A 72,089-nucleotide genomic window follows, 5' to 3' on the forward strand; every position below is an offset into this window, starting at 1 on the left:
CTTCTAAGCAGAGTATGGTTCAGTTTTGAATAAATAATAATAATAATAATAATAATAATAATTACAACAATAATAATAATAATATTTTTTTTAAAGTATACAATCTCTAAAGAAAACACAGATTAATGAATGAATTTACAACTAACAGATAAACTTCAACGGAATAAGACACTTATTGCAAAGTGCAACAGCAGCAGACTAAACATCCAAAGCAGACACTAAATGAATCATTGCAGGGAAAGTATGAAGGTAATAGCTTGTTCACACATTTTGTCATTGTTTATTAGTGGTCATAGAGCAGTGGCAAATTGCCAGTGGCATAATCTGATGATACCCATGGCAAAAAAGTACATTATAAAAGAAAGTTACATTTAAAATATCTGGAACATAAAAGAGTATTAATAAAATAAACAGGAACTGTAGAGCGTTACATAGCACACAGTTAAGACAGTTTATTCATTAAGTAGTTTTGGCAAGAGATTAAATGAAAATTAAAGAAATCTAACAACTGAAATCGGTGCCACTTTACAATAAGGCTACCAATAGCAAGAGTTTATGAATGGTTTATAATCTGGTTATTATGTTGTAACACTTTGTAAATTATTAATAGACTATTTTAAACAAGTTATAATACTGTTGTCTTTTTCTTAATGAGTTACTACCATTTACAAATGGCAAAAGGGATCCTTATTGTAAAGTAGTACCTTGAAATCCAACTTGCACATACCGTAATCATCCTATGTTAGTATTTATTTGCCTCACTTGTATGTCACTTTCACCAAGAGCTTGAAAAGCAAAACAAATGCTAATGTCTTTAAAATAATTAAAAAAACATTAACCATTTTCTTTCAACTTGAGGCAATGTTTCATACCCATATATCAATTCTACAGCATTTATATCACCAATATAATGCATACTCATTGTGATACAAATTAATCAATAAGGCAATCGGCATGAAAGAATAAATTACCATACAAATTATACAACATTCTGGTAGCAGGACTGAATAGAGGTAAAGACAATATGTTAGTTGCACCATATTTCTACATTTTTAAGAGCTATGGCTACTGAAGCTTTCATTGAGTCAATCACTTTGAGTTCGTTAAAGTCTTCTGTTCCATGACCTTTCAACCAAACGAGTTTAGAGTCCATATGGCTTAATAAACATTTTATTATCAAAGCAATAAAGTACCTCCTGACAAGGCTGTCAGGAACTTTTCTGAGTAGTGGGAGTCTAGTGGTCTCCTTGAAGCAGGTGGAACAAATGAGGAACTCAAGGTTGAGTGGCCATAGACAAGGGTCTTCAGTCAAGCAGGAAGCAACATATTTTACTGACTGACAGCTTTGCTGAAGTTGCTTTGCCTATGGTGTATAATGTGCTTGTGTGATTTAGTATTTAAAGTCCAATTAAAAATCTTCAAAAAATCCCAAATATATTCCTAGACAATTTATAGCCAGCTGTAAATGGAAATATTCTAAGGAAAACAGATTTCTAAATACCAGCTATAGAGGTTTTATCTTTTTTTCTAGTTTTTGTATCTCAGTCTCAAAAATTCATAGATTTTTTACATACCATTTATAGTCAAAGATAGATTTACACATATAATTAAAGATATGCCACAAAAATCCTCCATTACTTACAGGAACAATAGTCCAAATTATTATATTTTCTAAATTAAGTGATAAAGAACAACATAGTAAAATATGGCTGAAGAGATCAAATCAGTGCAATGCTCTAAGTTTTTAATTATAACCACAAAATCAGATTATTAGTAATTAATGCACATTGAAGTACTAAGAGTAGACAAATGCCAGACAAGTGCACTTAGTATGGTTATGTTTACTTTCCCGAAAGACATATTCTGAATCTATATGAACAACTGAAATGACAGTAATTAGAATAAATGAACTAAAACATCTCAAGAGCCTACTGTAGGTATAATTGCAGAGAAATAGACATAATAAAAATATGTTCAAAGTATGATCAAGAGATTATTTTATTCTTTAATCACGATATAATGTTGAGAACAATGGTTTAAATGGTAACAAAGCAACATTTTAAACTGGTATGGTTATTTAAACACATTTCAAGACCTGAACAGAACCAGTGGTGAGATTATTATTCCTCTCTGCTGAGGTCGCTTTAACTATGATCCTTTGTTAGCTGCACTCATAAAATATGCATACTAAGATGTACCTTTCGAGGTACACCCCAGAATAGCTGGGTGAATTTGAAGCCACATCCTTTAGTACCTTCATCTCCCAAGAAGGAGTGAAATTTCAAGCACTGCTTGTGCTCACCTATAGTGCAAAAGATCAATATAAAGATGGTGGTCTCTGAGGTGAGCTCTTACAATATATCTCTTCATTGCAGTGAAGGAGAAAACATTAAATATCCAGTATAAGGCCCATGGGTATTCTTTGCATTCTTAGGTGATAAACACATTAATCTCCTAACTCTTTATTAGATATATTCATTTACTTGATTTATTAAGATAGGATGACAATAATATTCTACAAGAATATACGGTTTAAATTCAGGAGTCTACCTTCATAATACTCTAAATCTTCAGTGCAGAGGAGTCATACGATTGCGTATTTACCTAAAAAAAATAAATTATAAAAAACCCATTTGTAATTGCACCAAAATTCATTCTGTTAGATCAGGAATACATTTTGAACCAAGTAATAGCAGTATTAGGACACTGTACACTATCCAATTTCCATGGGACATTCAACAAGGAATTTAATGGAACATATTATAAAAAATCTAAAGAAAAAAAAATGACTTCAATAAGTAGTAAGACATAAAATCTTATAGATATATAAAACGTATATTCAAAGTATTTTTGAGTTCAAATATGACCATAAGTTTTGAGAATGACACAGATATAAATTTTCATAAAGTCTGTTGCCTCAGTTTTTATTATGGCAATTTGCATAAACTCCAGAATGTTATGAAGAATAATCAGATAAAATGCAATTAAATGCAAAGACCCTCTTTGCCAGAAAAATGAACTTAATCCCAAATAACCCATTTCCACTGCATTTAAGCCTTGCCACAAAAGGACCTGCTAACATCATTTCAGTGATTCTCTCATTAACACAGGAGAGAGTGTTGACAAGGACAAGGCTGGATATCACTCTGTCATGCTGACTGAGTTAGAATAAAAGACTGGATGCTTTAAAAGGAGGGTGGTGCTTGAAATCATTGTTCTTCCTCTGTTACCTGCAAGGAAACACATGCAGTCATCATTGCTTTGCGTAAAAAGGGCTTCACAGGCAAGGATATTGCTGCTAGTAAGATAGTACCTAAATCAAGCATTTATAGCAGGGGTAGGGAACCTGATCCATGGAGAGCCGGTGTGGGTGCGGGTTTTTGGAATGGCCTCTCAATCAGCCAATAATAAAGCAGGGATTCTCAACTCCAGTCCTTGGAATCCACTGTTATTGGCTGATTGAGAGGCCATCCCAAAAACCCGCACCCACACCGGCTCTCCATGGATCAGGTTCCCTACCCCTGATTTATACGATCATCAAGAACTTCAAGTACCGAGGTTAAACTGTTGTGAAGAAGGCTTCAGGGCACCCAAGAAAGTGCAGCAAGCGCCAGGAACATCTCCTAAAGTTGATTCAGCTGTGGGTTCAGAGCACCACCAGTACAGAGCTTGCTCAGAAATGGCAGCAGGCAGGTGTGAGTGCATCTGCACGCACAGTGAGGGGAAGACTTTTGGAGGTTAGCCTGGCATCAAAGGCAGCAGAGAAGCCAGATCTCTCCAAGAAAAACTCAGATACAGACTGATATTCTGCAAAATGTACAGGGATTGGACTGCTGAGGACTGGGGTCAAGTCATTTTCATGTGATTAATCCCCTTTCCGATTGACTGGAGCATATGAAAAAAAAATTGTTCGGAGAAGAAATGGTGAACGCTACCATCAGTCCTGTGTGATGCCAACAGTAAAGGATCCTGAGACCATTCATGTGTGGGGCTACTTCTCAGCCAAGGGAATGGGCTCACTCACAATTTTGCCTAAGAACACAGTCATGAATAAAGAATAGTAAGAAGACATCCCCCGAGAGCAACTTCTCCCAATCATCCAAGAAGAGTATGGTGACAAACGATGCCTTTCCAGCATGATGGAGCACCATGGCATAAGGGAAAAGTGATAACTAAGTGGCTCGGGAAACAAAATATCAACATTTTGGATCCATGGCCAGGCTACTTCGCAGGCCTAAATCCCACTGAGAACTTGTGGTCAATCCTCAAGAGGCGGGTGACAAACAAAAACCCACAAATTCTGACAAACTCCAAGCATTGATTATGCAAGAATGGGCTGCCATTAGTCAGGATTTGGCCCAAAAGTTTATTTGACAGCATGCCAGGGCGAATTGCAAAGGTCTTGAAAAAGAAGGGCCAACACCGTATATAGTGACTCTTTGCATAAACTTAATGTAATTGTCAATAAAAGCCTTTGACACTTATGAAATGCTTGTAAGTATACTTCAGTTTACCATAGAAGCATGTGACAAAAAGATCTACAAACACTGAAGCAGCAAACTTTGAGAAAACCAATACTTGTGTTATTCTCAAAACTTTTGGCCGTGACTAATAGAACGTAAAAAATGACATGGAAATCCCAATGTGGGAAGTGTTTAGTGATGTAGTGCAAAAGAGTAGCTATTTCGGTTCAACTGGAAATTCACAAATTATATATACAAATGAGATTAGCAGCAGGTGTGACTATTTAGAAGACACTCAGGGCATTAGTGAGAATTATGTTAGCTCACAAATTGTGTTATTAGGAGAAAACTATGATGATTATTTTCAATGCCAGAACTAGCTGATGACACTAAAATATGTATGTTGTTTTTAGTATGATTCAAACATAAATACACAACTGTAAAAGACTGAGATATTCCATCAATGAGGTTCAATAAATATTAAGTCTTTAGATAACATATTGGATTCAGTCTGTGTTATATTATTTTAGATTTTTATTCTAAAAAATAATAATTCACATCAGCCTAGCACATGTTGCTCCTCTGACAGTGTGGCTGTGATGGAGCATAGAGAGAGCACACACATTTAACTGGTGTTAGCGTCACAATAGGAGGATTTTTTAAAATCAAATAGCTAATAAAATAGCTGCAACTAATGGCCTTCAGTTTAATTCCATCCACAAAACATGGCCAAAACATCCCTTAAATTAGAACACTCATCCCTTTCTTCACACTCAAAAATAAACAATTCAGGTGAGCTCATTTGACCCATTAACACAATCTTATATTGCAGTATCCCAGTAACACATTCACAGAATAACAATCTATGAACAAAACAAGTGCTTGGTTCTTTAACAATGTATTTCACTGTACCTATTCATCTTTTTATGAAAGAGGTATGTGTTCTTTCACCCCAAACAATATCCCTTAAATTACAAACCTTAAATAATCAGTGATCCCTTAATTGCACGTTTCTCTCTGGTAGCTGAAACATAACTGCCATGTATTTGCAATACAATACTAACATGGCATCTCCGGTTGTTTGGCCATAAACTACAAGTCCATTTAGTGACAAAATTAGGCAGCAAATATCATAATGCATTAAACTGTTTCAGAAGTGCAAAAGTATCTTGGGGGTTCATTTGTTAACTCCAGTTAGCTTTCCCCTCATACTATTCCCCTCTCTGTGAGGTGCTAGCAGTAGTTTAAGTTAGCAGTTAGCATACATACGCCCAGGGGCGCCGCTAGCCATTTTGGGCCCTATGACAAAATATGAGGTTGGGCCCCCCTACCACACCCATTCAGATCTCTGGGGGCCCCTAAAGGGCGTGGGCCCTTAGAATTGTCCCAACTTTCCCCCCCTTAGCGGCGCCCCTGCATACGCCAATAGCTATTAATGAAAAAAAAAATCTCTTACAAACCCGCTTCTTTTACCTACATGTATAAGCGACATTTTCCGCTTTTAAACTCTGTAATGTGTTCTCAATTTATGGCATATTACTCGTACTTACCTATGAGAGAATAGAGAGGGCACACACGCTGAGCTGGTGTTAGCGTCAGAGCAGAAGGATTTTATTTTCCTCTGCGTGTTGCAGTCTATTCTATACCACTCACGTGAACAGCGTCCATCTAACAGCCTGGATGTGGAATAGCGCTTTTCTCATTTAGCTGCAACAGGAGTGAATGATTGATTAAATCATTAAAATAAACAGACAAGATTAATGGGGGTGACTATTTTTCCCTTGGTCTCGGTCTTAACCCTTTTAATCCCTTATTCTTTTCATTATTTATTTCGGAGTTGACCTTTTTTCCACTCTCTACACTCTTCCCTACTCAAATGAATGTCTTCTGGCACTGCTATCTTTCTGTATGGACTTTTTACATGAGTGTAACAAATATGGCAGTGTGCCTGGATATGGAATAGGTAGGGGAAAGGCAGAAAGCTTTTAGTTGCTGATAAGGGTTGCGTGAGTAACCTCTCACCACATGATGTACCACCTTCTCTAAGTAGACAAGCAGCTCCCCTGGCCATCCTCTCTCAGAGATTTTTAACTAGCACCCTGTCACCTGGTTGGAGTGTGACCCCTATCACAAATCTAACATACTGCTTCTTCCCTTTAGCTGAGGACTTCTGTCTGTTGTCGGCAGCAATTTGGTAAGCCACTCGCATCCTCTCCACCTATTTCTGTGCAATGGTCTGATGGTTGTGTGCCTCTTCCTCTCTCCTAGAACTGAAGAGCAAGTCGATCAGTAGTTATTGAGTCCTGCTATACAAGAGGAAAAATGAAGAATGAGGTGCCTTGTGCAATTATGCGCATGCACAATTTGAGGCTGATAGTCTTTCCATTCACTTTTCTTCTCCTCTTGCGGAGTGCAAAGCATTTGGAGTTCTACCAGATTTCACTCTGGATGATAAGGAGTGGTCTGTGAGTGAGCGATTTCTGAAAGTTGCTGTAGCCCTCAGAAAAGGCTATTCTCAAACTCATGTCTTGATCATGGTACAACTTCTGTGGGTACTCAAAAAGAGGAATAAAGTCTTGGAGTATCTTCTCAGCAGCATCTTCCTCGATTTGTTTCTCATTGGGTATGCCCGAACAAACCATAATCATGTCCTCCATTGCATGGCTCCAGGCATAAATAAATCGATCGAGACCAATTCAAATGTTGCACTGGTTGTAACAGATCCCACTGGAGCTCTCTGTGGAACATTGGGGTGTTTTTGGGATGCAAGGACATTTCTTCATTATGTAGTCCTCAATGTCTTGCTGCATATACGGCTAATAAAACCATGCAGGGGTTAGATGTACCACCTTATCAGCACCTACATGTCCCATGTTGTCATGCAAAGGCTTTAGCACCATTGATTTTAGCTGTTCAGGGAGGAGCAATTGTCTGTGCTGCTCCGTGTTCTGGTTGAGTACTTCACTGTCTCTCTCCTACTTATTCTACTCATGGAGTAGTCTTCTCATCCTTTTACTCACCACTCTTTTCTCTTTTTCACTGGGATTCCATGCTTTGCGTTAAGGACACCACTTCTTTTATTGCTGAATCTTTTTGTTATGCAACTCTGATGTTTTCAGGTGTTATGCCTGAAACTCTCTCTGTTGGCAAAGTACTTTCATCCTCACATTTAATTTGCAATGCAGCCACCCAGTGTACATCATCATTTTAAGCTGCTTTGTTCCGTTGCCATACAGTAGACATGACTTCTAGTGACACTGACTCTGTACATTCATCCATTTGTTCTTGAAGGTCTATCGGTTACATAGACAATATTCACATCCACCTTCCTCTTCCCCACTTGAGGTTGAATTTAAAATCTGCTAACTCCCCAACCCTCCTGTGGCTCACTGCGTTTAACCACGCAGAACTCAGAACATAGGTCATGGGGTTATTTTATGTATAGATGGTGAAGGTTTGAGCGTAATATATATAATCTCAGAATTTGTCACAGATGGCCCATTTCAGTGCTAGGAACTAAAGTTTACCAGAGTGTAGGTGATAATTCCTCTTAGCAGGTGTTAATGTCCTGGACCCATAACAAATAATTCACAATTTGTTGTCTTGCCATTGATATAATACAGCTCCTAGGCCTTTTTTCAATGCATTGTGTATGTATATATGAAGAGCTTTTTTCCAAAATGCAATAAACGCCAAATTAAAAATAAATGAGCTTGCCATGCAATTCTGCGGTGTATTGAACCTATTCACTGCTCCATAAATGTTTCATGCCAAATCGCTATATTTCCATGTTCAACATGCAGCACGAGATCTACTTTTTGGCTAAACGCGGCATCTCCTCTCAGTGTTCCAAAAGCACTGGATGCTTTAAAAATGGATGCTTTAAATACTTTTGATGGTTCTGAAGAACAAGGGAGAGCTAAACCATTCACGACATTGTTTAAACAAAGAGAACCATAAACAAGAGCAAACTAAGGAAATTCGCTATTGTGGTGGCGGATTGATCCCCACAGTTGGATGTCAACACACTGCTGTCACGAACTTTTGCCATGCCGATAAATTGACACCCGGGCATGAATTTATAAAAGTTTTATGACAAACCTCACAAGGTTGAACAGGGCTCAAATTCATCTGATGAGGATAACACCAGTGAAACAGCAGCGTCCGAAGGAGCAGTCTCTTTTTAGTGAGCCGAACTACAAGAACAGGCTCTCTTAAAAAAACTGGAATTCCCATCACTACAATTCCAAGCATTTTTAAATTTCCTGTGAACTATGCTACAGTAAAATCCCATTATAGTGATTATATATTCGCACAATGGAATATCATCTATAACGGACAAACAATTTGGTCCCCAGGGCCGCTTTTAGCTGTAGCTTTGTTCTGCTATAATGGATACGCAGGCTCCGCCTACAAGGCGCATGGCGTGCCGGTGATATCCAGCGCAGATATGTAGTCGGGATTATTAATAGTCACGCATCTGGTCAGGTAAAGTTGGATTACTACATGAACAATATAATAATCTATACCACAAGTGTGTCTGCTGGGGTGTGACATAAGTAAATGGTGTCTTGTAGTTGTGTTCTGGGCATACAGCAACTCTGGGTATAACGGACTGTTTTGCCAGGTCCCTTTTACTGTAGTAAGTTCATTATGTGAAATGTTGTGCATTTCATACTGGTTTAAAATTTCAAGTTAGTAAATCTAAGCAAGGTAGATGACTGACAACCTAAATAATTTGCTTTCACAGGCATCAGCAAAGACCCTGTCTCCCAGGTTGCGCAATATTATGCCGAGACTGCGGAGGCACGTCCAGAGAGAAGAGGTGGTGCACGGAACATTCAGGAAAATGACAGAAGAAAACTCATTGTCGAACACATACAGTCCTTTACTTGCAGGGCCAGCCATTATGGGTGGAGAGGAGCACCAGGCCGCAAGTATCTCCCCAATGAACTTCTCAACCATGCTCACACCAGCTACTCCCTCTATTATTCTGTGTTTGCAAAGGATTTCAATCTTGGCTTTGGCCATCCAGCAAGGGATTCATGCTCTGATTGTGCCAAGTACAAGATCAGGATTAAAGATCCAAACTTGACTGAGAGAGAAAAGCAGATGGAATCTGCATCATTCATTTTGCATCCTCGCAGAACTTGTGTGTTCTATGACCTCTTAGGCAGGGTTGCTAATGATTATGAAACTGTTTTGATATGATGCAAAATCTGATCCTTCAAAAAACATCAACAGGACAGTTGACACCATGGAGAGAACAGTCACCAAACAAAAGATGATGTCCATCTCTACGTGTGGCAGGAAAATTAAAGTAGCAAGGATAGCAATTTGATTGCCTCTGCACTAAATGATTGCTTCAAGGTTCGACTTCAGGGTGAAAAACGTCAATCCAAGGAGTTTCGGCTTTTCAGCGACTCATGTTTTGGTTAAAACAAGAACATGACTATGGTGTAAATGCTCATGGAACTTCAACAGTTTTCCCCCAATCTTGCCAATGAGCACACCATTCCTGTAAGAGGGCACAGTTATCTCCCAGCTGACCGAGTCTTTGGCAGGACTGAACAGATGATCAGGAAAATCAACACAATTCTGCTACCACAAGAATACTATGCCCTCCTGCAGCAATTTGACAATGTTTGCATTTATGGCAAAGACTGGGAGGGGTTTTATTATAAGTCAGCCACAAAAGAGTGTGTGAAAACTCAGAGAAGCTTTAAAATCAGTGAAGCACGCATGCTAGACTTGAGTACCAACAAGGTTGGTTTCAAGATGGAGTACAATATGGAGTACCGTTTCCATAGTGCGTTAAAATGGGGCAAGCAGTGGGCTAACCTGAAATCTGCCATACTTCCAAAGCAGACCACCGTGACGTGTGCGAAGAAGCCTGATGTGCTGGCACGTCTGGAGGTCATAGGTGTCTGATGTAGTCAGGACTTTTTATAATGATGCATTGTCTGAGGTGAACGAAAATGCATGCCAGAGTGACGAAGATCCAGAGTAAATTCCCATGTTTAATGGAGGTGTGGTGAATGAACACAACATCTAATATTATTTTACTTAACTGGTTATTTTTTGTTATGCAGTAAATACCCTAAATAGGCATGACAAAAACTATGAATACTGATAATACATGAAAATTCATACAAAACTTTCAAGTGATTCACTATTCAATTCAATTAATTCAGTAAAGTGTCAAACATGTAAAAATAGGACAATTGTCCACTACATTAAACAACTTTCTATAATAATATACATAGAATTGGCCTATTGTTCAATTTTCAAAGAACAACCTTTAAAATTTAAAGTTGAACAATAGGCCACATCAAAAAAAGGAGATGGTGAGGTTGGCTGAGCCATTTGTTGTACTTTATACAAAATGATTCAAAATGATATACTGTGTATACAATAGAGAAAAAAGGCATTTGTAATTGTGTATTTATTTACAGAAAAATTTGAGGGTTCTATACAAGAAATATCTTCAACAGAAAATTACATACAGAAAACTGAATATTAGAGAAATACAGCAGGATATGGAACTTGAACTGAGGACAACCAAAATTAAGTTGCAGATACAAATATTTGAAAAACAATTGATAACAAAATTCTCTTCTCTCTCTTACCCATATGTATATGTATGAGCGTGAGTGTATACTTAATTATTTTCTCCTCCTTACAGGCAGAAGGGCAGTAATGTACAATAAATAACTTGTGTGAAACCACTGTTGTCTTTTTCATTGGAAATATTGGGCCACAATTCTGCCTCTGGCAGCTCTGCCACTGGGTTGCTCAAGATGCGCTGGCTCAATGTCATTATCAAGCTGCACCAAAACCTCAGGGACTCTCTCTTTTCTGATGGTTGCTATGTTGTGTAAGACAGAACATGCAACAATTATGTCAGGTGCAACCCTCAGCCTTTTTAGACATTTAAATATCTCCTTCAGGTGGCCAAAGGTCATTCCAATTCGTGCCCTTGTCCTAGACATAGCTGCATTATATCGAGTTTGTGGGCCTACAGGCATATCCCCTGTCCCCAAGGAGGATTCCATTATGATGACTCGTAGAATATGTAACAATTGTGAATACAATACACACATCGCCTAGATTTATAATTAGTATTACCTTGCTCAAATGTCCAATAAACGTATGACTCCCTAAAAATTCTTGAGTAATGAATGGACCCTGGTCATTTAGCCTCCACATCTGATACAAGGTAGGATGCATCACAGATCATCTGAGAATTTACAGCATGCAGGTCAAACAAATTTACTGTATGTCAACATGACTATTTTCAACTCTTACAAAAAAGTTAGATTACCTGCACGTTAATACTGTGGAAGCCTTTTCCGTTTATGTAATCTGATTCATTTGGAACTGATGCCCCAATCACATTTGGAAATCCTGGGTAATGAGAATCTTAGGCTGATTGTGAGATTCTTTATGGAACTGTGGGTGTTTTTAACTGTGCATTACCTGCCTTCAATGGCATAAAATACCCCTTTATTTGTCTGCACACGTAGGTGTCCAGGAAAAACTATGAAAACCCAAAGGAAACATTTCAGGGCCAAACACTTTATGAATTGCCTGGCAAACTGCACTTTTAGATAGATTTTCCACATCACCTACAGTATACAAAAAAGTTCAGTTTGCAAATAACCTCAAAGCAATGCATATGGTCTGTGTGGTTGTGAGAGCCCAACTTCACCTAGTTTGACTTTGAATATAATTTGCTAATAAATCTTTGAGGTACAATATTCTCCCTCGGCTAAAGTGGTATCTTTCTAAAAGAACTTCCTCCGGGAGCAATAAGGGATCTTGCCGATCACGCAAAACCCTCTCTGTAAGAAATTCTCTTATAATTTGCGTACAACAATAACATCAGGTTAAACGAGTAATCCACGTACAAAAAACACCCCTCTGGTGTGTTACCTATTGTGTTTATTTTCAACTACAAACTAGGAATACATCCAATATTTCTTTCCTCATGGGCAAACATGTCAGACAATTCATAGAGCATCTGCCAGACCACTTCCTGGTCATGCTCTCACAGGTGGTCTAAATCAACATTTGGGTTAAATCTGTCACGTAAGAGGGTAGCCCTGTTGGTTTCCTTACACCTGTTGATGCATCCATCAGTTGAGCATCATTAATTTGGTCTACTGGTTTCACAGGAGATTTTACAAGTCTTACAATTTTACGCCCTGTAATTCCTCCAATGGATCCCAGAACTGTCTTCAGGTCAGGTCAGGTCAGGTCATGTCGGGGAACATGCGCTGATGCAGCATGTTGCCACACCCAACACACAGCGAAACTCCTCAGGATCCCAGTCAGCAACCCCCAGGTAGATATACAGTCCAGCCCTTCCCTCCAGAAATGGCTATCCATCTGCCACAGCCAGGTGTTAAGTGGGCGTTCCCTTGGCCTAGTCCAGCCACTTGGATCCTCAGCAATGAGGATCTTGTGAGCTGGATCACCCTCAGGGAAAAACGCCATACTACCGTAGTGTTGTGACTGATGCTCCCTCACAATGCAGGTAATGTGCCTCATTCAGGACTCCTCTCCTACCACTCATTCAACACAAAATCAAACCAGCGGTACCCAAGGATTCTCCGAAGAGAGACAGTACCAAAGGAGTCCAGTCTTCATCTCAGCTCACTGGATAGCATTCATGTCTCACAGCCATACAGAAAGGGAGAGAGCAACAAGACTCTAAAGACTTGGACATTCATTCTCTTGCAAAGATATCGGGAATGCTACACACCCCTTTCCAGCGACTTCATGACCCTCCATGCTTCATAGGAAGTCACCAGAGACATGAATGTCACTGCTGAGGTAGGTAAATCTCTGGACAAGGTCAACATTCTCCCTGCACAGACACACTACTGATGGCTGTGCCTAAGAAGTCATTAAATGCCTGGATCTTAGTCCTTATCCAGGACACCCGCAATCCCAGACATTCAGACTCCTCGCTCACTCTCTCGAGAGCCCCAATCAGAGCCTCCATTGACTCCTCTAAGATCATGGCAGAATTTGGCGAAGTTAAGATCAGTAAATCTTTCTTCATCAACAGACACCCCGCAGCCACTGGACCCCACAACCCTGCCCAACATCCACTCCATACAAGCATTGAACAGAGTAGGAGCAAGAACATACCCCTAGTGAACCCCAGAATCAACTGGGAAGAATGTAGAGGTTCTCCCTCCACTCTGCACAGCACTCACAGTACCAGTGAACAGGCTGGCCATGACATCCAGTAGCTTCGAGAGGATTCCACAAAGTCTCAGAATGTCCTACAGGGCAAGTTGATCAACTGAATAGAACACTTTACGAAAACTGACAAAGGCTGCAAAGAACCTCTGCCGATATTCACGCTTGCGCTTGAAGAGAACTCTCAGTGCAAGGATACGGTCGATGGTAGACTTCTTAGTTGTAAAACCAGACTGCTCTGGTCACTGACAGACAAGCAAGTGATCATGGATTCTGTTGTATGACCCTAGCAAAGACCTTACCAGGCAATGAGAGCAGTTGGCACCTGTTGTTGCCCCAAACCAGGCGATCACCCTTCCCTTCCCAGATAGGGACCACGAGTCCCATTTTCCAGTCAGTTGGGATGACGCCTGACTCCCAAATGGAAGCACAGATTGCATACAATGCCAGGAAGACAGCCTTACCACCAGCCTGGAGAAGTTTACCCCCGATACCACAGATCCCTGCCCCCAGCTGATTCACCACTCATGCAATCTCAGTGAGATTGTATGGTTGACCGCTGATCGGAGAATCAGCTTTGAGAACCGTAGACCCAGAGATGTCCAACATCCTAGCTGGATAGTCAGCTTTACACAACTGCTCAAAGTAGCTGGTCCAGCAGGTCACAAATGCAGTCTCATCTGTAAGGACGGCCCCATCACCCCCCCTGACTGCAAGTTCCCGAAAAGATTCAGATGTGTGTAATGCTTCAATTCCTCTATAAGCTGGACATGGGTCACTAGACCACAGATGGTGTGTCACCTGCTCACAAGTTCACCTAACAAATGCCTCATCTGCCCTCAAAGCCCTCATAACCATCCTTCTCAGCTCCCGGTACAGACTAGAGTTGCCACCAAGTCGTGCAATACAACTCCTCTCGATAATATCCAGGGTGCGAGATGAAACACATCCTTCTGGGAACACTCGCAACACCAACACACCCCTCGGCAACCTTCAGGATCTTATCACAGAAGGTATCCCACATCACAGTAGAGTCAGCATGCACACCCAGGTCTGCAAGTTCCTCACACAAACTGTGTGCAAACTCATCAGAAACAGCTTGATCTTGGAGTCTGGCCAAGTCCAGCCTCATTCTCCTAGTAGGTGGTAACCTACTGGATCTAAGCTGAATCTTCACAAAGTCAAGGAACCCCTTTCACCCCGGTCTCCAGACCCATGGGGACTGCCGCAATCTTCATAGCCAGCCCTGTCAGTGCCAGTGCCAGTGCCAGGTATACCCACCTATAGAGATCTGACCACTCCTCGGTCTGCATACCTCAGAGTGTGCTACCACTGAAACGCAGAGTTTACAAAGCTCCCCTGACTGCAGCAGAGCTACTCCCATGAAGAGCAGAAGAGTATCTAGCTTGTTTTAATCAAGCAGTTGTGGGTTGTTTTACAGTGGCTGGAGTGCCAATCCTGCCACTAACCCCCAAAAAATTCCCTGCAAGTTGAAGAACTGCTTGCAGGGCCGGATGCAATATAACGTGAAACCCACGACCTGTCTTCAGAAGAAAGAAAATGTCATGCTTTGCCAAGTTCAGGATTGGGATGTTTACTATTATGAAAGCACCAGCAGGCATGTCAATGAGTGCTGAGAACAACTCTACCCAATCTGGTAATTTTGTTGCACTACTTATTGCAACAAAATCACATCGCTAGGACAGCATGTTCTATGCACGCTATTAGTATATTCAACAAAATATTTTTTTACTTTCTTGTCATGCCATCCAGTTATTTTTGTTGTATATGTTCTTATGACCGAATCACATTTAACTATCATTTTCTGAGTTTGCAACCATTTTCAAATCAGCGTTTGTATTGTGTACCAGCAGGAGGCTGTTTGCATAAGCAATCAACAAAGAAAGCATTTCAAGTCCAATCCCAAAGCACCGAAATACCAAAGTACCCCAGCAGGTTTGGCACTTTTGAAACTGAACTTGACCGAAAGTCAATGGAAAAGTGAAAGTACCGTATACAGTATTGCAATATCCCAGTATTACATTCACTTACAGAATAAGCATCTATGAACAAAACAAGTGCTTCGTTCTTTAACAGTATATTTCACTGTACTAATGAGAGAACTAAAATTAAAAAATAACCATCTTGAATATTTTTTACTAACAACATGAAATGTCTTTTTATTATACAGACAATATAGCCCCTATTGTTCTGGTTCCCTTTTTTATGAAACAGGTATGTCTTCTATCACCCCAAACAATATCCCTTATCCTTAAGCTACAAACCTTAAATAAAGTCATCCATTAATAGCGCGTTTCACTGTGGTAGCCGAAACTTTTTCCATTAATTCCACTAATACAATACTAACATGGGATCACTCGTTGTTTGGCCATAACACACAAGTAAGTCCATTTAGTGACAAATCTAACCAGCAAATATCTTATTGTATGAAAACGTTTTACAAGTGCATAAGTATCTCCGTTATTCATTTTATTACTCCGTTATTCGCCGCTTCGCGACTCGCTAGCATTAGTAGGTAGCATACTGTACATATACCAATAGCTATTAATTTAAAAAAAAAAGTCTTATAAATCCGCTTCATTTACCAATATGTATAAGCTACATTTTCCACTTTTAAAACCAGTAATGTGCACTCAATTAATGGGATATTACTACCTGCGATACAAAATACAGAGAGCACACACGTTGAACTGGTGTTAGCGTCACAACAGGTGGATTTTATTTTCCTCTGCGAAGCACTCTATTCTCTACCACTTACGCGAACAGCGCCTATCTAACGGCCTGGATGTGGAATAGCGCTATTCTCGCTTAGGTGCAACAGGATAGAATGAATGATTAAATCATAAAAATAAAAAGACAAAAATAAAGGGATGCCTATTTTTCTTTCGGTCTCATCTTAACTATTTTAATCCTTTATTCTTTTCACAATTTATTTCAGAGTTTTTTTCCACACTCTCTAGACATCCAAGTGACAGGCAACAACTAAATGTTTAGCAACAGGGACTTGATCTCATACCTGCGAATGGCATTTTTATGTATTACCTTCTGCTTTAATTTCATGTTCAACTAGCAGTGACAATAGGGGCATTAACTGATGCCAAATGCTAAAATTCAAATGCAAAAAATGCACTTCATTTGGCTGAAAGTTGTGTAATAACTTTTCTTATTGGCTTCCATTTAAGCCATGAATCCAGCTTTTGCACATGACATAGAAGGACTTGATTATAATCCAGTCAGTTGTAGTACAACAACCACAAAAGCAAACATTATATAATTTTTTAAGATGTATTAAAGAGTAGGACAAAGTGATGGAATGTGAGGGTAATCAAATTGTATCAGGATGCTTGTTACAATATGCATTTTCTTTAGTCTGGTGAAGGTTGAGGGGCGGCATGGTGGTGCAGTGGTTAGCACTGTTGCCTCACACGTCTGGGACCAGGGTTCAAGTCTCTGCCTGGGTTACATGTGCGTGTTCTCCCCATGTCATCGTAGGGTTTCCTCCGGGTACTCTGGCTTCCCCCCAACAGTCCAAAAACATGCTGAGGTTAACTGGAGTTGCTAAATTGCCCGTAGGAGTGTGTGTGAGAGTGAATGCTGTGTGAGTGTTCCCTGCGATGGGCTGGCCCCCCATCCTGGGTTGTTCCCTGCCTCGTGCCCATTCCTTCTGGGATAGGCTCTGGACCCCCCACGACCCAGTAGGATAAGCAGTTTGGAAAATGGATGGATGGATGGATGGATGTTGAAGCATTTGTCTTACATTTAAGTTGATACACAGAAAACCAGGAACAAAAACACAGCTTTCAGTGTATATGCCTCAGCTTCAATGAAATCATCCTAACAAATCATTTAATGTAAACAGTCTATGTGACCTACCAGTTTGTTATGACTAATAAATTTCACATTATATGAACTGAACACCTTCATTAGGAACCTTTACACATGTGCAGACCTACAGGTGTACATTCTCCTAGAATTATGTATTAATATTTCTTTTAGTTCTGTATTTTGAAAGCCAAATATGATAAAACTTCAAACTTTTTTTCCTCTAAACAACATAATGCTTACACTTTTACACGTTGCTCATTCTTTACAAAAAGCATGACCATAAGGACAATATGACTATTACCAACCAAAGCAATGCTAAATATTTCCCACAAGACTTTTTGGTTTCCAATACAAAACCTCAACATAAGATCTTTTTGGAATGTTGTATTTTCTTCTTTTTCTGGAAAGTGTTTCCACTACTACAGTAAGAGTCTTGGGCAATTCCTAATCAACAGAGGGGGCATTCATTAAAACCAAAAGTTGAGTGGGCTTCTAAAAAATATTATATATCTATAGTAAATAAGCGCTGTCAACCGAGCTCTCGCAGGGAAGCACGGACCCAGAGGTGCGGAACCAATTGATCTTTATTTGATCAATCAGGCAACGGGCTTTCAAGGGGCGAGACGGATAGAATGGTCGTGGACAGAAGAGGAGGTCAGAAGCCAGGGTGGTCAGTCCTACGGGCAGGCACGGGACACGGAGACACAGGGAAGGGGAGACGAGAGATCCTGGGACTGGTAGGGAAGGCAGGGCAGTAGGTTCAGGGTCGAGGGTTGGTCTGGGGAAGGAAGGTAAACAGGGTAAGGTACACACAATGAGCAGACGGAAGCGGTAGGAAAGGAGGGAAAGACAATGGACAAGAAAACGCTCTGTACTGCTATTGAACATAGGCAAATACTTTGCAACCTTAGTTGCGTGTGTCGAGCCTATGTAGTCTCCCATCTTAGACTGTAATTGGACGTCTCCGCCGGTCTACACCCGGGAGGCGTGACAAGTGCGTTCCAAACCATGTCGCAAATCTTCAGCAAATGCTTCAGCTTTAGCTTGAAGTCATTCCCAGACTTAGTCTATTAGTTTATCTTGGCAATAAAATAACAGACTTTGATGATTATATCAATGAGTTCATGTTTGGCATTGGTCAGAGTCATTTTGTTTGGAAAAGAATCCATAGGAATGTAAGAACAAATAAACTGCATTATTAAGAACAAGTAAACTGCATTATTCATTTTATGTTCGTTATAATATTTTTATAAAAAAAAGAAATAAATGGATGTTTACTCCACAGAGCTCCCCTGTCATTGTAGTTAAGAACCAAGCTATTCTCACAGTGAAAGGCATGACTGTCACCATGGATACAGGATATTCCAAATGAGTCTTGTAAATTGCATATAATTTTTCTTTGCTTTTATCCAAATTCTAATATAATGGACTGGCTGAATGTGAATGAGTGATTTTTCATAGTGATTTTTCCAATAACAATAACAGCTTAATGATAGATTCCTTTATTCTGATTCCATGGAATTCACCAGAAAGACTTTAAAACATCTGCAATGGCCAGCAGAAATGCAGTTCCAGAGCCTGGATTCATAATTGTGCTCTGTGCAGTATAGTGTGGATGAGAATGCTAAGTGTCATTATAATGACCTTGGCCTTTTGTTATGCTGAAAGGGCCCAAGACTGTTTGCAGATGCTAACAAACTAGGCGACAATGGTTCAAAAGTAAAGGTAAACCAGCTCAGTAAGGTTAGTTGCAGATCTCTCTTATTCGATTTTAGAATTAAAGCATTCCTGTGACATTAAATGGCAAACTGTTAATGAATAGCCCATAACATAATACACGTACATATACGTCGGTATATGTATGTGCATCAGTGATTGCTGTTGTCTTTGTGCTTATTAAAATGTTTTAAATGGTTTAATGGTTATATGTAATGCATTCCAACACATGACACAGGCAGGAGAAAGCATAAAGGCATACAATAAGAGGTCTATTGAGGGAAACTGAACAGGGCAAACAAAGGCAGCGCTAACAACAGTGGAAAATATAGGAATATACACTGGTGCGATATCAATGACCAGACTAGGGAGCATAGGACTGGGAGGCACTCTTGCACATCACTAATGAGGGAGCAAACGAGGGGCAGCATTAAGGCACGTGAGGGCTGAAATGAGACGCAAGATAAATTAGCAACAGGTGCACCTTGTCAGAGCCACACTGGGAAAAGAATAGGAGGAGCAGGCATGCAGGGCATGATAATATGTTGACGGAAGCAGGCAAATATGTTGAAAGAAACCAAAACAATGTTTACAGAAATTATACAGAAAATATACCATTGGGACTCAGTAGCTCCCCAAATTTTTTTCTTTGTAAAAAATTATAATAATAGTAATTAGGGAGGTGCCATAATTACACATTTTACGAAGAAAGAAAATAAATAAAAATAAATTGCCATTGCAATTATTCTTTTTTCCCCATCACCATTTAAACACATATGTTGTATTATTTTACTTTTCGTTATTGTTATTCCATGCATGTTATTCAATTGTTTTGACCAAAAAACAAAATGAACAAACAAAAATGCAATTGAAACAGTGAGTTCTCCTTTTAATGATTTGAGATTTGTGGTTTTAAAGCTCCACCTGATGGACACATTTGAGCACTGCAGATACAATTATATTAAGGCAACAATCGTATTGCAGACTTTTGTCAATGACTCCAGGTATGAAAATGACATTTGAACATTGTTGAAATGATTTGCATTTCATGATTTACACCAAAGATTTAAATTTTGCTTTTAAACAAAGTAATTTGGCAGTTATATATATTTTGTTTTATCCTGTAAGAGTCTTGATTGTGTTGGGTAATAAATCCAAACATGCAAAAACATCAAGCATTTTCATTTAATTTTCATTTTAAACAGCATGTGTAATTAAGCAACATATGATTGGCTATATGATTAGTGTACAGTTTAACAACATAACCCACGTTGATTATATTATGTTGATTATGATTGTGGGGCATGGTGTGGCTCAGTGAACTAAGGCTCTGTGCCTGTGACTGGCAGGTCGCCAGTCTGGGCCTGGCCTCAGCAGAACAGTCACATCTGTGGGCCTAGAATAAAGCTTTCCAGCAAGGCTACCCCCCGCCACTCCCGCCCCCAGCCCCATGAGCACTGCCCCACTGCCAAGTTTGCTGTCACTTACATATTGTGTCTGTGTCATGAAGCTGGGGTTGGGGTAGGCAAAAAGAGAATTCCCCCACAGGGATCAATAAAGTATCACCATCATTTTCAATTAAATGATTGATTTATACTATGTGCAACAATAATAGCAGTGTTATCTTGCTTAACAGCAGGACAGACCCATCTTAGTGGAACTAATGATTTTTGTAAATGATATCTGGCATTTACTGTAACTAAAAATAATTGCCATATTTGAATTCCATACTTTGTCAAAGCCTATATGTTTACTTAAATAATGGAAGAGCATGTGGAAGGATAACCTGTCCACCATTTTCAAGACAAGTAAAACTTTTTTTCATCTCAGCCATGTACAATACACGCTGAAATTAAATTGTGTTTTTATTGGACTATGTTAATGAAGTATCACCGCTATGTTGCAGCTGCAGAAGACCTTTGGGCTATTGAACACAATAACTCTAAAGGTATTTTTCAAACTTTCCACACATTCTATGGGTGACCTACTAGAAATGAAAACAATTTTGAGACTGATTGCCACAAAATTGTAGCTGCACTGCATATTGATAGCAAAACAAAGCAGTTTAAGTTTCGGACATTTGATCTTGTCAGCATGATAACTCTAAAAGAATTTGACAGATCATTTTCAACCTTTGCAGAGCACATGAAAGGGTGGTGATTTTTAGAGGTCCACCAATCCGATATTCAGATTGTTATCGGCACTGATCCATACCTATTTGATGAATCAGGTTTTAGCCACGTGTGACTGAGCCACATCCAATACTTAGTTTTTTCGTTTTCAACAGTCTGCAAAAAGATAGCTCCTATTTCTTGTTAAATCAATTTGTGCAATCAATCCCATGACAGCTTGTTCCCATTTTTGTTTCGCAGCATTCAAGTGGAAAACTAAGGCTGCCACTCAGTGGGTGTGAGCTATGTGACTTCTGCCTACTGTGACAACATGTGCATACTCTTTGCAGCAGGAGGAGAGTAAGAAAATCAGATAAGAGGAGTATGTTCTGGAAGTGTAATACTTTTAACAACAACTAGTAGCACAGTGACTTGCAATCTTTGAAAAAACAAATATTTGAGAGGTGGAAGTAGTGTTTAGTGGAAAATCCTACAAAACAATGTGCACGCAAACATAATGGCAGTGAATGGAAGGAAGATGAGAGGATGATGATGATCACATGGAGGTTGAGGCAGAGAACGAGGTCCGTTGGGTGATCAGCATAGGCACCCGGTGGGCACAGGCAGAAGTTGATAGTGCAGGAGAGGGTCAGGTGACTGGCGTAAGCAACCAGGGGGCACAGGCAAAAGTCATTGTCAATGGTACAGGCAAGGGTCGGGTGACTGGCATCAGTCATGAGTGGGGCAGGCAGGACTTAGGGTCTAGGAGGCAAAACAGGGATTGGAATAGCAGAAAACCACAGGCAGAACTCCGGACGTACCATAAAGATCGGATCTGTGAGTCAAGATCCCTGAAATAGAAGCCTAATCAGGAGAGGATGAGGAACAGCTGAGAGAGGCATGACTCTCAATAGGAGTCACTGATGTAATTAGAGGTCCTGAATGGTAGGAATAACCCAAGGAGGTGTATCCTGTCAGCCAGAATCCCTGCAGGGTCATGGTTGCCAGGATGATGAGTGAGCTTCCCTGGAGTGGTTCCTGACAATACCCTCCCTGCAATGTTCGACTCCAGATGAGTTTCGTGATCAGGGTCTGGTTGACGATGAAATGGGCTGATACCCAGGTATTCTCCTCCAGATTGTACACCTCCCAATCCATGACAAGATACTGGAAACCACACCCCCGGCGGCAGACATCCAACAGCCATTGAACCGAAAACACCTCGCAACCATCCACCAGCCAGGGGGGGGTGATGGAGATTGCACTGGAGAGGCCAGAGGGTTGGTCGCATGAGGCTTGAGCAGGGACACGTAAAAAGCCAGATGTACCTATTGCATGGACCTCAGTAACTGTAGGCGCACCACCAAAGCATTAATAACTTTGGATATAGGGAAAGGACCCACAAAACAAGGGACTAACTTGTGAGAAGGAACATGTCGCAGCAGACATTGGGTGCCACACCTTTTGACCCACCCTGTAGACAGGAGCACGGGAGAGAGGCTTGTTGGCATACTGTTCCATCCGGGCCCTGGTCTGCAACAGAGAGGAACAGGCAGTGTTCCAGGTGCGGCGACAGTGTTGCAGGAATTGATACGCTGAGGGAACCATGACCTCTTCCTCCAGGGCCGGGAATAGTGGAGGCTGGTAACCTAGGCAACAGTGAAACGGTGACAGACACTGGTAATGAATTATTGGCGTATTCTGCCCAGGACAGATAAGTAGACCATCAATTGTGAGAGTGAGAGGCTAAACAATGTGACATCTGCTCCAAGTCTTGACTGGTGTGTTCCATTTGACCATTAGACTTTTGTGAAAACCAGAGGATAAACTTGCAGTGGCACCAATTAGCTTACAGAATGCCTGCCAAAACCATGAAACAAACTGACGGTCCCTTTTGGAGAATATGTGTGTAGGTAGACCATTAAGTTTAAGGACATGGTCAACTAATAACAGGGCAGTTTCCTTAGCTGATGGAAGCTTTGGTAATGAAATAAAATGGACAGACAGACAGAAAATTGGTCCACTCCCATAAGGACCCCTGTATACTCATTGGATAGTGGGAGACCTTTCACTAAACCCAAAGCGATGTGCGACCAGGGATGATGGGGAATGGCCAAAGGATGCAACAGACCCACCAGGTCTCGAGACGGAGTTTTGTTTTGTGCGCAGACTGGACATGCCAAGATAAAGCCTCAAATATCTCACAGCCTCAATGGTCATCAGAACCATTGTTCTAGAAGGGCTTGGGTCCTTTGAACCCCTGGGTGACAAGCTAGGAGAGATGAGTGCCCCAACTGGATCACCCTGGAACACAGGAACTTAGATACATAGAGTTGATTGGGAGGCACAGGAGGGTGAAGGAAATGCTGCACAGCCAGGATCACTTTCTCAATACCCCAGGACATGGCACCAATAAAACAGCTTGGCAGTAGTATGGGACTGGGATTGCCAAACTGATAAGATAGAGCGCTTAGTTTGAGGTTCTTCCTTCCCGGCCTGAAGGAAAACAGAAAGTTAAAACAGGCAAAGAACATAGATAACCTGGCTTGGCGAGCATTCAGACGTTTGGCAGATCGCAAGTATTCCAGATTGTGATCAATCAGGACCTGAAACGGCTCTGCCATACCCTCCAACCAGTGCCGCCACTCCTCCAAAGCCAGCTTGATCACCAGTAGCTCACCATTACTGATGTTATAATTCTTCTCTGTGGGCATAAGCTTGTGGGAGAAGTAAGCACAGGGATGAATATTGTCATCTCCTGAAAACTAATGTGACAAAACTGCCCCATCCCCTATACTGGAGGAGTCAAACTCAACAATAAACTGTCTCGATGGGTTGGGGAGTTGCAATATAGGCACAGAAGTGAACCACCCCCCAAAGTTTAGTGAAGATGGCTTGGGCATCAGGGGACCAAAGAAAAGGCAGCTTGGAGGAGGTGAGGTCATGAAGCGACCATACTATACCCTTGGATGAAATGGCGATAAAATTAGCAAACCCTAAGAAGCGTTGTAAATCTTACCACTTGCAAGGTTGCAGCCACTCACTGACTGTCTTCACCTTCTGTGAGGACAAACCCCAAAAAAGAAGCATTCACTCTTTTTGGGTAGACTCCTACCCAAAAGTACTGAATGCTGTAATTAAATGCAAAGGTACTTCAATAAAAGTATTACTTTATGGGTGTGCACACTTATGCAACCAGCTTATTGTGTGTTTTATATTTTTCATATTTCCCCCTAAAATATTTGTTTATTTTTCAATTGAATTGTACAGGTTATTGGTCACATCAAAGGTGACAAAAGGTTTGAAGTAATTTACCATGGTCTCATTTTTTACATCACATAACCTGGTCGATCCTTCTCTCAGTATGAGTGTCCCCTTGTATGGTGCACTTTTCTTGAGAGATTTGCTTAAGAGCTCCCATGTGTTTATTTTCATTGGAAACATTTCCACTGAAGACCCACAACAGAATTTAATCTTGGACACTAAAAGACATTACATGTGTATTAAACTGCTCCCATGCAGTTTGGGCCTTGTCCTCTGATCTCCGTACAGCTGAGAGCTGTTTTAAACATTTTAAGCCTTTCCTTGGATTAGTGTGACAGTTGGTAAAGTGTTTCCTCTAGTACTATTTCTCCTTCTCCTTTTCATTGAGGAGAAGGATTTCTTCAGCAAGATGCTGTTTCCTCTGCATTTAACTTTAGCGGAATTGTTAACATGCCATGATGTTCTCAGCCAATTATAATGTATTACATTTGACACAAAAGCATCCAGCATGACTTCAGCTCACCATAACACTTACAATCTTTTAGGATAGCTGAAGAAACTTTGTTGCAAACTCCAGGTGAACTTAAGAGGGCTTATTTTTAGCAATCGTGTCATTCTTTCCACGAGACATACAGCCTACTCCTTAGAATCTTTTTCCAAATACAGAAAAGTGTAAATGGCAAGGCATATCGTGTGAAGGTTTTACAGTTATACTGATTATAATGAAGAAGCCAAATGTAGAATCTTCGAAGGGGCAACATAGTTCAATAAATAAAGGCTAAATATTGTTCAAATTTTAAATTGTTAAATGTATTGAAAGTTTATAAATACTGTACTGTTACCCTATTAATTTATTAAGCTGATGTTATATGTGCATATAACACCAAATACAATGTTTAATGTGCTCCCCATATAATATTATACTATTAAAACTGCCCACCAAGTTGGTCCCAGAGTGTAAAACTGGTTGCCACTTCATGCAGTGGTAGAAGAGTGCCCATAGTCAAAGAGTAAAAAATCAAAACAAATAACTAATTGTTAATTGTTAAATAAATTTCAAATCAATTTTACATCACTAGTGCTTTTTCAGTATTCCATATGCACGCATTGTCAGTTTCACAACTTTAGAATTCACATTCACAGTTTTGTATGTAAATTATTAGATTTTTTATTTCGTGTCTATTGTTTTAATTAATGATTTTAAATAAACTGGGCTGAAAAAAAAGCATTGGTATTAAAGCATTTGTCGGGGTAGTAGATTCATTCTCTATTTAAAACTTTTTTTAATTATTATTATTATCTAGGCGATAGAATACAAGTTGTCTGCGTTATAAACTAGAGCGAAAGTAAAACTTATTGACACTGTTCCTTCCTAGGTCCTAAAACCGTTATCATGTCTTTCGCGGGGTTATTTTTAAACTCACGCAATGCTTCTTTTGTTGTTGACTCAAATAGAAATGTAATGGGACAGAACATTGACAAGAACAAGTACTGCAACGCGTATGTACGGAACGTGTAAAACCTTTTACCTTTGACCTTTTGCGCATTTCCAAGATGGCGGCATTTTTTTGTTAGGGTATCTGAACAATGTGTTTATATGCTTTTGGTTACTGTACTAAGCTATGAAATAAGTTGTTGACCATTTTTAAATTAATAATGGCGGATGAACTTATTTTCTTTTAATTTTTAGCTTGAGAAGCCTTTGTAGATATTATTAAACTTGTTCGCGAAGAAAAATGGAAGACATTGGCTCAGCTTTAGTCAAAGAAGGCTGGTATGTAACGTGGAATCGCTAGCCCTGTTTTTAGATTATCTATGTGGTAATGTCTTTTTTGGCTGTGTAGTGTCTTATAATTGCAATATGGTAAGAGCTTTTTCTATTGTAACTTGAAAAGCAAGTTAGCTTAGGCCGTGGTTGACGTACGTAGTGATTCAGCTTTCAGTACAGAGCGGATACATAATTATCATTGCTAGTTAGGGTTGCCAACTTTGGTCAGCTGGCTGAAGTGTGTATTTCAATTCAACTCAATTCTGCGCACAAACCTATATGTATTTACCAGTTTTATTGCCTTGTTTAATAGTCTTTGGGGTTAGCAAACTACCCAACGCGTTAGATACAGCTAATTTTAGGTTTATAATGGAAAAATTGCGTGTTTGCCGCAAAATTTCTAGCTTGAGTGTTATGCCAGATGCGTGAGAGTTGGCCACCCTCAGTTATGCTGCCTTCAAGTCTTACTCAAAAGATCCGACTAGTGAATAAGGAAATCGTAATTATGACGACGCGTATTCAAGTGGTTAAGTCGGAGCAAAATGGAGGCGATAAGAAAGCTACTTTCTGTTTTGCTGTATTTTTCCTTCCTCCAACGTCAAAATACATTTGTAGCGTTAATTAAACTTTTTTGTAATTCGTTGCTGAAACATTAGGTAGCTGACCGGCTATATATCAAATATTGCGACAAAACCATAATTTTTTCCCCTGGTACACTATGTAACAATCTCCCCAGAATTCAGAATAATTCAGAACAGTTTTGCAATTATATGTTGCATAAAATTTACTACTTTCAAAATAATGTGCCTTTCACAGTGGAGCTTTCCATCGCCTCCGTCATGATTGTTGTAATGACACGCCCCCAACTCGGGAACTCGGGTCTTAAAGATAATCCCGAATTTCCCAAAAAATACGACTTTGTAGTATTTACGATTTTTTTCGACGTGTCTTGAAGGCAGAGTTATCTTGTCAGCATTATCATGTGCGTAGCTCACTTGTATTGATGACTGTGATTTGTTGATGCATTCATCAGCTGGAAACCGATGTTAGCCTGCATCGCAGCCGCCTATTGCACTGCAGATGACAGAAACCCATTACGCATTGATATTGAAATGATATTGATATGATATTGAAAAAGATGCGAATATGTATTTTTTCCCCAAGTTGTTGCATTTACCACTACTACTGCTCCTCCTCCTCCTCCTCCTCCTCCTCCTACTACTACTACTACTACTACTACTACTAGTAATAATAATAATAATAATAATAATAATAGAGTGCCTTAACCTTATGTTAGTGGAAGTATAATCTATATCTACCTGGTACAAAAAAGGGGGTTTGTTGAATTGCCATTTTCTACACCCAGGCACCTTTCGGAGGAGGGAATGGAAACATGTATTAGCACCTTAGAGAAACCTTCTGTCCATGAGATCATCAGCTTTCTGCTTAATGTAAGTTTGGGAGATGTCTTTAAAGTGTCATTGTATACATTTTACGGTGTTCTTCATTTGTGTTGTTTTTGTTTGTTTCGGGACATATGTGCGTTTTTTACATTGGTAATATATCTTCACAGAGTGACCTGAGACCGATTGGCAAGAAAATTCTCCCTACTGATATCAATAGCGGGAGAGTTGAAAAGGTATGATATGGTATGACAGTATGAGAAAGGTGGATATTTAGTTTTGATTTGTGAGACAGTATGCATATATTAATATAAATAGACCTTTAAAAAAAAACAAAACATCTGGGGGGGCAGGTATACCTCCTGCTGAAGTGTCATCAGCCATGCACTAGGTAGAACCAGCTGTTAAAAGTGACATGCTTGTTTCTAGCTCAGGATATAGTATACTTTATAATATTCTGCATAGTAATTTTCTCAGTGTGCTTATTTCCAATAAAATTAATACGATCCTTTCAAAAGAAAATTGTATTGTTGCAGGTACATACTACATACATTCAGATAGATAGATACATGGACAAGCGTATTGTCCCACACCTCTCAATCATTGAATTCAGGTGTTTAATTTGGACCCATTGTCACAGATGTATAAAATCACCTGGCCATGCAATCAGGTTTAGAAACATTTGTGAAAGAATGGGTTGTTCTGAACAGCTCACCGAATTCAAATGTGGTACTAGCTCCTTTGCAATAAGTCAAAATGTGAAATTTCTTTCCTGCTTGATACTCCACAGCCGACTGTAAGTGATATTGTTACAAAGTGGAATCATTTAGGGACAACAGAAACTCAGCCACGAAGTGTCAGGGCATCTGAAGTAACAGAGCGAAGTCGCCAAGTGCTGAGGTGCATAGTGCGTAAAAGTTGCCGATGCTCTTTTGACTCATTATCTGTAGAGTTCCAAGCTCCCTCTGCCACTAACCCCAGCATAAAAACTGTACGCCAGGAGCTTCATGGAATGGGCTTCTATGGCCGAGCAGCTGCATGCAAGCCTTACTTCAGCAGGTGCAATGACAAGCATCAGATGAAATGTGTTCTATGGAGTGACAAATCAGGCTTCACTGTCTGGCAGTCTGATGGAGTCCGGGTTTAGCGGATGCCAGGAGAACGTTACCTGCCGCACTGCATTGTGCCAGCTGTAGAGTTTTGTGGAGGAGGGATAATGTTATGAGGTTGCTTTTCAGGGGATGGGCTAGGCCCCTTAGTGCCTGTGCAGGTGACTCGTAATGCTTGAGAATGACAAGACATTTTGTACAATTCTATGCATCCAACTTTGTAGAAACAGTTTGGGGAGGCCTTTTTCTGGAAGGCCTTACTGTGGGTGTAATGGCCATGTGTCCCTATACTCAGTGATTAACATAACTGGTATGCAAGTACGCATTCACCTGTGTATGTAACAGCATGGATGTGTATGTGTTTTATGTGTGTTTGCGGCAATATGACAAGAAATTATCATGCATTTTAACCTTTATATGCTAAATTTGTACTTCATTTGTGGTATAGACGCTAAAATGCACGGTAATTTCTTGTCATATTGGCGCAAATGCACTTAAAATTTGTACATATTTGCACTGTTGCATTAATCTATTGCCACACATATCGCTTTAAAAGGTGAATACGTATTTGCGTACCAGTTATGTCAATCCCTGCCTATACTTTTGTCCATTTAGTGTACATATACAACCATTTACCAGTAGATGGCACTCACAGGCAACTTTGCAATTAAACTGCACAAACTGATGCACTTATCATGATAGCATTACAAAACTGAAGTTTTTTCTATGTTAGATAAAAATATATTTTTCATATCCCCACCTTTTAAAATCTGTAAAAAAAAAAAAAAAAAAAAAACTGATGATAGAGAAATGGCATTGTGCTTTATTGATATTCTGAAGGAAATAATACGTTAGTTCAGATTCCATTAATAAAGATACATGAAAGAGATAGACACATGAATTGTATAATTTAAGTTGTATGTTATGTTATATACTTAACATAACTCTTATATAAGAATTGTTTAATTTGTATGAAATTACATACTTAAAATGTTTAGGTATGTAGTCTGCCTGTTGGCCTGTTTGTCATTTTACGGCATCTCTCTGCAGTTGGAAGGCCCATTTGTCCTCCAGGTGCTGAAGCTCAGGAATGTGGCGGCTCCAAAAGACAACGAGGAGTCCCATGCTGCCCCGCGAATGCTGCGTGTGCACATGACAGATGGTCACACCAGCTGCGTGGGCATTGAGCTCAAACACATGACCAAAATCAGGTGAGCTGAGCAGCTTCTAGTTTTTTACGGGTGCCTCTGCAATGTACTAATGTTTTAATCTGGTTTACATGGAAGCTAATGAAAAAGAAGAAACCATGGAGGCTTTACATGGTTATCAGTAATACCCTACAGTATGCTGATGAGGTGTGCAGTTGTAATTGGCTTGCCCTTTCCAGAAAGGGTAGCCCAATTACATATTACTGCTTTATTAGAGCAAGAACCTAAGAACTGATAATTGCTTAATGTACTTCTGTTCTACTGTAAAACTATTCTTTAAACAAAGTGGCATAACTAACAGCACAAAAAATACTTTTCACAAAGGAAAAGTTACCAAACGTAAGAGTCAGTGTGTTTCTTTACATTACTTATTTTACACTATTTACAATTTTTGAGAAATAGTTGGAAGGATTTAAGTAAAATTACGTGTGTAGTCCTCATTTTGCATGAGGGTGTAGTGGGACAAAAGCATTGAGCATTACATTAGTATGAGGGATCAAGATAGGGACTGGTCTTTTAGCTGCAGTCGGCTTTCATTTAACATCAGACCAAATCCTCAAAGACCCAATGCAGATTGTGAACTTAAAGTGAAATTCGTAAGTGCATGTATGTCTTTATGCCTCAGTCACTAGAATTCTCAAAAGACCCCCTTTTTTACCGTGTCAGGTTTGATCTCTTTGAAAGCATGCATGTCCAATTTTCAGTATCACAACCCTTTAAAGAGGCACGCTTTGGAACGCAAATGGATACTTTATAGAGTGTCCTGGGCTACCCTGGGGTCTCTAGTGATCATGTCATAGTCTTAATTATCAATATATAGTCTTTCATGTCAATGAGCCGTTAGTGTCAAGGATTTTATTGTTCTACAGAGGAATATTTTTCAAAATAGGCCCTTTTTCTAATTGCTTTCCATGGTGCTTCAAAAAATGACATTTCAGCATTTTGTTGAAATGGTCGCCAGAACATTTTAGCTGTTCTGAGTGCCGACGCTGTTCACGTATAGGAGGAACACTGTCATGCTTTGTAATAGTGTTCTGTAAGATGGTACAAAGTGTTTTGTGACATCAGATTGTGGTGGATTTTCAGTTTTACCAAAATGAATAGTATTCGTTGGATGAAACCATTTTTTCTAAAAACTTTTTTTGTATTCCTAAAAAAGCCACATGAGCAGCTTCATGTTAATCTCTATTGTTTACAGTCTGAACACTCCTCCTGGAACTAAAGTGAAGCTCCTTGGCTCAGTGACTCTGAAGAATGGCTTCTTGCTGCTGGATGATTCCAAAGTTGCTGTTCTTGGTGGAGAAGTTGATCACATGATTCAAAAATGGGAATTGCAAAGAGTAAGAATATCATAATTGAAAATATCCATGTATTAATGACCATTTTCAGTGCTTTGTGATTATAGAACACTTTCTTGATGCAAAGACAAGTGGGTGTGTAATTCTGTGGAATGACATTGTACTGTCAGATTAAGTATTATTCAGTCTTCAATGAAGTTACGTAACATCCAGTTCTCTCTTAGGGATGTAAAGACAGACTCTCTGTCTAGGTCAAGTGGATAAGATATTAGATACAGCAACCTACAGTATAAAGAGGTTTTACCCTCTGCGGTCTAGGGGTAGGAAGCACACTGTCACTGACTGGGGCATGATCACACATTTCTTCACATATCAACTTAATTCATGGCAAATTATTTCTAATATATTTGTTTTGCCATTACACTCATCTTTATTTTAATGTATATTGTAAATACAGTACTGTGCAAAAGTCTTAGGGGCACCTCAGCCGTTCTATGATTTTGTTAAATTTCACCAACAGCTCAATTAAATAAATATATTGGTTTAAAAAGTCAGTGACAGATTGACTAGCTGTATGAGGTGTGATAGTGGCCAAGTCGAAAAATACATGGCTGTACTAGACGGTCACTGCAAACACTAGGATGCTTTTAGCAGAGGTTCTGAAATGGCTAAGCTGACATACTTTGACAGGCATAATATCATAGTTTTACACTGACATGAGGATAATCTAAACATCATTTTCTTTGCCTGCCTAAGACTTTTGCACAGTACTTGATGTCAGATTTACAGATTTGTAATTTGGCATCAAAGTATAGACATTGCAAAATGCAGTTTGGAACACTTGCAGAAATATTATAAAAGTACATAGTAAGCAATGGTGGCAGTTTGTTTTGATCCCAGATATCTGATCACCAAAGTGAAGTGAACTAAAGTTGAAGATGACTAAATGGTATAGTTGCAACATTCAGTTGGATAAATAAATAAGAAAAAGCTAACTCATGTCACTATTTCTGGTCTCCTTCTTGAATATTTTGGAGCTCTTATGTGGATGCATGAGCCATTCACACCTGGCCACCCCCCCCCCCCCCCCCCCCCCCCCCTTTCATGGGGCTGATGGGGATGTATATGGATTGTGTTTCACTTCTACGTTGTTCATCAAATTACCATGCAAATGCAATTTGAACACGCGCTAATGCAGCTATTTATAATGTTAATAGCGATCTTCAGGTGAGGGCGGCACTACACACCCCCGATGCAGGTAAAACAAAGAAAGCTGACATGGTTTAGTTTTTTAACCTAATTTTAAAAACATTAATACTTCTGACAGTTGCCATTTTGAAAAGAAGACAGATTACGGATTTAGTCAGCGTTTTTTTCGTGATTCTACATTAAGATTTCAGTAAGATATAAACTGAGATGGACACAAAAAACGCACTCGACCCCAGAGGGTTAATTAAAAGCCACCACTTCAGCAATGGTGTATGCATTTAATCATCTATACACATTTAATCAAAGTTTTATCACAGCAATGCACTGGAGAATATAAGGGAAATTCACCAAAAGCTTACCATGCATTCAGTCTCTTCTTCTGACTTCTAATTTTTCCTCTCTCCACCATTGATTAGAGTTTGGCAAAACACAGCAGGAGTAATGTTGGGGCAGAAGGGGGCCCGCCTCCCTTTCTTCCTTTTGGAAAGGTCTGTCTGTTTCACTTCATTATTATACCAGTTCCCTTGTCATTGTGACTCCTTGTTTAATTAGAAATGTCACACTATTAATCAAGTCCTCACGGTTCTCTGAGAATCACTCTACTTTTTTGTTGCACAACTGCAGCAATGATTCTTTCTAAATAATGCAATATTTGGTCTATGACTAATGATAAAATCATAATCATGGAAAAAAAATGAAATGAGGTATGTCTTAAAACATATCAATCCTTTATTTGTTCATTAAGTATGTTTACATTAAGTTCTTCATGGCAGAGCTTTGTTGCAAGGTTTTATTATATTGACACTGTCTTACAGTATTGATCTTTTCAGAAACATGTTTCTAAAGATCAAGTGGACAGCAAAGAGCTGGACCAGAGGAAGACACTGCAAGTCACCAACTCTGTTAAGACTGCTGATGAGAACGATGAGTTTGAGAAGCAAAGGATTGCGACCATTGCAGAGATTGCAAAGAACAAAGAGGTAACAAACACACATCTGAATCGGAGAAAAATTTTATTAAATGTAATTTTAAGTAATCTTGTCACTTGAACTAATTAAAAAACTCTTCTATCAATTCTTTGAAGCCTCGGACATTCGGTGGTGGGGGCAATGCAGGCAGCAATCTCACCAACCCTGGCTCTACGCATAAGGCTCGAGAATTCTACCAGAAGAAGCGTGATGAGAAGCCTGACAGCCAGCCAGAAGGAGTCTACCGAGAGCTGGCGAGTCCCTGAATTTTTAACTTTTTGTTTAAAATTTGTGAGTATGGCCACATTTAGGTAATGTAATGTGGTGTTCTCTTTGGTTATTATTTTGCTAACTTGTCGATCTCTCAGGTGGATGAGAGAGCCCTTAAAGATATCATGGAAATGGGCTTCAGCAAAGATGCTGCACGGCAGGCCCTCTTGGACAACAATAATAAAATGGAGCCAGCACTCAACTCCCTGCTGTCCACTGACAAGCCCAGCCCTGCTCCCGCAGAGTTTAACCGACCACCACCCAGAGGTGAAGCAGACCCTCAATTATCCTTCAGAATCATGGGTTTCTGTGGTTGACTTGAATAGACCTGAACAGTTGAACAACAATCACTTTGCTGGTCAAACTTAGATTTGTTAAAGACCTAAATGAAAACAGCCACCTTTTTTTTTTTTTTTTAACAGCGAAGGGGAGGGGGCGAGGAAGATCCAGGATAGAGGAAGATGACATTGCAGGAGGAAGGCCTTCTGGTCCCAGCACACTGTTTGATTTCCTGGAATCAAAAATGAGTGCGTTTTCGGTTCAAGGTAAGAAGACTTTATTCAGCTTTTTACAGGCATAATTTTTTTGGCCAATGAGGAGGAACCATAATGTCCCATTTTGGAAGTAATTAAATGTCAATAGAAACTTTGATACTTGGTGAATAATTAAACAAGAACAATTATGAAAGTCCTTAATCATGCACACTTAGGATTAAATTCAGCCCTTTTAATATCTGTGATTGAATATTTGTGTTTTATGGTTATGCCTATGAAAGAATTTTGTAAGTGCATGCAACTCTTATCATAGAGCCAAAGACCCAGGCTTCCCAGAAGTATGAGGATCCACAGACCAAAATGGCATTCCCAAACAAAGACCAGGCCCACTCCCGATACCCTCCACGAAATGAAGGGCGGCAGCAGAGGAATGAGAAGCCCCCTCGCTTCCTGAAGGACAGTGATTTTCCCAGGTCTACAGCGGACCCACTGGCTCCCGGCCAGAGATACCAGTGGGGACCAGAGAGGACCATCATTGACAACCAGGTTAGATGGCATGATGAGGGACGGAAGGGGAGCGACGTGTTTCTGGGAAACCCACGATTGAAGGACCAGGCCACTCGCATTGATTCCACACAAGCATCCAGGGGTAATGCAGTGTCTCTAAGATCCCAGCAAGAAGCTGACCCACTTCTAAAGAAAGGACCTCAAGAAAATGGCACACACTCTAGGCCTGACAGCAAGCCTGACATAAAGAAGAGGAGGGGGAAGGTTGACAGGCCAAACCCTGATGCTAATAACCGAAAACCCAGTTCTGAGGGAGCTCAGAATTGTCCCAATCCACGGGGGAACAGGGATACTTTGGGTACACAAGATTTAGCTGGGGTCCAGATCACTACAAATCAACAAATACAGAATGGAACCTCGCAGCGCAAACGAACTGGACCTATTAAACAGAACTCCAGCGCAATGTCAGGCACTCATGGAGCAAATAACTGGAAGTCAGGAGACCAGTGCCTTGCACTCTACTGGGAAGACAATAAGGTGTTGTACAATTATTTTTTTAACATTTCTAATCATTTAAAATAGCTCTTCAGTTGTAACAATGGAAATGGATTGTAGATAAGGTCATGATATTTGTAATGGATTCATATCTAAATTACATTTTATTTTTCTCTCTAGTTCTACCATGCCCAGATCAATGCTGTACACCATTCTGGGTCTACTGCTGTAGTTGTATTTACCGATTATGGGAACTGTGAAGAGGTTCTTCTTGAAAACATCAAACCTGTGCCGAAACACTCAAGGGTAAGAAGCCCATGCATTACCATGCTTTTTCAATCCACGATGTCGTGAAATCATTCCACAGACAGAGCAGTTAAAATTTTAGCTTGCCAGCAAAAAAAACAAAATTTTCCCCTTTAGAATACAAAACAACTTTTTTTCCCCCACTAAATGTATTAGAAGTGTGCCATTTAATCTCTCACCTAGCCTGGCTCTGTCACTACTTTGACTTACAGTACTGTGCAATTGTCTTAGCTTTCACTGCCTTTCCTTTCATTGCCTATTTTAAAACACAGAACAAAGTTTTTATCGCGGACAACAAATCAATATCATTGTCTAATATTACCGGAACCAACTCACTCTTCCTCATGTTTGTCAAGTTTGGGTTATACATAGCTACCCATTTGTTTTCTCCATTTGTGAAAAGTATTTCAGCCACAGCTGTAATGGAAACCTCTAATGTGTCACCATCAGCTGTGCAATGTAAGAAATGTATTCACTAGGTAGCTTGCTACGTATGGGTTAAGAGTACAACAGATTGCAAAATTTACAGTTTGGGCCCATCTCACAATATTTGATCATATTGTTTTTCAGATCATCAAAAAGAGACAAATTTTACCTTCCATTTATTATTTAAACTGAAAGAAAACTTAAAGCAAGGAACTTTTAACATGGCCCATTCACATGAACGCACAACTGCTTTGTCCATGTCATTTCACTGCAACTCGGCATTGTACGGACGTCCATAGAGGACATCCATTATCATCTGTTTTTGTCTTATATCGAGATCATGACTTACTGTAGTATTCTAGTGATCTTAATATAGCTAAAGTTGTTTTCTAGAGATCACAGAATAGAAGCTATCTTGGGACAACAGAGGTTATTATAACAAGTTATTTGTGCTTTGATTTCAGTTGTTTGAAATATTCAGTAAATGGCCATAAATGGTTCATTTGTGTTTCCTTCAATTATTTTAACATCGCAAAGATATACAGTCTTTCACTCAGAAATGTCCCAGCTTTAACAGTTAAGCATATTTTCAGTACAAACCTTGTCAGTGAAATGAGCGCAAACAACAAAACTGAAATAATCGTTCATTAACTGTAATCGAGGTAAAATGTTCAATTAATCATGATATTGATTTGAGGTCGTATAGTCAAGTCCTAATTGCAGTAGTTGGTTGGTTCCTGCCTTGCACTAATTGCAATTATCCATCCATCCATCCATTTTCCAAACCGCTTATCCTATTGGGTCGCGGGGGGTCCGGAGCCTATCCCGGAATCAATGGGCACGAGGCAGGGAACAACCCAGGATGGGGGGCCAGCCCATCGCAGGGCACACTCACACACCAATCACTCACACATGCACACCTACGGGCAATTCAGCAACTCCAATTAGCCGCAGCATGTTTTTGGACTGTGGGGGGAAACCGGAGTACCCGGAGGAAACCCCACGACGATATGGGGAGAACATGCAAACTCCACACACATGTGACCCAGGCGGAGACACGAACCCGGGTTAATTGCAATTATGTTATATTATATTGTGCTATATTGTGTTTAAATGATTTTTCACTGATTCGTAATATTAGTCGGAAGATTACTTGATTCTTGATATAATCAGTAGTGACACCCCTGATATTATTTGTTCATAAATCCAGCTGCCAGTGTTCCCGTGATTAACTTTTCAGAGTTGGCTTTTGAAGGTAAATGAGCTTGCCTTATTTTCTTACCAGCAGTAATACTCAGTGGCTAATCTTCCACTTGCTCAGGTTAACCCAGATTTTTGTCCCAACACTAAATTAATTATTTGAAGCTGTTACATCAAACGTAACTTTCCTTGGATATTAAAAGATAGATTTACAAACTGGAGTGTGTTCTTCTACGCTTGGAAAAATAATTCATGATCTTCCATAGTATGATGGAGCTAAGCTGTTAAGAGCTTGAATAAAAATATACCTTTAAATCGGACGTTGATTCAATGCAAATATGATACATGTTAGTGTGTCTGCTGACCGCAACAGGATCCACTACAGGCTCGTACAGCTCTTAAGGAGCGCTTTGTTGTAGTGGTTTTTAAAATGGTTGGAAAAGTCCCAGTTGACAGTGAACAGTGTTTGCCACGTTGCCTGATAACCAGTGAGAAACCTCAGAAATATCAGGAAGGAATAAAAATCAGGCATGCAACTCCTCTAGTCAGCGCGTCTTTGAATTTCTACATTAGTTAGGGTAAAAGTATTTAAGACTTCACTGGGTAATGAGCTTGAAAATTCAATTACTTATTAGGGCTGCACGATTCTGAAAAAAATTATAAAATATAAAGTAAAAATTCATAAAACAAATTAATCTTTGAAAAGAATCATCGATAGTGTGAGGGAGACTAGAGAGAGAAGAGGAGGGTTATTTTGTAGGACGACTCACTATAATTAACGGAATCACTGCTATCTGTTGGCTCACTGGAATCTTTTTTCTTTTTGTGTAACTTTAACAAGGAACCTATCCAATGACAGCTGCGTTTGCCTCCTTTTCGATTTTGCAGAAATGTGGACATTGCATTGTAAACAGATTCATCGCTTGCACTGCTACACCCTTATTCGGGTGGTGCTTTTCAACAAAATTTTGACTATACGAGTGAGACACGCCGACTGAGACCGAGCAGGGAAACAATTACCCACAATCTCGCAGCGAGAGAGAGAAAACCATTGGCTCAGTTGTGATTACGTGATGCTAGGCAGACAAAGCGTATATGTAATACTCATATTGCAAGACTTCACTCATTCATCAAGTCAAAATTTATAAAAAAAATTTTGCTCGTCTTGGAAAAAAAACACCTGCAAATCAAGTTACTCAATCCAAGGTTTGACTATAAAATGAGTTTTAGTCTGCTTAAGGCAAGAAAAATTGTTATAGTGAGCGGTCACTTCTGCCGCGCAGGAGAAGCAAAGCTTTACCCAGAGTGTTTTGGCTGTTTTACCACAGAGCAGGTCTTGTGAAGGGACAACTCTTGTGCTTTAGGTATCCCCTTCTCTGTGAGGGCACCATTGTGCAGTTGGATTAGATCTGTCGATGAGATGAGCATAGGTGCAATCCTGTCGTTTTCCCAGCTACATAAATGGGATCATGATGGTGTTTTCACTGACAAATTCGAGATCTTCCTTTATAATGAGAATGGGGGAAAAACATTTGATCCATTCAAGAGCTGTATTGGTGTAAATTACTGTGGTAATTTACCTTTAAACTCCTGGCTTTAACAGCATTCTTTTATGAACTTTTCAAACCTATGTAACTTAAATATAATGTGAAACTATTTAATGGTTTAATAGCATGCAGGTTTACTTCTTGCAGGATGTAGAGTTGCTTGGGGGTCTGACCTACTTATCATGTTTGCAGGATGAAGATGTTTCATGTGCAACTTCCCTGGAGTATCGCCGAGGAGGCGATGGTCAACCTAGACGCACACGGCCAACTCAGTCGTACTACCAACCACCTCGAGCTAAAGACTGATGAGTCAGACAAGCCTGAGAAAAAGATCATAGTTGTATGCATTTTTTCCCCATAAAATGACTGAACTGAAATGGGTTCATGTAGGATCTTGATTTCAGAAGTCATATTTGTGTGTGTGTGTGTGTGTGTGTGCGTGCGCGTGCGTGCGTGCGTGCACGCTGTCTAAAACCTCCATTTAAAAGGGCTGTCATTTTAAAAATGACTGGCAAATGCACTAAGACCTCTAAGTATCATCAAAGTCAATAAAATGTGGTAATAATAATGGTTAACAGTTTGTTTGTTTTCTTCACAAATTTTAATGAGGGCTACAAAGCAAAAGGCTACTCCAATGCAATAAAGCAGTGGTTCTCAATCTTTTGCACCGCGACCCATTTTTTACCGTGCCAGCTTAGTCACGACCCTCTATCAAGTATAGGTTTAAAATATCACTATGATCAAGCACGCAGTACAGTTTGCGAGAATCAATGGCTGTTGCACAAATCTGATTGGATGTGCCAGTATTTTTTTTAATTAAACACGTGTGGTTTGACTTCTTGGATTGGTTGAGTGTTCACTAGTTTTGTGCTAAGCACATGGAGGTGGAAAATCTGATTGTGGATCAGTATAAGAGCTTGCTGGTTTTAAAATGCTTGCATTTCTAACTCTGCCTCGCAACCATTTCAGAACTTACTGCGACCCAAATTTGGGTTGCAACCCATAGGTTGAGAATCGCTGCAATAGAGGATCTTTACAGGTTATAAATTCACTCTGATGATTGCTTAAGAAAAGCATTTATGGAAACTTTATATGCAAAACAAATTACATTTCTTTGGAGAGCAAGTCTCTGCACCATGATCAGAAATTGTAATTGTTTGAGGTGATTCTGCTGTCCACCTCAAGACTTAATTGCCTGTTACACAAAGCAAGAAGATGCTTGCTTCAATTTTCAGTAGATGTGTGACCAGAAGTGTACATTTGTGGGTTTTGTAAATAAATAAATCAGCACTGGGTGTCTTTGTGTAATGTAATAATGTGTTTTAAAGCCAGATATCAATGATCGCACATTGTACTGCGGTTGCTTTCTCTTTCACACCTATGGTTTATTAACAGTGGCAGTGGGTAAGACCATATGCCAAATGAATGAATATCTCATTAGTATTTTATGCTGATAGTTAATTGCATTAATGGTGATTTGATCAGGTGTAATTGTACCTCAGGTCTACCACAGATAACCAGTGTTTCAGTTCCCAAGGGTTTAAGCTTCACAAATGTTCTGGTAGGTTGTAAGTAAAATGAAGCATTTTAAAAAGGCAGCAACATATGTTGTGTGACTCAGTAGATGATAAGCTAACATCTTGACACTTCTGTCACTGAACTGTGCATCAGGACAAGTATATACAGCACTTGTGTGACTCATTCAATGCCTCAGACTGGGTGTAAGTTTTTGTGAGTTAGTAAACAAGTTGTTTGGTTTCTGTACTCTGTCTTAGAGCTGCTTGCAGTTCTGAAGAGTTAGGTAGGGTTGTTTGATTTAATATACTAACTGGAGCAGTTCTTCAGATGTAAACATACAGTAGGGTGAATTCTACAGAAAGGCATAGGTTTCTTGGTCACCTGACAGAGCTTGAATGTTGCTGTATAATGTGCACAAAACAATTCATTCGAGAGCTTCCCTATCTGAATATTCTCATCATGTTTTTTTATTGTTGAAAAGCTACCTGAAGCAGGGGTAAATCCTCTGAGAATAGTTCACCTTCAGTTAGCCTCAAGATTGTAATTATCTTATGAGGGTCATTCTGCCGATGCAGTGTTATGTTGTAACATGAAAGTGGAATTTACTCTAAGATGGTGCACAGATGTGTTAGAATTTACATTCATCTTTGGTGTTTCAGACTCTGATATGAAGTACACACGCAAATTATGTTCAATGGGAAATGAAAATTGCTTGAAGTTTGGGGTAAAAGTCTTATATGCTTCTGTGTTAACATCTAAGTATTTGTGGTCTTTCCCAACATGCTCTTTGTATGAAGATGTGTTTTTCTTAACTCCAAAACTCACGAATTCCTGTGGACTGCATAGTTTTTTTGGACTGAGTGAGTTTTGGCACCCAAAACTCTAACACACAATGAGGAATCTTGGCTACTGGTCCTTGTCGATCCCACCTCCAAAACGACCAAAACAAACTCACTGAGTTTTGGAAATCTGCTCTTTAAATTCAGATTTTGGTTTGTTCTTGAATGATATTCCCCATGAAATCCAGTGTTTAAAAATAAATAAATAAAAATCTGGATGCATTTTAAAATATTCTGGCCATCCAAAGGCAGAAGTCTGGACCAGTGGTTCCCCAATCTCTAGTTCCCTCGGTAATGTAATTAAATTAAGCAGCTAATCTTTAAGTCCAAAATTTGTTGAATCAGATCTACTCAACAAGAGTGGGTTGGGAAATTCTGGAGTTCCAAGTTTGCAATATGCTCAGTTTTTTCCCCCCTCCTTTCTTCCCCCTTCCTCCTGGTGGGGGATTGTGGCATAAAGGAGACCTTTAATTTCAGCCAAGTTTCCCATGTGCTTCTCTGCTAGAGTCCTTTGGAACCTGATAAGCTTCAGTAACACAAGAAGGAATGTTTTATGGTCGGGTGAAAAACTTGCCTCTATAGAGCATTATTTTATCAGCCTGGTCCCACCATCCGAAACTGTGTAGCCTCACTGACACCTGAGCAGAGTGATGGGCTTTGTCCTCTGAGAAGGCATATTACTGGGAAAATCACCCAGGCAACAAGTGTTATACCTAGTTAATGTGGAAAAGAACGCATAAACATGCAGTGTTATGAATGCAAAATATTCCCAATACATCACATTTCCACTGGGATGCTTCCTTCCTTTTTCTTCAGATATTTATTAAAAGCCACTGATGAACTCCAGCTTTATATTTCTGATATGATATGAAATTAGTATATGGTTTCTGTTCAACAGTGCATATTTAAACTGAGATCAACTGAGTTCAGCGTTACAGTTTTGTAGAACAAACAGGACAGAAAAGGCATTAAGATCTAAAAGAATAGAATTGCACTGAATGATCAACACAGGAAATTCAAGTCTGCTTATCCACTGTGAAACTTCAGCAGCAGTCCTGTCTCTAATTACTCAAAGTTTCTCTCTCTCTCTCTCTCTCTCTCTCTCTCTCTCTCAAAATATAGAGCTTGTTGACTGCAGCAACATACACAAGTCCCTGGGATAATACATTTGGGCTTTAGCTAAAAACTATATTTTGAAAAGAAAAGAAAAATCTCCAGCTGCTTTTGATATGATCTGACCATGTACCTTGTCTTTCTCCAATGCACGCATATGGCTTATCTGTTACATGGAATGTTGCATATTACTGTTCAGTGCCACACATACCAATTATCAGGAAACTCCTTATCTGTTGATAACAGGCTAAGAAAGAAAGGAGAAGAAAAAAAGGGGATTTTATTTTCTGACTCATTGTCTCAACTTTTTTTTGTGAGGTATGTTTTTTTTAATGTTTTTGTGAGGTATAACCCTCTGTGCTCCGCAGCATCCCTGTGGTTATTCCCATGGCATTTTGCATTTTCTGTGGCATCTATGTGGTTTATTCCAAGTGCATGATGCATTTTCTGCTGCATCTATGTAGTTTATTTCCATTGCATCATGCATTTTCTGCAGCATCCATGTGGTTTATTCCCATTGCATTTTGCATTTTCTGTGCTGCTGCTGCATCTTCACCTGGCCTCTGATGCTACCTGCTTTACTGTAAGACTCCTTGAAAGCTAAGGAGGCTTCCTTCTCTCTCATACACCTCTGCACATATGTTGCTTGTGAGACATTCATTTCAACTCGATTGAAGTTACTTATGAAATTACTTGTGCAAATCACATGCATTTCGCCACGCCATGATGAGGTTCATGAGTTTCACCTGACTGACACCGAGACAGCTGTCTTTCATTTTCATTTATCCTCATTGGTTTTATTGAACCTGTCACTATCCCAATATACTTTATTTCTTTATTTCAATGCATGGGTATAATGGATAGATGCTGCTCTGAACACTTCACTTAAGGCCATGTTTTGAATTATAATGAATTCATAAAGCTTTATAAACATGGCGATAAATATTTATATGCACATAACACATTATAGCCATGCTTATAATGCATTATGTATGCCTTATGAAACTCATATATAATGCTCAATAGATACCTGCATAATGCAGTACAAAGTATACTTAATGCTTATACCAAGCATTATAATGCATTATGAAGGTATCTATAGTGCATTATACATATGAGCTTGATAAAGCATTTATGATGCATAGTACATATGGGTCTATGTGTTATATGTTATACTCTTTGATGCATATTCATAACCATGTTTATAATGCTTTATGAATACACTTATTATGTGTCAATAAATTACTAATACTATGGCCTTAAGTAAAGTGTTACCTGTATGTTTTTTCTATCTGTTTTATATGTCTCTGCAAATTGTGATCCGACTTGGTCATCCGGTTCTCCAAGTGAACAGGTTGCAACTTGTAGGATGTTTTACAGCAGCCAAAACACAAAGCTGACACGCTACATACCTGCAGATGGTGAGTAAAGACTTAGAGGTGAGCATGAAGGAGGGAATGTGGCCATCCTGGAGTGGGGCCTAGTGAAGTCAGGTGTGAAGCCCACTCAGTCATCGGCGCTATTGCCTCTGAAAGCACTTACTGTATACCCCTTTTTATGACCGAATGCCTCGTTTATGTCCTTTTGTGCGTATTTGACTTATTTACAAATGTGTTTATCTTTTGTTTTCATTTCGCTTTGTTGCTTTTGTTAAACTTGTCTCCGCTCCCATCTCTAACCACACTATTTATCTTTCAACCTTGTATCGCATCATTGTGTTTATAGAAAGGCTTTTCTGGAATTCAAACCTATGATTTTCTCTCTGTCCCTGGAGTGCCGGTGTTTTAGTGCGCTAAATGTTCCTTATATATTAATTAAGCAGAACCATTTGTCTGTAGTAAATGTTCTCTTTAATACTATATGTATAACTGGGAATAACAGTTTTGATTAGCATTCGGTAATAAGTTAAAGGACAAATGTATCTTTTTTCAAGTTTCTTAAAGGACAAAAAATGAAAACAGTAACATAAGTATACTATGAATGAAAGCTGTACTATCTTGTTCCCCCACCATATTTGTTCAAAGACTTTTTTCCTGAGAACATCAAAATGCATTATTGACATGGGCGACACGAGAACGAGATGAAGGTGTGCGTAGATCATAACCGATGGACGGCGCTAATCACATTTTCAGATCCGCGTAACCTAAGATGTCCCTGTGTCCCCTAAGTATTCTTGCATTTGTTTAAATTCAAAGCAGCGAGAACTATAAAGCCAATCTTGAAATGTGATCACTCCATGACTGATAGTAATTACTAGCTGTCTACATAATTAATAATTTAATGTAATTTCAGATACACCACTTTCCAGACAGTACAAGTCTACCCACTTTGTGTATATACTTGTATTGGATCATCTGTGAGTGTTATATTCTTTGTGGAGGAGTGTAATCCGCAAATACAGACAGTTCTGTGAACATTAAAGTTTTCCTGAGTGAAATAAAATGGTTAGACATCACTTTCTCTCAAAATGTTATTTTCTTAGGTTTTCTCATGGTCTTCAGACATTGTCATTTAATTGAAGGGCATTGTTATAATGTATCAATTGTTTCTGGCAGTCAGAGTATAGTGACAGAGCTTCACGTTTATAGGCAAAGGAGTTGGACTGGGTAAAATGTTCACTGAGAAATACTGTAAGTATTTAACTGCGATGCAGAAAAGATGTTTTTCCACCTAGAGATTGGATATCACGAAAAGCACATCATCTGTCTTCTTGGATTGTTGCTCTTCATTTGACAGTGTTAAGCACTAGCAGCCCAATCTCCTGTCATATTGTCATGTTTATAAATCAGTGAAATTTAGCTAAATTCTTGGAAAAAGTCTCTTTGAAAATTTTGATGTCTCTCTATGCTGTGATTACTGAAACATTGTACTGGTTTTATTGCACCTTCCAGGCAGAAATCACAAATATGCAATACATATGAAGGCATGTTTCTGCACGCATTTTCTGTGTAGTCAGTCCCACTAAGACACGACTAATGTGTTTCTGAAAAACCTCGCATTCGTTTAATCCGCTTATGTCAGTCCTGCTAACGCAATTGATATATTAGTACCAAAACAACACAGAATCAGAATTGCATTTGTATTTGCACGAAATTCAGCAGGAGAGAGTCACAAAAACAGCTATCAAAATGAGCGGTAGCTACGTCCGAGTCGTGACCAATTTGTTCTTGTGAATCGGTTCTTTTCAGTGAATTTCTCAAAACCATTTCCAAAGAAAAGAACTGGTCCATATGAACAATTTGTTCACGAATCGGACAAAGCTATCGTTCACCTTTATAGATGTTTTTGTGTTCAAGGAGTGTTTCTCCTGGCCAAGACCATATCGCGTTGTAGTTTGCGTACTGCTTTTCTGTCTGACTAAAAATTGCACAAATACAAATGAAATTCTGCATTGTATTACTCTTGGGTACTAATCAATTGCATATTTCAATTATTATTATGTATTATTGTGTAGTAATTCAAATTTCTGTAGTGGGTGTTATGGTAGTTTCGATTTCTAGCCAAATGAAGAAAAACTATTATGAAAACATATAATTTTTAATATTTAGGTTTTTAGGGTTGCACAATATTAAAAAATACCAAGGTTTAAATCGACCTTTAGACTTTTTGAAACTGAAAACAGTTCTAAGAGGATTTACCCAATTATAATAATAATAAAAAAAGAAAATTAAACTTTTTCGACAATTATGGAAATGAGAGGGAATTAAAAATGCCTTATAATAGTGTAACAGTAGTTAGAATACGCACTTATTATGCAGTGTTAAATACTTAATAATGCCTGGGCATTTCTTGTAGATGTGATATCAATCCACCCATCCCCCAAACGCTTATCCTATTTAGTGTCAAGGTATGTATGTCATTTTATGAAAGTGAAATAGGAAAACATTAAGCCATTAATATACATTGATTTCCATTTGTTGCAGCCAATTACATACACATTTGTGACCTTTCAGATTTCTTTCAGGTACCTTAAAATATTTGAAATGTAAACATTGAATTATATTAATATTATTTTTAATATTATTATTAAATAAATTCTTAAAACTTTTGTACAATTGACAAAATCTGGCTAATACTGGAAGCAAGCTGTGGCTATATCTCTGAGGTATCCATTTGGTTCCTGTCACTGTTCATTTTCAATGGGATTTCCACCTCCAGTCTCTTAACTTGCATTTGCTTTTTTCCCTGTTTTTTACTGCAAATCCATACAGCCAAAGAAATCACAATCATCAGCAGCCCTAGGCATGCTGCAGCAGCAGCAATCAAGACAGGCCGGCAGGGAAAGCCCTCATTTCTAATAGGTGCTTCCACGAGCTTTGCTAAAATATGCTCCATTTCCATTTCCGCATCTTTTGTCAGCAGACTGTGCACATAGCTGTCATTGGCGACTGTTTCGTTGACAAAGAGATTGACCATCACCATGGAAGAGAGAGGATCCGGTTGACCGTGATCGCTGACTTTAACCAGCAGACTGTACAGGCCTCTGTAATTCAGAGTTTTCTTTAGGGTAATGTTCCCTGTGTTGGGATCAATATCAAATGACCCCGGTTCACCTCCCTTTCTTTTAATGATACTGTAAACTATCACTGCATTCATGCCGCTGTCTTTGTCCACAGCGTATACCTCTGTTATCGATGTCCCTGGGAGAGTAGTGGGCTGCACTAACAGGTAGGACTGATTGGACTGTGGGAAAAGAACTACAGGTGCATTGTCGTTGACGTCTAGAAGTAAAATGGTGACTATTGTGACACTTGAGAGGGAGGGCTCTCCCCCATCTGTGGCCTCAACCCACAGGTAGTAGGTGCCCTGCTGTTCTCTATCGAGAGGAGTTCTGGCCCTTAGGACCCCTTTCCCAGTGTCGATGACAAAAATGTCACTGCCATTAACAATTGATAGGGCCACAAACCCATTTCTTCCTGAATCAGCGTCGCTCACAGAGAGGACTCCTATTTCCCCAAGGTCTGGAAAGTTCTCAGGAATAAAGAAAGTGAAGTCTTTGTTGATAAAGCGTGGGCTGTTGTCATTTTTGTCCAATACCGTTACTGTCACAGTGGCAAAGGTCTCTCTACGTGGGGAACCACAGTCCATAGCCCTCACCTTAAAGCTGTACTTTTCCTTCTCCTCCCTGTCCAGTGACATGGATGCCAGAAGAACCCCAGTCACTCTGTCCAAAGTGAAAACTGAAGGAACATCAGGCTCCAGCAGATAAAGTACCTCTCCTCTGCCTCCACTGTCTTTGTCACTGGCATGCAATTTGGTGAGGAATGCATTTGGAGAGTTGTTTTCCTCGATGAATAAATCAACATTGGACTTCTCAAAAACTGGAGTGTTGTCATTTTCGTCCAGCACCTGTACTTTGATAAATGTTCTAATGACCACACCAAGAGAATTATTACTTACCACAGTCAACTTATATTCCTGAATTTCTTCATAGTCTAGTGAATCTGTGATTTCCAGAATATATTCGTTTTTTAAATGGTTATAAGTGGACAGTCTGAAAGGGCCATCACCCTCTAAGCGACAGTCCACTTCTTGCTGCTCAGTATTTTTAATGGTGAAAAATGCAATTGGAGAGGGAGGTGGTTCAGATTCCTTCAAGGACACGATTCCATCTTTTTCAGCAGCAATATATCGTGGTATCACAACTGGTGGAGCAGGGACTAGGCTGATGACATGCAGAGACACCTTGGCTACCGCTGGTATGCAGCCTGGTCCGACTGCGAGAACTGAAAGCATGTGATGTTTGCTGGTGTTTATGTCTAGTTTGCTGGCTAGTTTAATAACCCCTGTGACTTTGTCCAGGTTAAATATAGCCCTTAAACTTCTGGGCACTCTGTCACTGTACAGATAAGTTACCTTGCCATTTTCACCCAGGTCAGGATCATAGGCATGAAGACTAGCTATATGGGTGCCTATTGAGAAGTTTGCATACATCGTGATGTTGATCTGTGATTCAGTAAACTTTGGGCAGTTGTCATTAACATCTGTAATGAAGATTTTTAGAGTGGCAGTACCTGACAGGGGTGGAGATCCCCCATCCTCAGCAATAATGCTCGTTGTGTACACGCTCATAGCTTCTCTGTCAAGGGATCCTGTCACAATCAAAAACGGGGTCATCTCACCTCCATCGTTCTCTTCCACATCCAGAGTGAAAATTCCATAATCGTTTGCGAGCCAGTATGTCTGTATTCCATTAATGTCACTATCAGGGTCAACTGCAGATTGCTCCACCGCAAATCTGGAGTTTACCTGTGCATTCTCTGGAACAAATAAGTGGATCTCCTCTATTAGGAAAGTGGGTTTGTTATCATTTATGTCCTCCACAAGAATTTTGATTTTGACCAGCTGGAAGTATTGCTGAGGAAGGATGAACACATCCAAGGCCAAGAAGCAGTCTTGCCGGTCTGAGAGTTGAAGACAAAGACTTTCCCTGTCGATTTCTCTGTGGGAAGTGTACAGTTCCCCTGTTATGTTATTTAAGCTTATGTAGTTTTCACCAATCATGTTTAATGCCAGATTGAATAACAGAGGGGGGTCAACAGCAAAATCCAGTTTCAGGTCAACACCAATGGACCCAATGAGTGTTCCTGTGGGTAAGCCTTCTTTTATTTTATAGATGAGTTGTTTTGCTTGGCTGAAATTTGAAAAGCAGGAGACAGGGCTAATAAAAAGCAGAAGAATGCACAAACCCTGGAATGGATAATAATGCCATATTTAAAAAATATACGTAAACATACATATCACATAGTAGATATGAGTAATATTGGCATAGACACACACACACAAGTTGGTGTACCTATCTAAATGGGAACCATCCATTTCTATGGGAAATCCCTAATCCCAATCATGACTCCCTTAACCTCTATCCATCCCTAACCTTAACCATAAATAACCAACCCAAATACTTTTGGCATTTTTACTTTTTTGATTGCATTCACAGATTTTTATAAAACTGAGGTTATCCAAATGCGGACTTCAAAAGATGTCCCCAAAAGTAGGGAAATTTCAGGTTTTACTACACTTTGGGGACAATTTGGTCCTCAAATGTGATCTATGCAAAATCACATACTCACACACACACACATACACAAACACACACACACACACACACATATACATATATATATAATATACACAGCTACATGCATGTATAAACATCCATTGCAATATACTAAAATAAATGAGATATCAGATATAATATACTGTTGATTTTGCTGTTAATGGAAGTAATTGTATGACTTACCCAGAACTTTGGCCAGAGGCTTAGATGTCTCTTATTAGACATAATTCCTTACATTTGCCAAGCCACACTGAAAACACCTACTCTTCATACATTTTCCCTCTGAGAGAAACAGACTCTTCTGAACTGCTTCCATACGAAAACTGGAAAAGTGAGCCATTCAGTTTCTCTGAGACACTCCTCTTATATGCAAATTACTAGGTGCACCAGCCAGTTGCTTTTGTGTAGGCTTTTACTCTGTGTTGCTCGAGATGTATAGGTATAGTATTACAAATGTAATCTGTAATGCTTTACATTAACTGATCATTTATTATGCATTCATAAAACATTGATAACTTCATAACACCATTGCAATGCATTCACAGAACATTCATAAAGAGCATGTAAGTATACCATAACATCATAACATATACTTGTATCCAAAGAACAAAGAAATTAGAAGATTACAAGGCATTTTACAGCTTACAAACTGTTACAAGCAACTTTTAGAAGATGTCATTTTTGCCAAAGGCTCTGTAACCAAATATTAATGAAGGGTGGCAATAATTGTGTCAAATGTACATTTTATGTAAATTTTTTTTCACTATATGAAAGATTCATGTTATTGATGTTTTTGCTGAATAACTTTGGATATTTTTATTGAATATTCTGATTATACAAAATTGAGGGGTGCCAATAATTCTGACCTGGACTGTACCTTAACAACTTTAAAATGTATTACTAACTAAATTATGGCTGATGTTCCACAAAACCTGTTTGTTCACTGATGGATTTCTGTATTTTCGCTCGAAAAGGCTCAAAATGAAAACTTTTTTTGTCAATAATACATTTTTTTAATTCCTTTGGAGCACACCCAGGACTCATAATGAATGAAAGAATAATATGTAGTATTTACCTTTCATGAAGGAATGTGCTCAGTTATTCTCCAGTATAAGTATGTTTTGGCTGTAAAGAATAACATGTTTTGATAATGACTTTCCACACCTCTGGGTCCCAGGTTCGAGTCTCCGCCTGGGTTACATGTGTGTGGAGTTTGCATGTTCTCCCCATGTCATCGTGGGGTTTCCTCCGGGTACTCTGGTTTCCCCCCACAGTCCAAAAACATGCTGAGGCTAATTGGACTTGCTAAATTGCCCATAGGAATGTGTAAGTGAATGGTGTGTGAGTGTGCCCTGCGATGGGCTAGCCCCCCATCCTGGCTTGTTCCCTGCCTCATGCCCATTGCTTCCAGGATAGGCTCAGTTCCCCCCGCGATGAATAATGACTTTCCAGATATGTCCAAAAAAGTGAAATGTGCTATAGTTCGAGATATCAAAATGACTATAAAGTTTTTGATACGCTGCAAATATAGACAGTGATGTAAATGTCAGTGTGCTGGTACAGGATCTACTGCTGCAGCCATCCGCCCCAAGTGTTTTAGGTGGTTTGCATAATCTCGGCCGGTTCACTTGAGTTGCATTTGGGGGCTGATTTTATCCTGATGATTGGGTGATTGAAATGAATGCTTGCATGTACCCTTTATGCTGGCTTACTGATAAGTAGGCTTCCTAGGAGTCCACTGACTCATAACAATATTTCTAAGCAGAACTGGAAGTTCAAATGTTCCTGGTAATTTTTCACTTAATTCTGCCTGAGTTAGATGATAAGTGCAATGGCTGTCTTTGCTATCACAGCAGGAATAATCTTTCTACATATTTCAGTCCAGATGCCGCAATAACCTTATAGCGAAGATTTAATTAAAGTCCTGCTAAGCTAAATTGTGATTTGTTTAGAGTTGATGAGATTTAATGGACAATTGTGCAAGCCATGTACTGTAGATGCTGGGTAGTGACTTGATGCTTTTGCAAAACAGGAGCCACTAACCCAAATTTTCTCCATACTTGGGTCACTTAACATAAATTGAGTTGACTATTCTATCAAATAAGGACAAAGGCGATATCTTGTATTCCTTGTATTAACCACAAATGTCAGCAGCTGTACTTTCTCTATGTATTTCTCTTTATTGCTGTAAATTATACACAAATGACAAATGTCAGTTTGCACTTTCCCTCCATCATCCACGTAATAAACCCATAGAATAATCTTCTGATATGAGAACATGACCGCAAATGAACAATTACTAATGTCTGCATTACCAATGTAGATACATGTGTACCATACATGTTTTCTTATAGAAGTGTCAGCAACATGTATTAGATGTAACTATGTATCACTAAGTATTATATGTATAATAATAAATAGCCAAGAAAAAGTCACAGTGTTTTAAGAACTTCTGAAGAATAACTAGGAAACACATATCAGCATGACTTACATATAAGTAAAAATATTTTTTCCATTTGCTTCAATTATGTTGTCTTCTATGACTGAATTCACACTTTTATAACTATGTAGCAAACTAGATAAAAAACAAAAATTGTATTGTGCGCATAGATTATCTCCTGTTACTGAATTCCAAATTCTCTTTAAGATGACACATATGCTTTTCAATCATATGAAGTATAACAGCAAAAATGTACCAAACGAATGTGTGGAGGTGCAGTTATTTCTATTAAATTTTAAATTTTAAAGAACACAAGAAATGGCTTTAGACTGACATTTTCAATACACATAAAAGTTGACACATGATTAACACATTCAAACTCCAGCCCTGGTGGTATAATAATTCAGTTATAATTTTAGAAAGGCAGTTTTCCGTTGTGATATACATCTGCAGCTTTTCTGGATATCTGATATGTTACCTGCTTTAAGGTACATGGTGCAGTATACACAAATATGCGTACCAGCCATTTCTTTTGAAATGCACATGTGTACAATCTGTATATCAGCCATCACCTGCAGATTATATGCAGGTGTGTGAGAAAACACTGGGATGCAGATTGACCTTGAGATTGGGAGATTGAGATCTCCATGCTAAACTGATATTATTGCTATTATTCTATTTTTAAATGTATTATTATTATTTTAAAGAGGTACCTATGCATTGGCCACAGAAAATGATTATGTGTGTATGTGTAATATGGTGCAATATGAAATAGTTACTAGTGTGATAAATCCATTGGAAACAACGGTAAGTCAGTTTGCAAGCTTAAACATTACTCTGTTGGCCCTCTGATTATATGTACTTGTACATTTTAAGGATATACTGCCCTCTGCTGACAACAAAAACCTTAATTTTAACTAACAGTGTACATTTCAAAAAGCAACAGATTTATGTAATTTAGTTTAAAAGAATTCAGAAGATCTAATAAATTTTTTTAAGCCCAAAGCTACGTAAACACATTGATGAGTTCAGTTTGGGGAACACAGACTATGTAGATAATTCTGAAATTCTGAGTGAAAACAGCTGATTAGACAGGGGACCTTTCCTGCCATATGACATATGCCTCCTGCGATCAGCTACACCTCACCTCTTAGTCAACTTACCCCACAGGCATACAGCAAGGCAGCAAACCCAGGTAGGCTTCCAACCCTTCAAGGCCCTTCAAGTTGCAGGCCCACGGTACACAAACATTTCAACGATATTATGATGTTAAGGGTCACCCTTCTATTTCAAAACCAACCAAAAATAGCATTATATAAGTAGCAGTATTAGCGGCATTCTCTCTGAGCCGAGAGAGAAATGAATGATAATTATGTAGACTTGTAATTGAAAAATTACAAACATTGTTTTTTGTTTGTCTCTCTGTTCTGTACAGTAATAGGGCAGTTCATTGCTGCCACCATGATAAAATAAAATGTGCCCAGGCAATATGCATCCATAGTTCAGTAGGCCTACTTCTTTCATGGTAGAAGGTTTTCACTGAAGATATACCACTTTCATCTGTAATTATCTTGCCATCCAATCAAAATAATCTGCGGATAAATTTGTCATGTCTGTTACTAGTATTTCTTACATGATGAGAGAAGTCATGCTTCATAAACCCTCACCTATTAGAATTACCATTTACTCTCAATCACTGCCTGGTAGCCAGTAAAGTAGCCTTTAGGAAGTGACTTATGTCTGTCAGCAATAGACAGCACGTTATAAGACCTTATTTCTCTCATCATTAGAAGCTCCCTTTCCATTATCAGATTTTCTGAAATTGCTCAAATCATTTGTCCTACATTTGTTCATTTCAAATCAACAATTAAACGGATTCCTGCAGCGCAAAGAATCAATTCTGATGCTTCCTTTAAATAATTCTCCGGATGGGCAGGCCTTTGTCCCACTCATATATCATTCGGACAGGCAGAGTTGTCGCTGAGGGTGAACACCTTGTCCGTGGATAGGGGCTCTGTCAATCTGGGAGCATGTGCCTCATTTACCAGCTACTTGGCAGAGCAATTTCATGGATGGCCTTCAGCATGTTCTTGGACCATATATCAATAAAGTATTCCGCTAATCAGCTACATCATTTTGCTTCTCTAAATATATAGCAAAATAATAAAACTAAACAGAATTGTGTTGTTCTGTTACAATAATCCAGCATCAAAGGCAGAAATATTTTTTTGTTATTATTATGCTCTCTTTACATTGAAATGTATTCATTCAGTAAATTTATTAATTTCTAGAGGTCAACATACACTACAAATTTCGGTGAAGTACATTGGGTCATTTGAAGACCAAATGATTTTTTTCTCCTATGATTTAAGCCAGTAGTGCTTCACCAGTTCAGATGGTAACCTGATTAGACCATTATCTATTTAATGAGTCACACAGCTACATTTCCACTACAGCAGGAATTGTTTTGCTTTTGCGGGTTGCTAACATATTTAATGTTTACAAACATACCTCTGCTCCAACAAACATGTTGTGTAGGTATGTAACGATTTTAAGTTAAGTTTTTGAAGAAAATGTTGTTGGTTTCATGTATCTTAATTGAGCCTTCTGAAACACTGTTACACAACTGCTACCTGGCTCCTTGCAGCTCAGTCAAAACATTGCCACCTACTGGACTAAAAAGATAATTTATACATATACATTTCCTGCATGTCTGCCAGGGGCTTGTGCCTGTATAATCCAAGAGCATGTTGTTTGGGTACATTGATAATTCTTCTGAGTTTGTTATTCTGTTGAGGGAAAGATCATACTCTAAACCCATGAGAATGAACTTTTTTCTTTTTTATTGTTTATGTTATTACAGTGAGACAGTCCAGTTCTGATGAAAGCTCTTTTTGTCCATAATTGATTCCTAATGTAATTTTTGGAAACTCAGCATAGGATTTTAATTTTTTAAAATATATACTAATTAGTATACAATGTTTTACCCTTTTAGTTAAATTAACATCAGTTTTTTACAAAAAAAATATATCAATTTTTACTTAAGACCACAGTCAAAAATTCAAGATAAAGCTTTTATATAATTCAGCATCATACACACCCACCGACCCTTGGTTAACCATTACACATTGCAATTCTTTATACTTGTCAAGTTAAGAGGGCTTTATTGTCATACCAGCTACATACAAGGATAGAGTTGCACAAAATAATGTTTCGCTGTGACCGTGGTGCAAGACATAGACAGCACGTGACAAGGGGAGGGTTTTCATAGTATGTAAAGTACAAAACACATTGCAGTGCGATACCTGGGGGCAGACATAAAGGTTTAGGTACATAATGCAATGTGTATGTAAACAATAAGATAAAAATTGTGATATTGAATAAATAGACAAATAATAATAAGTTAAAATGTCTTGTGTCAGTCGGTTGGGGGGAGGGGAGGTATTTTCAACGATATTTAGGTGGGCAGCAGATAGCCTATTCTGGCCAAATGGCAGCAGAGAAAAGAGTCCATAGGAATGTTGGGAGGGGTCTTTGTGGGTGCATTGTTTGGGGAAACTGTCCTTATAGGCGAGAGCAGTCCGGTTGATTTTTTCTGCTGTATTAACTATTCACTGCAGGGACTTGCAATATTGGACTTTGCAATTCCCAAACCACACAGTAATACATCTGCTCAGAACAAGGCCCATGCAGAATGTGTTGAGGGTGGGGAGTGGAAGCCTTGCATTCTTCTGTCGCCTCAGGAAGTGGAGAAGCCGTCGTGCCTTCAAATCTAGTGTAGTGGTGCTGAGAGTCCATGATTCCTGCCAAGTGCATTTCAGTGCCCCTGACTCTCCACCACAGTCGACAGTAATCTCTTGTTTTGCCCATTACATGTCTTGATTTTGTCTTTGTGCATTTTCAAATATGCTTCCACGAACATACACATACAAAGATTAAATAAAAATGTATGCATGTCACATATAAACGGAATTTTAATTATGTTTGTCTGTTTTCTTGTTTGTTTTTTTTTTTGTCACCGTATGTGACCAGTTACTCCTTCCTCTCCTCTGCCACACATACCTTTTAAATAGCTAATTACCACCGCATCTAAGTAATTTCCCCATTTAATAAAAATAGTAAAAGTTTCCTGTTCCTTGGGAAATTAAAATGCGGATCAAAGGTTGGTTCTTTAATCCAGGAGAGTCTTGTAGGACGTGTCACTTTGCAGGAGATAATTAGAAAAGCCACCAGTGGGGCAATGTTACTAATATCAGCTCGGATGGTAATAACAAGCAGGAAATTCATTTAGGTTCGTTTCCGTCTGAAGTCACGGTCCTGCAGACTTTGAGGAACCAGGAGGGAAACCAAGCTGTGTAGATGTATTTTGAGAAGAGCTGAGAGGAAGGTCAGGACACGTGGAAAGTTTACTCATCATACCAGGGAATTCTTAAACCGTTCACTGCAGAATGTCTGCAGCACTGGAAAGATTGGATTGTAATGTGGCATCTTAGGAAGACATTTGCTACGCAAAAGGTTAAACCAAGAAATGTCTTTCCAATTTGTGGGTGATAATGTATGGCCATGTTTAAATGTTTTCACTTGATCTTTGAAGATTTAATCTCTTTTCTGGTCCTAAACATTATAAACGGTGGTGAGCATGGAAGCTGTGAATGCAAACCACAAAGCAGACAAGATATCTTAAAAATAAACTGACAGGAATGGTGTGATACAGGAAAGGTACTTCACAATAAGCAAGCACCACTATCTGCTTGAAAGATTTAGCTTTATCGTGAGTTAATTCTATAAATAGGAAGTAGGAAAAACAGGGTTGTTGGAGGGGCATGAATACCATGGCAATTTCAGGGGGGGTTAACACTGTAAAGGGGGCCCACATTCTGCCAAAATGTGAGGGTTACAATATCCAGCAGAGCAAGTTTCATAAAACTTAGAACAAAGGGTGGTCTACGTTAGATGCAAAATTGCCACCAAGTCTTATTCCCATTTCACAATAAAGCCTCACCTGACATTTTAAATAACATGAATTGGCAAAAATGATGTCTATTATTAAGACAACATATGAAAACAAGTAAACAAAATATAAACAGACACAGCAGAAAGACATGCAGCGGTTTCCCCAAAAATTGCCTGAACCTCAAAAACATGAATAGAAGTGTTTTCTCTCCAGTTCCACAAGACCCTCACAATGTCTCCCTTTGGTTCTTAGAAGAATAATAAACATTTCTTCACTGCTGGCAATAGCCAATATGCTGTGGGTAAAACACACTCCCACTCCTGCTGTTATGTTATGCAAAAGAGGAAAACCCTCAGACATCAATCTATCAGCAGCATCCATTACAGATGCCCATTTAGCTACAGATATCTTTGTACAGTAATAAGTATGTCACTTGAACTGGATATAATATTTAGTGACCATTCCAGAGACTGGCTATTTGTTTTTACTTCTCCCTTTGTGTTCTACAAATGACACATTAGTGCTTCTGCATCGTAATCTGTTTAGTTTTGCAGTCCATATGTTTATTGAACGTCCTAATAAAAGTCAACATGGTATAGACCTTAAATAGTGCTGGATATATGCATTTAGATGCAGTTCACGTTAGTGAGATGAAATACTTCAGTGCAACACAGAACATAATCCTCATCTGAACCGTAATTAATATTGAGTTTTGTAATACCAGTTTTTGCATTTAATGAATGCTGGGCACAGGCAAAGAAATGTAGCCTGATTGCTCTTCAGAAGCCTGTCTGTGCTGTGGAATCAGCTAGCAGGCGAGGTAGCATACTATCAGTGTGGATGAAGCTGCCACACTATGCTCCATAATTCATCAGACATAGGTGTGTGTAGTGCATGAAAGATAAGAAATTGGTCTAGGGGTGAAGGTCAGGGGCTACGTTCCTCTTCAAAAATGGCACAGAAATAAGTACTTATCTCAGACTAAAACCTTGATCATCCAACAGTGCCTAATGCAAATTTGAGATAATTATGTTTTGTATTAATTATCCCAAGGTCACTTATATAGCTTTGTATTTATTTTTAGCAGTGAGATTGGTAAGTTTGTGCTCCACTTGATGTGACAATTAATTGCAGTTATGAGTGTTACTTTCTAGAAATTTCATTTTGATGCACTCCAAAGATCTTATGAAGCTACTGAAAACCGACAGTTCAACATCAGAGGAGACATATCTTAGAATGAACACAATAACCCATATGGCTTTCATGTGGCTTAAATGTCCGCAAGTGAACGACATCCAAGGGGCGTGATAGGTTATTTTCTGAGAGGCACAAAATGAATCATTGTCTCGTATAGGTGAATTAATTAAAAATACAATTTTCCTGAGGTCACTACCCATTGTGCATTTAAAGTAGCACTGAAAACTTAAAATGCAAGGGGGGAACCCATTTTTTTTTTTTTTTTGACCTGTATTCAATTAACTTTCCTCCATGATAACCCACCTTTCCTTTTTTGGCTCTCTGCCCCCCAGTGGCATAGCAAAGCATGGAAGAATGCTCATCTGGGGGCTTTATGATGGTTGTAATTCACGGGTTGACATGTTTCGTTCATTTCTGCCGGCGCTAAGCTGATGTGTTTCTGGCTTGCCCTTGAGAGAATTACAGGCTGTATGGGCAGTGCCTGGATTTGGAGTCTGGCTGTCCTCTCCCCAGTGTTTTTATTACCTATTTGTGACATTACAGCTCTAGCGGAGCAGAGGGAGACAGATTAAGAAGGGGTGGCTGTCTGTGAAACATCCTGTTTCGGTTTGACTTGAGATTGATAGGACTGGCCCTACTTGTTCTCCAGATAAAAAAAGAACAAAAGAACTCAAAATAACCTTGTTGAAGGGCACTGCTCTCTCATGTTATATGAATGCATAGGTCACCTTTATTTCTTTTTTTAAACTAAGCCTCTAATTACCATTAATGGATCAACTACGGTCAAAAATATTCCCAGTAATCGTTGCAATAAATCTTTAGATGCATTCGACTGTCAGTGAAGGGCTTCCATTTGTGTCAAATATAGTATTTAAATACATTACAGTCAATTCAGAGGCATAGATACAATGGCTGCTCTTGCAGTAACTCCAGACAAATGTGTCCCCGGTGGGTGCTGCACGATGATTGTCACCATCATTTACACCTTCCGTATTTTCTCACTTTGCTAATTTACTCATGGAGTGAAAAAGCGGCACTGGAAACTGCTTCAGCCTTTGCCGTCCAGATGCCAGCACCACCTGTTCCATTTTGCCTGGGACAGACTCGATTCTTTTCCCCCGCCCTCTTCTAGAACTGAACCTGAATCACCACCTATTCTGTCCTAAAAGCAATAAGCCATATTAATGGCCGTAATCTGTCTCACTTAGTGGGATGTGGAGCAGAAAGCATAGTTTTGCCAACTGTATTACCCTGATTAGCCTGTGCTATCAAATTGATTAACATACCAGGCTAAAGGTGTTGCCCTTTCAATATTAAATGTCAACAGTGAACTGTGAACCACTATGAATGAACAACTCAGTTATATGACCAGTTTATATTCCTTGAAATGTATATTTCATTGATTGTTTAATGTATTTACTTGATGGGCAAGATTTACATTTGCAATTTGGTGCATGATATCATGAACACTAGGTGGCACTGCGGTACTTTTAGTGTTAACCTAGGAAGTCTGCCAGCCTTCCGCATAGCATCTTTCCAGGCAGGCTTATTTTGCTCTTACTGACTGCAGATCATGCATCTAAAAACGTTCTGTCGTAATCCTGTTGAGAGGGATGACTAATACTACGAGTAATTTAAATTATTTAAAGAAATTGGTATAGCAATTCTTGCCATCTCAGTCAATTCAGAGCTAAGGTTGAGAATTAATTCATTATGTTCTGTTACGCTTAGTGGTCATTCACCTTTTTTGATCCAGTTTCATTGCTGTCATTGCTGACTTGAATGATCATACTTGTTGGCACTGTCAAAAGATTTCATTTATAGAATTTAAAAGGTTGGTTCTGGAAAGAATTATTTCAAAAATATTAACAGAGATATACATATTGTATATAGTTCTGCGCATTTATTCTAAGACATTCCAATACCATTTTCTTCAGCTATTTTTTCACACACATATTTATTTAAATATTAGCATATGCTTAGAGATACAGATAGTAATAAGGGAGATTTTCGTCCTGGTGTCCTTTCATTCTTGTTGAGCTGTAATGTCATACGACAGTTTAAAGGTCTTTATTTGCATCAGGTAATTAAAGGTGGGGTAGAATGCTTGTTCTATTTCCTGTTTCCCCCTTCAGGTAGGGCCTATTACTCAAACAAATGAGCCATCATGGTGGAATTCCATCTCTGTACATCTGGGCTTAGTTTAACATTCCTCTCTCCAGGAAATTACAAGTAAAAACATTTGTTTGTAGTTTTCAGCCTGAATCAATAACCATCAGACCGTGAGTCCTGTGCATGCAATAAAAACTGACAGTCCAAGCATTACAACTGAATAATGACAGTTCGGAAATTTCCTTGCCAAACTGAAAATTTTTGTCAAGTGAGCCTTGTAACTGTACCAGGCGATTTCAAAATCTCAAGTTCCCATTAAACATGATCACTCCTACTGACTCCCTAATTTAAACATACCATTAGAGAGGGTAAACTGGGTAATTATGAAATCCACACAGGACAGCACAGCAAAATGTTGCCTTTGGAGAGTTGGCTCAAGCAAACTGGAGCTATTAAACTGTAGAGTAGATCATCTAATTTCATAATTAAATACCGTGTTTCCCCAAAAATAAGTCCTACCCCAAAAATAAGCCCTAGCATGATTTTTCAGGATTTTCGTAATGTAAGTCCTACTCCAGAAATAAGATCTAATTACTATCCCATGGATTGTACAGTAACTAGAATGAGAGGCGATTATATGTAAAAAGGAAATAATATTTATTTATTTAATATTTGAATAAATGTATACACAGTAGATTTTTGTTCTTGAATAAATGTACCGTTAGATTGTTTTACATGGAAAGATACGGTTAGAAGATGACATGATGTCTGTATTTGAATAAATGTGGATTTTTGTTCATGAATACTGGTAAATGTACTGTAGTTTGTTGTACATGGGAAAATAAGACATCCCCTGAAAATAAGCCCTAACACATCTTTTGGAGCAAAAATTGATATAAGACCCTGTCTTATTTTCAGAGAAACACGGTAGCAATTATTGGAATACACACTACAAGGGAAATTTCTAAGCTCTATTTTTTCCCCAAACCACTTTTTGCTTATGTTTAAAGTTTTTCCAAGACACATTCTATAAAAAAATCTGAATTCTTTTCAACATACATTTCATAACATATGATTTAGATGCAGTTAGTACAATCTAAATACATAGAATTTTAAATATAGGTTTTAAAGTCAGAAATGAAAATTATGTGACATTTTAATTCCTGTTTGCACAAATAGCCATCTTGGTACCTTGTTTTCCTCAATTTGTTTTTATTTAATATTTGCAGATTTTATTGAGTGTTTTGTTAATGCATGCACAATCTGTTAACAGATGAATTAACATTATTGCATCACCGATCCAGGGTTGTGGTTTTTAAATGCAGCCCCAGTTAACAAAGAGTGAACAGCTTCCTTTGTGCTGGATTAGAGGCTCAATCTAGAGCAGGGGTCACCAACATGGTGCCCTCGGGCACCAGTATGCCCCCAGGGACCACATGAATCGCCCGCAGACCTGTTCTAAAAATAGCACAGCTCACCAGTGAGCAGCGTCTAAAATTTATCCTGTTGCTATTCTTCTTTAATCACATTTGCATTTATATAGATTTGAAAATGACAATATCTAAAAAAAACACTTAAAACATGCTTATTATACATGAAGTTTAGATAAGTTTAGGAGGGCGTTTCAAACTGGTAGCCTTTTATATGGCTCAGTACCCGTGAAGTAGTTCTCAGTTTCAAAATGGTGACCCCTGATCTAGAGCATATCATGTCTTACACTGCATGGTCCAGGTCAATGTAATGCTAATCGAATCTGGAAGCAATCAGATCAATTATTGTTTTTACAGTTTCTGCATTACTTGCTGTTTAATTTTCCTCATTGATATTTCTTCATGGAGAGCAGTAGATGGAAGTATTACTGTATTACTCAGTAATACAACGATAGCAGTTACCTTACATTATCAAATACACGTCACATTTAATGCTGAATTTAGAGAAACAATTTTGTGACTACATTTCAAGAGATCAACAAAAATGTTCTGGTACTACAGTAACCTAAATAGCTGTTGAGGGGATATGGAGCATGGAGTATGTTTTAATTCTTTAAAGTTGTACTGACTGTGACACTGACCAGAATAAAGCAGTTGGGTGGATGGATGGATGGATGGATGTTTTCAATGTATTGGATATCGTTTCATGCCTTTTAGAACTTGTCAAATACAACCTTTCAAACAAAATCTAGAAACTCCAAAATGTGATTGGATGCTTAAAATCATTTATTGCCGTGAAGATGTATATCTACAGTTAATTAAAGGGGAAGCTTTCTGACAACCTAAAAAATGTTATTCAGATCAAGATTGAATTTGTCCCTCAGGTGTCATTTGCATTACTGTGAGTGGCAATTTAATGAATATTGATAGCAATAAATCATTACATGCTAATTAAATTCCTAGAGGCTTGCTTAAGGGGAAGTCTAGTGGCTACCAAGAATATTTTTGAAAGTACAAAATTAAACTACACTAACTAAAAATAAAAGCTTTTGTACGAAGTAGCAGATCTTAAAATCAGTACATAACCATGGTGGTATGTTTCAGTTACCAGGAAGCCAACAATTAGCAGTTAAAACACCATGAAGTAAATTAGATTATGTCTATTAAATTAGTGGTTGATTTTACAAGAATCAAGCACAATGGAAACTGGCTATGTGACAGCAGAGGTGCAGCCGAACATGAATGGACTGAATAATATTAACACATGGACTGGCATACAGGTACATGAGCAACATACACATAATTATTGACTATAAATGATACAAAAGGACACTATGATATTTTAGTTATGCTTGCAAACATTTACTTTTGACTGAGTTGGCGTGCAGGTTTAGTCCTAGAAGAGTGTTGTTAACATATATTTTACATAGTTTACCATGTCTGGTGATGCTCTCCTTGTCTGGGTGGAACAGTCCTACGGCAAAGAGGTGGCCAAACCTTGTCTGTATTCGTATCCCTTTGTATGCCTTGCTGAGAGAATAGGTCTTTAATTATTCCTTTGTTTATATATTGAGGAATATTGTGTTTTTCTTTCAGGGTTTGTATGATATGTATCTCTTCATTGTTGTTTGTGTGCCTCCCTCTTGTTGTGAAAGGTGCTGGTCACCAGTTTATATATTTCTCAGTCCTGTTTGGGGGGGGGGGGGGGCTTTGTCAAGTCTATGTGAGCAGGGTCAGACCATGAGACCTTAGAAACTACTAACCATAGTCCTCTGCTTTACATAGAGGCCTAGCAGCTTTTTAGTATATTTTGTATTTTTGCTGGATTTGTTGTCAATTTTTGGTTTTTCATAATTTTGTTTTTCCCTTATTTATATAGTTTTGCACCTACGCGAATTTGGCTTCCCATATGTTTCAGATTTCAACCAAACTGGTCTCAATCGTATATGCGTACACTCCACACACATAGAGATGTAACCTAACATCCTATTGCCCTTTTTTATTGCTTCCCCACACTGGTGAGAGTGGGACATGGAAGCATCAACATACACACCGGGGTCTTTTTCACTATCAGCTACCTTTATTTCAGTGGAACCTATAAAATATCTGTATTTTATATTTATGCTCTATCTATATTAAATTTCATCTGCCAGGTATCAGCCCACTCGCTAATTAAATCAAGATCCCGTTGTAGCCTCTGTGCTACTAGTTTAGTACCTGCTACAACACCCACCTTGGTGTTGTCTGCAAATTTAACCAGTTCACTGTATGTATTGGTGTCAATATCATTAATGTAAATTAGGAACAGTAGTGGTCCTAAAATTAAACCCTATGGTACCCGACTATGAACGCAGGCCCATTGTGACATTGTGCCTGTAATAACTACCCGTTGCTTCCTGTCTGTTAACCAGTTTTCGAACCAAGCTACTACACTTCCTAAAACCCCTGCAGCTTTGAGCTGAAACAAGAGCTGTTTGTGAGGGACAACATCAAGGGTCTTCTGGAAATCAAAGTAAATCACGTCTTTGGCCTTTTGTGATCAATTTCTCTTGTAGTTTCCTCAAAGAACTCAAGTAGATTCATTAAACAGGATTTACATATCCTAAATCCATGTTAGCTATCCCTCAGAATGTTCTTTGAATCCAGGTAATCTACCATTTTCTCTTGGATTATAGCTTCCATTACTTTTCCAGTTATGCAAGATAAACTGATTCTCCTATAGTTTGCTGGATTACTTCTACCCCCTTTTTTGAATATGGGTGTTATACAGTATTAGCATGGTTCCATCCCATAACCAATATGTAGACACAGGTGAAGTACTGTAAATTCTGAACTCATGTAGATCAACAGATTGAGACAAAATAATAATAATAATCATAATAATAATAATCATAATAATTAGCAATTATGCTAGCGATGCCTTGCTGTTGATTTGCCATGATTGATAGATGGGCTATAAATTTTAACAAGTGGTGTGTAAAGCAAGCCTGTAGGGGAAGCCCAGGTTAAATTGAGGGACACCCCCACAATTCCCCCTACGGCTGGCCCATTGAGGAACCACTAACAGAAAGGCAAAATAAAATATCAGGTCAGGGAGTGTGGTAAGTAATGGTGATGGGCGGTAGTCCCCTTAATAAAGGTGGGGTGCTTCATCTGAGTGGGCTGAGCAAAAGCTAGATTGGAGGGGATCAAACTGCACAGTAATAAGGCAAGAACATGCAATGGGTTTAGTCTGCCGAATAAAGGAGAAGAGGTTGGTAGGTGCAAGACAAGCAGTGATCATCACTGAGACTCTCGAAATGTCCCCTAATTGTCATCGATTTAAGAGTTGACTGAGCACCAAGGACTATGATTTGCTATAAGGAAAGAAGAGATTATGATAATCTCCAAGGGACTCTCTGGGGAATGTTAGGGCATATTAGAGTCGTGTGAGCAGGCAATACACTGTAACAATTTAAAATACTGTATTTGAGTTAAAGTTAGTTAAATTTTTGTTTTGCACAGTACGTATTCAGTTTTCAGATTAGTTAAGAGCTAAACCTGTATATTACATATATGCATAAATTATTTACATTTACGTCATATACAGTTTTAGTGTATTTTATAATGAAGTCTGGATATTGAATTTTGAACACTGTATGTATAGGAAAGTGGGGCAATGCATTTCAATGTCTGTTCTATTTTAAATGTTTCAGAATAGTTTATCAGACCTGGAATTGGAATTAAGAAGGTCGTCTCTAAAATAGCTTGTGTATTCTTCTGAGACCCAGTTTTGATGGGTGTCATTCACTCTCATGCAAAATCGACAGAAGTACTTTATGAAAGATTCATATGTTGCATTCTGGCCCAGAGGTATATGTGTACACAGAGCTCCACAGAGAGTCACAAGACCTGTTTGTGGAATGTGCAGCTTCCAGAGGGTGGGGTACTTATGGTACTGTTGTGTTCATAACCTTAATTGAGTGACAGATCACAGCTTTCACTTGTCTTACTTTAATGATTTTTTTTTTTGCATTTTTTGCATCTTGCCCTTTATAAGATTAGCAAAAAAAAAATTGATGGATGTATAGACGCTCCTCTACTTACGGACTTTCAGACATACGAACGAAGAGGACTGTAAGTCGAAATTGTGTTTGTTGGGCTACCATTTCCTGTCCGCAACATCAATTTTTTTTCTGTGCGGAAATTCCACCTAGTATGACTTCTGAGGGAGCATAGTGTGCGTACTCCCAGCATATCCTAGCTATCTGTACTTGTGTATACCCTTAAAATTATGTTGAATAACGACGTGCGAACATTTCAAGTTACGAACGGCTGTTCGGAACGTGTTTCATTCGTAAGTAGAGGAGCATTTTACATCATCCAAAAATACTATTGACTAATAAACAGGGGTCAGCGCCATGGTGAATTCTAATGAAAAAATTAAAAAATGTGGCCTGCATAGTTTCTTTTTTTTTATCTCAATCAAAACATTCTACCAGATACAGAAAAAACTTGCCATGGATACGGGTGTCTGTGTACAGACAGGTGGACAATCCCTGCTAATGGAATTGGGAAATGCATATTTTTAGTAATAAAAAAGAGTCCTATTGTACATTTAGAGGTAACCTATGTAGAGCAAACATAATTGCATGACTTGTATAATATTATAAAAATTATAAAAATATATGTGCAGGCAGTCCCCAGGCTGGCTTTAAGTCAAATTTGTAAGTCGGAAAAATAAAAATGCAATACATAATGGTTATTATTATTCAGTAAAAACAAAATCCCCTGTATACGGTACTGAACTGTATCTCGAGCTGATGCTGACACTATGCAGTGTTTTCATAAGCTTTACCAAATACTGTATGCATTCATTACTACAAACCATTGCATTTAACTCAGAATTTTTAATGAAATAGACTTTATGGCAGTCTGTTCATAAATATGATTTGTCCATAAATTGAACATTCTTAACTTGATGACTGACTGTATATACAATATATGAACAAAAAACTATTGGGACACATGTCTCAAGCATTGAATTCATGTGTTTGATTCAGAACCATTGCCTTTGGTGTATAAAATCAAGCAACAATCAATGCAGACAGGTTTACAAACATTTGTGAAACAATGGGTTTGCTCTGAAGTGCTCAGTGAATTCAAACCTGCTGCCATAGGTTGCCACCTTTGCAATAAGTCAGTTCATGAAATTTCTTCCCTGTTTGATATTCCACAGTTAACTGTAAGTGGTATTATTGCAAAGTGGAAGCATTTAGGATAAACAAAAACTCCGCCACGAAGTGGTGGACAAAGTAAAGTAACAGCGGGGTCACTACGTACTGAGGTGCAGAATGCATAAAAGTAGCCAACATTCTATTGACTCAATAACTGCAGAGTTCCAAACTTCCTCTGCCATTAATTCCAGCACAAAAACAGGAGCTTCATCGAATGGGCTTCACTGCGGGACTCTGGAGCAGTGGTAACATGTTTTGTGGAGTGACAAATCATGCACAGAAAACACTCTCCTCTGCCTTTTCAGCAATGCAGGGATCCTTTCATAATCTTTAATTTGTTGCACCTGAACGCAGATTGTCTTGATGAGCCCCCACGCCCCCCCCCCCCCCCCCCAAAAAAAAAGGAACATCTGCCCAGAGTTAGTGAGGGGGGTGTGTCTCTGGCAGCTGCCTGCCATTTGATGTCACCTTAATCCGAATCAGCATTGTTTTGGATATTTCAATAATTCACTTTTCTGGATATCTTGTTGACTATGACAGTATAAAGCTGAAGAAAAAGACACATTATAATCTTGAGAGTTCACTGTTTTTAGCTTAGGTAAACAAAACAAAGTATTCTTTGAACAGAGTATTCGAAGTGTTCATTTTAAGAACCTTAACCTAACCAATTGTGAAGAAACAAGAGATATCCACTTCAACCATCTTTTTTTTTTTACCATCCAAAACATTAGAAAATATCAAATTCAAAAACCCAGTTAGACTTAAAAAATAAAGAAAAACTGTACATGGCAAGAAGAAATTAAAAAAAAAAATCTCAGTTCAAAATGTATAACACAAAAAGCTGTACATTAATTTATTGACATTTCAAACTTTGTTATAAAACTTAATTGTAAATGAACCATTAACTTTTGAAATGCATGGACATGGATACATGTACGTAAGTAATAGATTTCAAGGTTTCTAATAAATGTGCCAAAATATGTGAAAATAGATTTTATTTTACTTGTTATCTTCATCTTTTGTCTATGTTCTTCCCTCTGTCTTTTCTGCATAACGCTTCCAGATTTTTTGGTGACATTAGACAGAAATGAAGCCACCATCCCCTTCTAAGCCTCATCATATGCAGAAATGTCAGAAAAGTGCATTTCGGAGACCTCCTGCATCAGATTGTATGGCTCTGTCCGTGATTCGGAACCTTCATCAAAGTAGTGTGTGTATACTAAGAACCTCTAAGCCTTCCTATTCTATGCTGGAGCAGCCAGGTGTAGGGGATCTTATTAGTCATGTTGCCTGCCAAGTAAGTGAGGGGTTTAGGGAATTGGCTGGAAACCTTAGCTGCCAACTGTGAAGACAGTCCACATCAGAACTGGCATTAATGGCTATTTGTCTTTTGAAAGCCTCGGGCAGCTGCAATAAGAGGATGTCCCTGCAGGGGGGCTACAGGCTGGCTTCTGTGGGGATTCAACCACTGTGGGGATTGAATTGAGGGGGGGGTAACTGTACTCTATGCAGTATATTCCCTAGAACAATATGCTCAGAGAGAATTTTTTATGTCTATTCTCATTGTTCTGTTTTTTTTTTTTTTTTTTTTTTTTTTTTTTGGGGGGGGGGGGGGGGGGTGGGGTGGAGTACTGACCAAGGGCTTCAAATTTACCTTACATAAAAATCCCTATTGGGTAGTACAGTGCCCAGTCTAGCAACACATATTTCACCCTCATGAAAAATTGTGTACATATTTGTTTATAGCCTAGAATATAGCTGCATGGCTACAAGGAAACAGAGACGAGTTCAAATACTTCACACATTTATATGTATATCACAAAATTGCACAGGATTTTACTCTCTATGTATATGGACTATTTGTGCAGCAGATATTTATTATAAAACTATTACAATTATCTGAAGGTAGAAAGTTGAAAAATTGCATCAGATTTGAAATGATCAGCTTGAAAACAAAAGGCTACATGGTTTATTCCTAGGGAGGTCTGCAAATGTCTTTTTGCAAATGAAATCTATAGTACCCATTCTTTTTCTGTAATAAGTAAATCCATTTCATAACAGTTTCACACGAAGGCAAATAATCACAAACCACATACCTCACATTTCTCTCCCTGATGTCCTTATGTTTGTTTGCAGGTGACATATGCCATGAAGAGGCATGCAGGTTACGGCTTGTTAGTCGACACCCGCTTCTTCAAGCTCCACGTTTTATATGCTATGAGTTGTCTGACCACAGTGCCCAGACTGCAAGATTTGTAAATGAAAAGAAGAACACCTATAAAAAGGGATCAATGGCTGAACACATCTGTGGGCCAAGCTACAATAGTAAGTCACTCTTTCTTTCAGTCTCAATTTTTTCCACCTTTCTCTTTCTAAATATATTGACTATGCATGTCTGACATGCTTACAGTAATGTCTTTTACTGTCATGCTCTCATTTTACCATCAGAAAGTTTCAAAACCTGATTACACTGGTTTGGTTGTTATTCTGGGAAAACGTTCAATAGTTCACCATCTCAGTTGAAGCTCACTTGCCATTGGTATTGTTCTACTGAACAATTTTATCCTGTGTCCTTATTGACACACTGCAGTTTACAGGCTCACTTTAATATATGTGCTAAAATGTAGTTTATTATACCCAGTGAATAGCGCATGTGAAAATAAATAAGTAAATATATGTTGCCTCTTCATGGACACCCAAAAAACTCTAGCCTTTGCTGTGTTAACTAGAGACGATGCCATATAGTCTTGGACAACAACTGTGTGCCCCTGGAAGACCTAACACAGACAAATGCCACATTACTAAAAAGGAAAATACATTATTTTGAGTAAGTGCTTCTTTTTTATACAAAGATATCAGATTAATTGAAGGTCTGGGTAATCTGAGCATATCTGTGAGAATGTGTTGTTTGTGAAAGCCTATATCCTTGGTAGGGGATGCAGATTAAACACAGTGGGTAAACATGGGCATGATAGCCATTCAAAATACACTCATGTAGGATCACACACACGGATACAACAGGCCCGAAATTCCAGAACCCTGAGACAAGGCCTAGTGTTCCAAAATGCATCAGTCTAGTCATAAATACCAAAAGAACTGCCAACTAGATCGCCAGCCATTGGTTCAGGTGTCGCATTCATGGTCATTCATGAACTCTAGACCATAAAACCTCAGATTCAGATGAGAGCGTGGGAGAAGCCCTCCAGAAAACCATCAATAAATCACCAGAACACTGCAAAGCCCAGTAGAGAAGCTTGACCTGAAGCCTGCCGGTGAAGGCCTGCTACCCAACAGAGAACTACAACCCCAAGACAAAGCCTTTCACCTTAAAGCTTCACAAGAAGAGAAAATCCAAGGGGCTTCAATCCAACAACCGCTCCAAAGGCCGCACCTTCTTGAGTGCCACCATTCCCTCAGCTCATCACCTCTGCAACCTACTGCCAAGACCCCAACCACTCTGCAACCAAGTAAACCTACTTCCATTCGTTGTAAAAACCTAAGCTGTTCTGTCTAATCTGCTTCATAACTTTATGGTCGTGTTTCCACAAACTCTGTTTCCCTTTTAAGATTACCCATTTATATCTGGTCACTGCATTTTCATATTACATTCTGTTTGTTTCTATTCCGTTATTTTGTGTTTGTTGTTTTTGTTAAGTGTCAGTCTTATGTTAGTTGTAGTGTTAGTTCAGAATAAATGCATGTCTTTTATACAACCTCAGCCTCTGTTCATTGAGTGCTCACAATAGTCCCTGCCTCTGTGCGAATTGGCTCCTAAGCTCTGAAGCCTCAAGCTCTCCTGAAATGAAGACTCTCTCTTAACAGCCATGAGGGGAGCTTCGCTATCAATCGTTACATTACCTGTTGATGTAGCTCGGTGGACGAGCATTATATCCCAGGTTACTAAGTGATACTGGTAATTAGTGAATCCTATTAAAGTCTCACATTAACAGACTCACGGGGATTCCGCAATTGAGTTTGGAGGAACCAACCATCCAGCATAACAATTAGTTAATAATCATTATTAAATATTAATTAAAATGGTTGGAGATATAAAACTTACTTGAGCTAATTTTTCCTACACAAAGCATGGCGTAAGTTCCAACAACACATGAAATTAATGTTCAGCAGTTCTCTCTATGAAATATTAGGAGGTAAAATGCAGCTATTTGATGCTATGGATTGAAGAGAAAGGTAGGGACATGTGTAGCAGTGCAAAGCATGACACAAAGGGGTTTTGATAGTTTAGTTATAGTAGTTTGATATTTTGTACCAGCGTATTCCTCATTTTCACACCATGCATGTATGTCGTCAAAATAGTAAATGAATTTGTGCCCACTCTCCGCTCATCGGAGTGGTATTTTTTAAATGAGGCATGGCTGCGTGCATTGTCAGTGTGTTCTCAGTGAAATGACACTGCACATTTGACCAACAAAAACCATGTCTAAAGTTAGTCTCACATTGTTAAACTGTATTTAAGCAGTGTGCAGGTGCACGATGCTCGTTATGGACAAAGGCACTCTCAATGTGCACCAATGGCTTTTCTGTTATTTTATTTATATGTGTTTTATTATAGAGTACAACTGGTTCTTTCACATAATCATGCTGTTGAATGAAACACCATAGGAAAAATATATAAGGAATAAACATTTCATTTTAAAAAGTCATTTTTTAAGAGAGAGTTAGTTATCAGAATTAAGCACACACTGTAATAGAAAGGACATTTTTATTGCTGAAAATACAGATTAAAATACAGCCCTCAGACGGGCTCAGCATTCTATGTGGCATGTTGTATTGTTGTGTAACGTGCCAAACGTGATGGATGTCTGTTGAGGACACATTAGAGGACTTTAGAAGGCATGATGCTGAACTGCATGTGCTAATGCCAACAACAGAGTGTATAGTGGAAGCAGCATAGGCAAGGAGCGATCAGCTGGCAGAAGAGCTGAATTATCTGTAGCCGGGTAAGGAATCTAACTTGAGAGATGTAGAAAAATAACAGCCCTATTGCCTTTTATTTGAACATTTTAAAACACCTTATAAACTGTAGGTTTTGATTTGTTTGAACAAACATTGCACTTTTATTTATATTTAGCAAACTTAAAACCCAAAATTAAAATAAAAAAAAACATACAAGCATAATTAAGTCTGCGTTCCCAGCCACTGCTCTTGTTCAGCAGAGAGTTTATGTTTTCCCTGTCTTCTGACATCATTATACCGCTTTCACCACTGCATGGATGATCTGGTGATACCAAAAAACACTCACTGCTACCTCATCCACCACATAGACTCTACCCTAAATGAGACCAAGAAAAATCATCCCTCATGTCAAAGAAAGAACAGCCCCCCTTCAACAGCGGAGTACGGGAACCAATTAGACAAGATCACGGGG

The 72,089-nt window shown here is 38.8% G+C and overlaps 2 protein-coding genes across 2 annotated transcripts; one reads left to right on the plus strand and one right to left on the minus strand.

The window, feature by feature from the left end:
- The first annotated feature begins 26,132 nt into the window (after positions 1 to 26,132).
- tdrd3 (tudor domain containing 3) lies at positions 26,133 to 40,116 on the plus strand. The gene is made up of 13 exons (XM_049031481.1): positions 26,133 to 26,387; positions 27,748 to 27,832; positions 27,955 to 28,020; positions 29,944 to 30,104; positions 31,300 to 31,441; positions 33,025 to 33,096; positions 33,439 to 33,588; positions 33,693 to 33,830; positions 33,945 to 34,113; positions 34,269 to 34,391; positions 34,654 to 35,384; positions 35,523 to 35,648; positions 39,014 to 40,116. The coding sequence occupies exons 1-13, from the start codon at positions 26,350 to 26,352 to the stop codon at positions 39,125 to 39,127; spliced, it is 2,115 nt and encodes a 704-aa protein (XP_048887438.1). The 5' UTR covers positions 26,133 to 26,349; the 3' UTR covers positions 39,128 to 40,116.
- A 5,693-nt stretch (positions 40,117 to 45,809) lies between these two features.
- On the minus strand, positions 45,810 to 49,669 carry LOC125751958 (protocadherin-20-like). Its single transcript, XM_049031427.1, has 2 exons — positions 49,535 to 49,669; positions 45,810 to 48,981 (listed from the first exon to the last, which is right to left on the minus strand). Exons 1-2 carry the CDS (start codon positions 49,574 to 49,576, stop codon positions 46,384 to 46,386), a joined length of 2,640 nt encoding a protein of 879 aa, XP_048887384.1. The 5' UTR covers positions 49,577 to 49,669; the 3' UTR covers positions 45,810 to 46,383.
- Between the last annotated feature and the right edge of the window lie 22,420 nt (positions 49,670 to 72,089).

Source organism: Brienomyrus brachyistius, chromosome 1 (assembly GCF_023856365.1).
Source record: "Brienomyrus brachyistius isolate T26 chromosome 1, BBRACH_0.4, whole genome shotgun sequence".
In the NCBI taxonomy this organism is placed as follows: domain Eukaryota; kingdom Metazoa; phylum Chordata; class Actinopteri; order Osteoglossiformes; family Mormyridae; genus Brienomyrus; species Brienomyrus brachyistius.

Excerpts from the sequence above, each read along its gene's own strand:
- LOC125751958 (XM_049031427.1), bottom strand. The coding sequence starts at position 49,576 with ATGTCTAATAAGAGACATCTAAGCCTCTGGCCAAAGTTCTGG. Across the intron at positions 48,982-49,534 it reads GCCTCTGGCCAAAGTTCTGG|GGTTTGTGCATTCTTCTGCT; the intron begins GTAAGTCATACA and ends TATCCATTCCAG.
- tdrd3 (XM_049031481.1), top strand. The coding sequence starts at position 26,350 with ATGGAAGACATTGGCTCAGCTTTAGTCAAAGAAGGCTG. Across the intron at positions 27,833-27,954 it reads TCATCAGCTTTCTGCTTAAT|AGTGACCTGAGACCGATTGG; the intron begins GTAAGTTTGGGA and ends ATATCTTCACAG. Across the intron at positions 35,649-39,013 it reads CTGTGCCGAAACACTCAAGG|GATGAAGATGTTTCATGTGC; the intron begins GTAAGAAGCCCA and ends TCATGTTTGCAG.